The sequence below is a fragment of the Oncorhynchus masou genome, chromosome 4 (genome assembly GCF_036934945.1).
Source record: "Oncorhynchus masou masou isolate Uvic2021 chromosome 4, UVic_Omas_1.1, whole genome shotgun sequence".
NCBI lineage: Eukaryota > Metazoa > Chordata > Actinopteri > Salmoniformes > Salmonidae > Oncorhynchus > Oncorhynchus masou.
The window spans coordinates 11,293,703-11,354,650 of record NC_088215.1 but is presented as its reverse complement, the minus strand read 5'-3'; the positions used below and the strand labels follow the sequence as shown (position 1 = coordinate 11,354,650).

At 44.6% G+C, this 60,948-nt stretch overlaps 1 protein-coding gene across 1 annotated transcript; it reads right to left on the bottom strand.

Moving 5' to 3' along the window:
• Window positions 1-7,207: 7,207 nt before the first annotated feature.
• LOC135520659 (uncharacterized) lies at window positions 7,208-9,839 on the bottom strand. Its single transcript, XM_064946379.1, has 4 exons — window positions 9,743-9,839; window positions 9,166-9,495; window positions 8,519-8,682; window positions 7,208-8,198 (listed from the first exon to the last, which is right to left on the bottom strand). The coding sequence occupies exons 1-4, from the start codon at window positions 9,810-9,812 to the stop codon at window positions 8,064-8,066; spliced, it is 699 nt and encodes a 232-aa protein (XP_064802451.1). The 5' UTR covers window positions 9,813-9,839; the 3' UTR covers window positions 7,208-8,063.
• Window positions 9,840-60,948: the final 51,109 nt, after the last annotated feature.

Genomic DNA, 60,948 nt, shown 5'->3' with positions numbered 1-60,948 from the left:
ATCAAAAAGTTTGTTGATGACTTTTGAAGCGATCTCTGTTCCTGATTTACCCCCCAAGGGTTCAGCAATTACCTATTTGCTGAAGAGGTCAGTATTGGTTAGGACGTACTGTTTACCAGACGCTGTTCTCTTCTCAAGAGGGCCAATGAGATCAATGCCCAGGACAGAAAATAACTGTCTAACTTTGATAGGAAGCGTCATAGGGGCCCTAGCCTAGCATTTGGTTTGGTACAGCGGCGGTTAATATAAGCCTCGCTGTGTGCCTAACCGACCGATGCAACATGTTGCAGTTTTGTTGTTTGTCACCTCCACCTGCCATGCATATTATTACAATGGATATATCCAAATAATTGGCAATAGAAACTAAGGTAAAACAAATGAAAATGCACATAGTTTGCTGACATTTCAGCTGCTTGATGTGATTGTTGTAACGCTGAATTTCCACGATACGGATTGAATTGGCTAGCTAGCAAAGCAGACGTAATGTCAGTCACAAAGTTAGCACTTACCTAGTAGATAGTTTCTTCCTGCAGATGTTTCCAGGTACTGTTTAGAGATAACTGTCTTGAACAAATATATGCACTATCAATCGAAAAAGTAGAGCCAAGACCTTGCAATGGCATACAAAACTCCTCACATAAACCCTCAGCACTTTGAAGTGTGAATCCGGATTGGCAGACGTAGCAAATGCATGCACCCACAGAAAATATTTTAGCTGTCAAGGGAAGGTGTAAGAGAGAGAGAGACATCTGCAGAAGCTCAGCCATCCACACAAAGAGACGTGTGTGCTGTGAGAAATTTTACATGACGTCACGATCAGAACGACACTTAAAAAAAGCTTAAAGAGAGGGTGAAGAGCTTCAACCGCCTTGGGTTTGACAGCTCTTTGTTTGAGTCCAAGGCCACTGTCCTTGACACCCTGAGGTGAAGCTCTGGATTTTTTTTATTTATATTTTTTACCTTTATCTTACTAGGCAAGTCAGTTAAGAACAAATTCTTATTTTCAATGACGGCCTAGGAACAGTGGGTTAACTGCCTGTTCAGGGGCAGAACGACAGATTTGTAACTTGTCAGCTTGGGGATTTGAACTTGCAACCTTTTGGTTACCAGTCCAACACTTTAACCACTAGGCTACCCTGCTGCCCCGGCTGTCTTGAACATGGCCAACCTACCAGTGATCCCAGACTCTCAGCACGCTTATAGGTAAGGGCACTCAACATGTACTGCGCTGATACAAATGACTGATGATTGGTTGAAATAAATTGATATTAAGATGTTTGTGGGAACTGTGCTGTTAGATTTCCACGTAGCCTTTGATAGTATTGACCATAACATGCTGTATAGGGAAAACTTGCGTTATGGCTTTTCAACCATATTGTGGATTCTGAGCTATCGATCTAATAGGTTTTCTTTCATGAACGCTTCTCTAATGTCAAAGTGTGGTGTACCGCAGGGTAGTTATTTAGGCCCTCTCTTTTCTATTTTTTACAAATGACCTGCCACTGACATTAAACAAAGCATGTGTGTCCATGTCAGTTGATGATTCAACCATATACGCATCAGCAACCACAGCTAATGATGTCACTGAAACCCTTAACAAATAGTTGCAGACAGTTTTTGAATAGGTGGTCAGAAATAAATGCAACATGCAACAATTTCAATGATTCTACTGAGTTATAGTTCATATAAGGAATTCAGTCAATTGAAATAAATTAATTGGGCACTAATCTATGGATTTTGCAGGAATGTGAATACAGATATGCATCTGTTGGTCACAGATAACATAAAATAAAAATGTAGAGGTTTGTGGCTACTGGAATGTTATTCCCGCTCCTCTTTAATGGCTGTGCGAAGTTGCTGGATATTGTTGTGAATTGGATCATGCTGTCATATCTGTCGATCCAGAGCATCCCAAACGTGCTCAGTGGGTGACATGTCTGAGTATGCAGGCCAGGGAAGAACTGTGACATTTTCAGCATCCAGGAATTGTGTACAGATCCTTAAAACATGGGACTGTGCACTATCATGCTGAAACATGGGGAGATGGTGACGGATTAATGGAATGACAATGGGCCTCAAGATCTCCTAACGGTATCTCTGTGTATTCAAATTGCGATTGATAAAATGCACTTGAGTGCGTTGTACTTCGCTTATGCCTGCCCATATCATGACCCCACCGCCACCATGGGAGATTCTGTTCACAACGTTGACATCAGCAAACCGCTCGGACACACAACGCCATACAGGTGGTCTGTGGTTGTGAAGCCGGTTGAACGTACTGCCAAATTCTCTAAAACGATGTTGGAGGTGGCTTATGCTAGAGAAATGTATATAAAATTATCTCTGGTGTAAAAACAGCTCTGGTGGACATTCCTGCAGTCAGCATTCCAATTGCACAATCCCTCAAAACTTGAGACAACTTGGCATTGTGTGGTGTGACAAAACTGCACATTTTAGAGTGGCCTTTTATTGTTCCCAGCACAAGGTGCACCCGTGTAATGATCATGCTGTTTAATTAGCTTCTTTATATGCCACTACTGTCATGTGGATGGATTATCTTGGTAAAGGAGAAATGCTCACAGCAATATAAACAAATTTGTGCAAAACATTTTTGGGGCATATGGAACATTTCTGTGATCTTTTATTTCAGCTCACACACAACACACTTACCGCAACAGACATGCCACCAGGGGTCTTTTCACAGTCCCCAGGTCCAGAACAAGGAAGCGTACAGTATTATACAGAACCATAAGTGCATGGAACTTCCTTCCATCTTATATAGCGCAAGTGAACAGCAAACCTGGTTTAAGAAAACAAATAAAGCAACACCTCACAGCACAATGCCTCTCCTTCATGTGACCTACTTGTTGTGTTTATGTACTGACATGTATGTGGAAGTGATGGATGAACACACACACACACTACATGTTAATGTTTTTAAACGTAAATCGTAAAGTCTTTTGTCTGTAATGTCGGACCCCAGTAAAAGTAGCTGGCGCCATTGACATCGGCTAATGGGAATCCTAATAAATCAAATAAAATAGGATGGTGGGGATCCAATTTCAGTATTGAAACAATTTAGCAAATTTCGAGAGACCGACCGTAATGTTTGTACAAACCCCGGTTGTTACAAACCAAACGTTGGGCTATAAGCAAGGGGAAATAATGTCTAGATGCTTTTTACAGTGGCGATCCAGCTAATGAATTGGCTGGCTGGGCTGAATAGACAGCGATTTCCCAGATGGATCAGAAAACAAGATGCCAATTTTTGTGTCATAGGTCTACCCGGGCTAAACTGGTTCTTTGTATGGCTTAGAGTGCGTCTCAACCAATCACAATGCTTGTTTTGACCAACCCATTGTAGAATACACAAAACCACCTCAGCCTTAAGTATTCTGATTTAAGAATAAGATTTATACATTCAGAAAAACTTTGACTTCTAAGACACAGACAATCTCCAAAATAAATAACTAGTAGAGTGTGTGAGTGGGGATACAGCCTGCGCTCCGTATTCGTGTGCCATGCAGGGTTTGCTCTGTGTGGTTTGTCGTTGAGTTATTCACTCACTGTGGTGGGTTTCTGAAAATGAGTGGCATGTAAAAGAGAAGCATCCAGGTTCCCCTGAGGTGTTGGGTATAGTTTCTCATCTCTCTGCTGCCACCACATCAGAAGCCACCTGTCACCAGCAGCACACGGAGGTCTGGCTTACAGGATATGTGTCAGTGTGACATTCAATGAATACTTGACTTATGGTTATGATTTTGGATATGACTGTAGAATACAGTATGTTGAAAAAACAACTTAATGATGCTGCTCATGTATATTGACATATAAATTGGACATTTATTAGAAAATATTCAAATACATTCAATACGTTACTCTTGGCGTTAGGCTCTGCTCCTTCGGGGTAGCTCACTGCCAGAGCATGCATAATGATAACATAATAATAACAATAATAAAGAGTGAAAAGGGTATGCTATACCAATACCCCTGACTGGAACAAAAGCAGTGCCCAAACAGGGGAGTCTGGGGTGGGTGGTCAGAAAGCAGACATGCAGGGCGAGTACCGCATGTTACAGAATAGCATGTCACCAAGAACACCAGTGCATAGCTTGCACACAGCAGCCATCATGGAATGAGTGTGCATTACCTGGTTGATGAAATAGACCGCCATATTACGGTAGAGTGAATCTAATTGGTTCAAGATCAGCTGATACAAATACTCTGGTTTCCTGTTTGAACTTGTCTTCACGTGGTTTAGACAGAAACCTTTCCAAACATACAATATACTGTAAGAAATATAGCTGAACATCCCCAATGCGTACCACACACACATACAGTTGATGTCGGAAGTTTACATACATGTTAGCCAAATTCATTTAAACGCAGTTTTTCACAATTCCTGACATTTAATCCTCGTAAAAATGTCCCTGTCTTAGGTCGGTTAGGACCACCACTTTATTTTAAGAATGTGAAATGTCAGAATAATAGTAGAGAGAATGAGTTATTTCAACTTTTATTTCTTTCATCACATTCCCAGTGGGTCAGAAGTTTACATACACTCAATTAGTATTTGGTAGCATTGCCTTTAAATTGTTTAACTTGGGTAAAACTTTTCAGGTCGCCTTCAACAAGCTTCCCACAATAAGTTGGGTGAACATTGGCCCATTCCTCCTGACAGAGCTGGTGTAACTGAGTCAGGTTTGTAGGCCTCCTTGCTCGCACACGCTTTTTCAGTTCTGCCCACAAAGTTTCTATTGGATTGAGGTCAGGGTTTTGTGATGGCCACTCCAATACCTCGACTTTGTTGTCCTTAAGCCATTTTGCCACAACTTTGGAAGTATGCTTGGGGTCATTGTCCATTTGGAAGACCCATTTGCGACCAAGCTTTAACTTCCTGACTGATGTCTTGAGATGCTGCTTCAATATATCTACATCATTTTCCTACCTCATGATGCCATCTATTTTGTGAAGTGCATCAGTCCCTCCTGCAGCAAATCACCCCCACAAACATGATGCTGCCATCCCCATGCTTCCCAGTTGGGATGGTGTTCTTTGGCTTGCAAGCTTCCCCTTTTTTCCTCCAAACATAACAATGATCATTATGGCCAAACAGATCTATTTTTGTTTCATCAGACCAGATAACATTTCTCAAAAAAGTATGATCTTTGTCCCCATGTGCAGTTGCAAACCGTAGTCTGGCTTTTTTATGACGTTTTTGGAGCAGTGGCTTCTTCCTTGCTGAGCGGCCTTTCAGGTTATGTCGATATAGGACTCGTTTTACTGTGGATATAGATACTTGTGTACCTGTTGCCTCCAGCATCTTCACAAGGTCCTTTGCTGTTGTTCTGGGATTGATTTGCACTTTTCGCACCAAATTACATTAATCTCTAGGAGACAGAACACGTCTCCTTCCTGAGCGGTATGACGGCTGCGTGGTCCTATGGTGTATATACAGAGGGGCAAAAAAGTATTTAGTCAGCCACCTATTGTGCAAGTTCTCCCACTTAAAAAGATGAGAGAGGTCTGTAATTTTCGTCATAGGTCCACTTCAACTATGACAGACAAAATGAGAAAAGAAATCCAGAAAATTACATTGTTGGATTTTTAATGAATTTATTTGCAAATTATTGAGATAAACTTTTGTTATTGACCAAATTCTTATTTTCCACCAAGGTTTTCACACACTGTTGCTGGTATTTTGGCCCATTCCTCCATGCAGATCTCCTCTAGAGCAATGATGTTTTGGGGCTGTTGCTGGGCAACACGGACTTTCCGTGTTGCCAAAATACCAGCAACAGTGTGTGAAAACCTTGTGAAGACTTTACAGAAAACGTTTGACCTCTGTCATTGCCAACAAAGGGTATATAACAGTATTGAGATAAACTTTTGTTATTGACCAAATACTTATTTTCCACCATAATTTGCAAATAAATTCATTAAAAATCCTACAATGTGATTTTCTGGATTTTTTTTCTTCTCATTTTGTCTGTCATAGTTGAAGTGTACCTATGATGAAAATTACAGGCCTCTCTCATCTTTAAGTGGGAGAACTTGCACAATTGGTGGTTGACTAAATACTTTTTTGCCCCACTGTACTTGCGTACTATTGTTTGTACAGATGAACCTGGTACCTTCAGGTGTTTGGAAATTGCTCCCAAGGATCAACCAGACTTGTGGATGTCTACAATTTGTTTTCTGAGGTCTTGGCTGATTTCTTTTGATTTTCCCATGATGTCAAGCAAAGAGGCACTGAGTTTGAAGGTAGGCCTTGAAATACATCGACAGGTACACCTCCAATTGACTCAAATGATTTCAATTAGCCTATCAGAAGCTTCTATAGCCATGACATTTTCTGGAATTTTCCAAGCTGTTTAAAGGCACAGTTAACTAAGTGTATGTAATCTTCTGACCCACTGGAATTGTGATACAGTGAATTATAAGTGAAATAATCTGTCTGTAAACAATTGTTGGAAAAATTAATTGTGTCATGCACAAAGTAGATGTCCTAACCGACTTGCCAAAACTATTGTTTGTTAACAAGAAATTTGTGGAGTGGTTGGAAAATGAGTTTTAATCATTCCAACATAAGTGTATGTGTTACGGATACCAGTATCCTGTGTGTGTGTATCCTGTGTTCTTTTCTCTCCTTCTCCCCTCACAGGTGAAAATCATCACTCCAACGATCCCGGATGAGACCCCACCTCCATAGCACTTTGTCCTCACCTGTGAGTATTGTTTTTGGTTATGGTGTTTGTGTTTGTTTGCTGGTGGGAAAAGGGGAAACCAAGACAAGTCGCCCATGGGCATACACTACCCGTAGGTAGACTTTGTTAAATACACTAGTTAGAACTGGGCGGACCACCCACTGTATTTTTGGTTAGTTAGTTAGCTGTTGTTAAAGTAGGCTAGTCTAGCTTAGGGGTGTTTTTGAATACCTATTATTTCTTTCCTTGGGTCCAGCTCAGCCCCTTTTCCTGCTACCCCCCCCCCCCCCCCCCCATTACCGTGTGTTTTCAAATAAATTTCAGTTGTCCTGGTTATTTCGTTCACACTTTTACTTTGTCACTATTATAATTATTATGTTACGGGTCTCATTACCATCCCCCCTAGACTGTCGGGCCAAAAGGGATTCGTAACAGTATGTAAACTTCCGACTTCAACTGTATACAAATACAACATAAACATGAATGCACAAGTTGAATATCACATGACTATTAATCATGTATCAATATTTTGATTAAAAGGCAATAAACGGTGTGAATATGTTTCTCACCCCAAATCATACTTTACATGTGAACTGGTATTCAAAGTGGAAATAATTTTTAGGAAGTTGAAACTGACTCGTAGGCTTCTATCCGGATGTACCTGATCAAATTTAGGCAGCTAAAATAGTTGTACCTATGATCAAATATAATAAAGGTCTTAACAAACTGTTCTCATTTTAACGTTGAAGCTCTTTTGACTGTGTGGCAGACCCCATGCACTGGAACAGCTTTCTGAGTGGTCCAGTGACAGTGACCTAAAAACATTACTCACCACAGCACTGTTTCAAACTAAAAACCAATGTAAAACTTATGACGTATGATGTATTGAAAAAAAAGGTATAGGTAGGCCTCCATCGCTATCAACTTTACACCTTATGGACTAAAACAGGGATATTCAACTGGCGGCCCAAAATTTTACATTTAGTGCCAAAGTGAAAAGCACTGTAGTTGTCTTATTTATTGAGAAATGTGTGCGTCGCATGTGGAAAATGTCCGCCCCCCTGAAATGATTTTTTTGTTGTTGTTTTTTTTACATCTGGCCCTCGTAGGAATATAGTTGAATAGCCCTGGAATGTAACATTGGCTGTTCCCTGCTTCCCGCTGGTCTTCTGTTGAAATACAAATACTTTCCATATAGAGAATTTATTCACACACATAAGCATGTTATGGTGCGACACACACAAACAATTTACCGCTAAGACTTGCATTGAGGCTAGAACTGTGAAATACAGCAGAACAGGCTTTTCAATTCTGAGAAAGTAAAGAAGCAATATTCAGAAAAAGCATTTAAAGAAGCTACTCAGTGGTCCTACTTCCTCCTTTGAAAGCCTGTGTGTCAGGTGGACAAGTGTGATTCCTGGCCATGTCTTCATAGAGACTCTCAGGAATGACCTGGGGTATGGATCCTCCCTGTTTACAGCACCTCTTCACCTGTGAAACAGGAATGTTGCTTCATTCATATATTATGCGCTACAAGCAATCATATTGTCTTATTCAACCACTTTTTAAATATTCTTGGACATTGATTAAAAAAATGATGCACCTGAATTGCCCTTTGTCCATTTCAGTCACTACAATGACATTGAAAGGACATTGTATTTTGACAGAGTTTAGAACAAAATATAAATCTGCACACTAGTGTTATGCTCTGAACATGTTTAGCAGGACGAGGACAACTTTTTGATAAAGGACAACGTTTTGACAGATACACGTGATTGACCCATCACCAAGGCAACCTTCAGCCCACTCACCAGTGGAGCAACCCAGATGAGGAAGATGACACACAGCAGGATGGCCAAGATGCTAATGATGATGATGTTTACCACGCCAGATGGGCACGGCTTCTCATTGGCTGGGTGAAAGGGGGTCAGCGTTACTGCAGTAGCTGTAGGACATGGCAGCTGTAGGACATCGTCTGTGGAAGACATCACCAAATGGGAAAATCTAATCAGTATGCTGCAGCACTCACACAAAATAACTATCAGAGACAGAGTTGTATAAAAGAAAAGCCACTGAAGAACAGTGTTTCTCAAATAGTTTGTATCGGGGCCAGCAAGCTATGGTTGTTGATAATGAAACTAACCCTCAAGAGCTGACTAAATGAGTCTGGAACACAGCCTGTCTATGAACCACAGATTGAGAAACACTAGTCTGGGTTCTAGATTACACACATTTCTACATGTGAAATTGATTGTTCATTCATGAGAATATCACATCCCCTAGAGCCCTCAAACTCAACTCCTTATTTTCATTGTTCCCCTCTAATCAGGGACTGATGTAGACATGCGACACCAGGTGTGTGCAATTCATTATCAGCTAGAACAGAAAACCAGACGGCTCTGGACATCGTAGGGTAAGAGTTGAATACCCCTGCCCTAGAGTGTAAACACACACCTACCATTCACCACCACCAGAGTGGACCCTTTGCCTTGGGTGATAACATTTTTGAACGTGGATTTGTTGACATTTGTGTAAACACACCAGTAGACTCCTGTGTCCTCTATGATCAGGTTACTGACGGTGATGGTCAGTTGGTCCACAGGTCCCTCAGTCTTCACTCTGTCCCAGTAGCCTTTCCTGGTGGACAGCGTGGAGTCACGCCTGTGGTAATACAGCACCTCCCTGTCCCTGTTCAGCCCAACATACAGGTACATTCCTTCCTGGTCTTTTAGAGTGGTGGAGCACTTCATGGTAAACTTCTCCCCTGTCTTCACCCAGAGAATGGCTTCTATAGAAAAGAGGCGAATGTTAAGATAAACCATGATTTGGAGAATTTGTGTAATACATAGATAAACATGTTTCTACAAAAAAAACGTCAGAGTGGAAATTCAAAGGCTGAACCCGTTTTCTCCCCCCCATCTTAAAAACAGGTGCAAACTGCCTCTAGTGTAAACTTTGCTCCTGGTGCAAAAAGGCTTAACAGAGCCCAAACTGGTGACTCTAAATTCAATGTTGGGAGAAAAAAATATTATTACCTGTTGCTGTGGTCGATGTGCTGAGAGAGAAACCGATCGACAGCAGACACCAGTGCAGTAACATCTCCATCACTTAAGCCCTGGTTACTGCTGTCTCTCTGTCGGTCTGACTTTTAAAGACAGAGGAAATGGCGTCAATGTCATCAAAGCCCCTTCTCAACCACCACTCCCTCCTCAACCATCAGTATTGAACATTATACACCATCTAAACAACAACCCTTTTTTTTTAGATATGTGTCGTCATCTTATCATAGCGTCAATGGGTGTATTGTAGTAGCCTACTAAAGTACTGCACTTTGTCTGGGGAAATGATTCAAATTGAACTCATTCTGTCTTTCATCAGGGTACCATTTCCTGTACTATCACCATATGACCCCTGGATCATTTTCACTTTTCAATGCTAACTTTATTTATCTTTTTGCTGTTACATTACCCAACTTGACACACAACAACACACACATCACAGGCTGGGGGCAGCCTCAGGAGATCTAGGGTAAACGGGACTTGCTGAAGAGCACAACAGTGGAAAGTAGCTGAATGGATATTGAAGCCAGCAACCCTCTGGCTGCCAGTTCACTCAGTTATTGAAGAGAGACTGCCGTCTAGTGTCAAGCTAGAACAAAACAAGCAGAAAGGAAAAGGTTTTATACCATTCCCCAGAAGAGTCTATTCATATGTTTATTAACAAGTAATCAATTAGATTTTAACTAACAAGACTGTTGTTCTACTGTGATAAATACAATTATAAAAGGCTAACTGAAAAAGTACAACAGAAGGAAGAGATGGCTATAAATCCTATAAGTTCAATGGCATACATATTGTAATTATGTAAATAATCAAAACGTAATAGAAACATGAAATCTGAATACTACATTTAGCTTAGTAACATAACCCTACATAAATCTTTGGGGGGTTTTCTCCCTCGAAATATGTAACCTGTTTGCCTGACGACTCAAATTGAATTATTCCGCTGCTGTATCATTCGCAACGTACTTCAGTCTGAGACTGCCACCATTGAAGTCATTTGTGATGACATCAAAATGAGAGGTTGTACCAAACAAATTCATCAGGGATAGGATCATCTCTAACCAATCAGAGTATCAAAGCCAATGATGAATTTTCAAAACGGTGCTTTACTCAACTGTTCTGGCTCTAGCCCAACCCATCAGTTTGTAGGACCTGTCAGATGGTCTAGAATGGATTTCCATTGGATTTCCATTCCATTGGATTTCCATTCCATTGGATTTCCATTCTAGAATTCATCGGGGGGGTTACTCAGATCCAGATTCATTGCGGAGAAGAAACTAGCGTCAGTGGGCGTGGTGTAGCGTTTGGCTGGAGCAAGGAGTTTGGGTAGCCAAGCAAGCAACCTGTAGGGTGTATGTGGATTGTTTAGACCTGCAGACAGGACAGGTCTCAGGTCTCATGGCATCCACTTTGTTCATCTTTTTTTTTTACGCTAAACAACAAGAGCTGATAATGCTACTGAACAGACATGAACCATATGCCTGTAGTGTTAAGAGTCCTGATACATATTGAGCCAAAGCGTCCCAGTTTCTGTTCCGAGAGCACCGTCTCTTTAGCAGTAGCACAATCAGGATTCCCCAGATTAGAAGATGACAGCACACAGCAGGGTGGTGGAGACGCTGGTGATGATGCTGACCCTCATAGAGGGTAGTGGGAGATGGGCAGGGCTTCTTGACGGCTGGATGAAAGGGGGTCTGAGTTACCGCAGTAGCTGGAGGACATGGAAGCTGTAGAGATATCAACGATGGGGAAAATCCGATCAGTGCGCATTGGCACTCATACAAGATAACTATCGGACACACAATTGTACCAAAAATAACCGCTAAAGAACAGTATTTCTTAACTGTTTTTTTATCCAGGACCAGCAGGCTATGGTTGCTTATTTGAAACTCTTGGAAAACAGAAAGGAAAACGCCGGACACTGCTGCTCATGCTCCCAGGTGATGTTTATTTATAACAACGTTTCGACCCTTAGGTTTTCATCAGACATTCATATCCCAGGTGGGGGTGGAAGGTCCTATATATAGGGGCAGTACTCAGTGACATCACTTCCTGAAACATGAGGTAAAAATGTGGGCTTCCGGCGCCGACAGAGATGGCCGACCTCGCTTCGCGATCCTAGGAAACTATGCAGTATTTTGTTTTTTTACGTGTTATTTCTTACATTGGTACCCCAGGTAATCTTAGGTTTCATTACATACAGTCGGGAAGAACTACTGAATATAAGAGCAACGTCAACTCACCATCATTACGACCAGGAATATGATTTTTGCGAAGCGGATCCTGTGTTCTGCCTTCCACCCAGGACAACGGAATGGATCCCAGCCAGCGACCCAAAACAACGACGTCGTAAAAGAGGCAAACGAAGCGGTCTTCTGGTCAGGCTCCGGAGACGGGCACATCGCGCACCACTCACCAATGTCCAGTCTCTTGAAAACAGGGTTGATGAAATCCGAGCAAGGGTAGCATTCCAGAGAGACATCAGAGACTGTAACGTTCTTCGCTTCACGGAAACATGGCTTACTCGAGAGACGCTAACGGAGTCATTGCAGCCAGCTGGTTTTCTTCACACATCGCGCCGACAAACAACCATCTTTCTGGTAAGAAGAGGGGCGGGGGTAAGCCTTATGATTAACGAGACGTGGTGTGATCATAACAACATACAGGAACTCAAGTCCTTCTGTTCACCTGACTTAGAATTCCTCACAATCAAATGCATTATCTACCAAGGGAATTCTCTTTGATTATAATCACAGCCGTATATATTCACCCCCAAGCAGACACATCGATGGCCCTGAACAAACTTTATTTGACTCTTTGCAAAATGGAAACCACATATCCTGAGGCTGCATTCATTGTAGCTACGGATTTTAACAAGGCTAATCTGAAAACAAGACTCCCTAAATTGTATCAGCACATGTATTTGCGCAACCAGGGCTAGAAAAACCTTGGATCATTGCTATTCTAACTTCCCAGACGCATATAAGGCCATCCCCCGCCCTCCTTTCGGAAAAGCTGACCACGACTCCATTTTGTTGCTCCCTGCCTACAGACAGAAAATAAAACAAGAATCTCCCGGGCTCAGGTCTGTTCAATGCTGGTCCGACTAATCTGATTCCACGGTTCAAGACTGCTTCGATCACGTGGACTGGGATATATTCCGCATTGCGTCCATACTCCCCTCCTGCGTCCATCCATAGTTTCCTAGGAACGCGAAGCGAGGCGGCCATCTCTGTCGGCGGCGGAAGTTATTTAACCACAATGTCTCTCACGCTTGGGGGTCTTTTGAGAGAGAGAGAGAGTAAATAAATAAATTCACATAAGAAAGGAGAAATACTCCAGATATAACAGACTGACCCTAGCCCCTCGACACATAAACTACTGCAGCATGACTCCTGAAGGCTGAGACAGGAGGGGTCGGAAGACACTGTGGCCCCATCCGACGATACCCCTGGACAGGGCAAAACAGGTAGGATATAAACCCACCCCATTTGCCAAAGCACAGCCCCCACATCACTAGAGGGATATCTTCAACCGCCAACATATGACTGTTACTGTTAGTTTTATTAGTACATTGTAAATCAAATATACAGACGATTTAAAATTTTCACCATCGGGAATAGTAAAGGTCGAAACCGATCTGTTAAAATCAATAAATGACAAACAGGGCATACTTCAACTCTTTTATATCCTTACTGACTAGTTCAAGGCAGGCCTCGAGATGAGTGACGAAAAAGCTGCGACATTGTAGAAAGACACAAGCTAAAAGTGACCGTCAAAAAGATTGAAACCTAAGTTAATGAACTTAAAAAGGAGAAAACCGTTCTGAGAAAAGCCTTACTTGACATACAGACTAGATCCATGAGAGATGGTCTGTTACTTACAGGTATCCAAGAGAAAGGACACGTTCCTGGATGTGTAGTTAGAGAGTTCCTCTTCACAGCGCTTCAGATTCCATGCGAAGCTATGGATAAAATTCCAACTCGAACGTGTACACCGCTTTGGACAGAGAATGCGCAGGTATGAACGCCCAATCTTCGCCAAATTTGCGTTCATTAAACAAAAAATAAAGGTTAAAAGCCTGGGTAAAATACTTGCTGGCATGAATGACCAGTTTCCAAAGGAAATTGCAGAACGGCGCAAAGTTCTGTATCCAACCTTCAAGGAAAGTTGATTGAAAGGGAAACGCGTAGCTCTCATCGTCGATAAACTGTAAATTGATAACCAATTGTTCAGAGACACAAAGACTACTCCATGGCTATCCTAAAAATTACAAAGTTCTCATAGAGGAGGCAAATAATGAAACACACAATTCTAGCCATGTTATGGATTGTAATAATACAACAAAAAATATAACTTTTCTATCTACAATATAACGAATTGGAACACAAAAGCACTAATTCAACATGGTGGAGATAGACACAGAAGGCACAGTATTTGGTTGTGTATGGATGTATTGAGATGGATGGTGTGGTGTGTGTTTTTTGGTGTTTGGGAAAGTGTGCCGTTAAGTGAGTGAGAAAGGAAATGGTTGCATATCCCAGAACCAATGTATGTCTGTGAGCAGGGGGATTGTGAGAGAGCTTTCAACTTTGTGCAGATGAGGAATAAACATTTTATAATGAATTATACATCATATTTATTTGTCCTATCATGGTGGAACAGCATTTAAAAAATAAATGATACATCTAAATTACTTATTTATGGTCCCATATTGATGGAACAGTCCACAACCCTATATTCTAGACACCCACCTGAACGACCCAGATACTAAGGAGAAGTCCCTATCTATTTTATGGGCCTGTTGTAAGTGGCCTGTATGCAGCCAAAATGCGGTCAGAGACCTTCTAGAGCAGCACCGCCCCCTCAAGATTCTGAGTCTGCCTCGCAGGGTTGGTACTGCAAAGCCAGAGCCCCCTGATGGAAGAGAATATACAAGGAAATCCTCAAAGCTGCTAATGAGAACCTTGACGACCTTGTACCTAGCCGGTGGGGTGCCCCCAACCAGGCAGTGGCAGTGCTAGCAACACTAGCTGCGGTAACCCATGGGGAGGGGGGTCCCACCGACATTCAGAGAGGGGGCATATTATTGTGGCCGTGGTGGCACACAATTAAACGTCTGACTGCACGGAGATGCTTGGGAACATTGTCACAACGGGGGACTATGTGTGGATGTTTCAGGGGAAGGGGGTATACCTCCATCACCTAGGACGTGACAATTATTAATCAAATCTGCCCATTTTTTGCTTAGTTTTGCAGGCCTTCTCATACAGCTGCAACTGTATATGCATTTGTAAATCAAGACCTTTCTTGAGTTGGGCTCCGGGATGGTGCAACTGTTGAGAATCTGAGTCTATGGTTGTTGTGGGGGAAAGGGATTGAGTGTGCATGAGTGTGTGTGTGTGTATCCCACAACTGTTGCAAGGGAGTAAAAGATGTTGAGGACAATATAGGATGAAATCACAATAATTGTTTGCTAAAATAATATTTGCTTGCCATAATGTAATTTTGGTAATGGCGAGACTGGTGAGAGGTAAAAATCCTGCTCTTTGATTTGTCTACTGACAAGTCATGCAAGTAATGAAAATACAGGGAAATCCCAGCATATGGTTGGTACACATGCAGACATGTAGGGAAAAACACTAGCCTATAGATCATTAAACTAAAATATATTCAGAAATGTATATAAAAGAGGTTCAAATTAAAATACAAAGGAATCAAACTAAGTGCTGAAAATTCACACAGACAGACATGCACTCAAAAATATCACATCAGCTACAACAAGCCTCCAAGATGTTTTTGAAATAAAGCTACATGGAATTGATTGGTGGGTGCAGAAGAGTGAACTCCACACCAGTGAAATAACAAATTCCCCAACAACTTGAATTCGCATCGCTTTACTTCATGTTCTGGTGGTTTGGGCCCAAAGAATAAATGGAGTATTCCTCCAAGTATTCTTGTACTAGATCCCGCTTGTCCTTTCACTGTTCTCACTGTTGGAGTCTGCCCCGTAACAGTTTGCCGTATCACAATTCAAACCACCAAGTAGCTTACTCTAATTTATTAGAGCCTAGCCTGTATTATTTCTTGTCGACAGATATGTTTCTCGAAGCCTGATATGCACTTCATGGGACGCTCCAATTTACAAGGACCACACGAGCGTGCATACGGAATCACGCAAGAATGGATGTTGATGCATGACATCATCCGTGTGTAAGCATCCAATCAATCCATGTGAAGAGAGGTCGACATCAAAGTTTATTTGTCAAGTGCGCTGAATACAACAGGAGTAGACCTTACAGTGAAATGCTGAATACAACAGGAGTAGACCTTACAGTGAAATGCTGAATACAACAGGAGTAGACCTTACAGTGAAATGCTGAATACAACAGGAGTAGACCTTACAGTGAAATGCTGAATACAACAGGAGTAGACCTTACAGTGAAATGCTGAATACAACAGGAGTAGACCTTACAGTGAAATGCTGAATACAACAGGAGAAGACCTTACAGTGAAATGCTGAATACAACAGGAGTAGACCTTACAGTGAAATGCTTACTTTCAGGCTCTAACCAATAGTGCAACAAATGTATTAGGTGAACAATAGGTAGGTAAAGAAATAATACAACAGTAAAAAGACAGTAAAAAGACAGTAAAAAGACAGTAAAAAGACAGGCTATATACAGTAGTAAGGCAATAAAGGTAGTGAGGCTACATACAGACACCGGTTAGCAGTGGTTGGTTGGCCCAATTGAGGTAGTATGTACATGAATGTATAGTTAAAGTAATTATGCATATATGATAAACAGAGAGTAGCAGCAGCATAAAAAGATGGGTTGGGGAGGCACACATCTGGGTAATCCAGGTAGCCATTTGATTACCTATTCAGGAGATTTATGGCTTGGGGGTAAAAACTGTTGAGAAGCCTTTTTGTCATAGACTTGGCACTCCGGTACCGCTTGCCATGTGGTAGTAAAGAGAACAGTCTTCTATGACTGGACTTGCTGGGGTCTTTGACAATTCTTAGGGCATAGGGTGATCAGGCCTACCAATGTTTTGTTGTCTGCAAACTTAATGATGGTGTTGGAGTCATGCCTGGCCATGCAGTCGTGGGTGAACAGGAAGTACAGGAGGAGACTGAGCACGCACCCCTGGGAAGCTCCAGTGTTGAGGATCAGCGTAGCAGATGTGCTGCTACCTACCCTCACCACCTGGGGGGCGGCCCGTCAGGAAGTCCAGGATCCAGTTGCAGAGGGACGTGTTTAGTCCCAGGATCCTTAGCTTAGTGATGAGCTTTGAGGGCACTATGGTGTTGAACGCTGAGCTGTAGTCAATGAATAGCATTCTCACGTTAGTGTTCCTTTTGTCCAGGTGGGATAGGGCAGTGTGGAGTGCAATAGAGATTGCATCATCTGTGGATCTGTTTGGGCGGTATGTAAATTGGAGTGGGTCTTGGGTTTCTGGGATAATGATGTTGATGTGAGCCATTACCAACTTTTCAAAGCACTTCATGGATATAGACGTGTCTGTAGTCATTTAGGCAGGTTGCCTTTATGTTCTTAGGCACATGGACTCTGGTGGTCTGCTTGAAACATGTTGGTATTACAGACTTAATCAGGGGCATGTTAAAATGTCAGTGAAGACACCTGCCAGTTAGTCAGCACATGCTCGGAGCACACGTCCTGGTAATCCGTCTGGCCCCACAGCCTTGTGTATGTTGACCTGTTTAAAGGTCTTACTCACGTCAGCTACTGAGAGCGTGATCACACAGTCGTCCGGAACAGCTGATGCTCTTATGCATGTCTCAGTGTTGCTTGCCTCGAAGAGAGCATAGAAGTGATTTAGCTCATCTGGTAGGCTCTTTTCACTGGGCAGCTCACGGCTGTGTTTCCCTTTGTAGTCTGTAATAGTTTGCAAGCTCTGCCAAATAAGACAAGTGTCGGAGCCGGTGTAGTATGATTCAATCTTAGCCCTGTATTGACGCTTGCCTGTTTGATGGTTCGTCGCAGGGCATAGCAGGATTTCTTGTAAGCTTCTGGGATAGAGTCCCTCATCTTGAAAGCGGCAGCTCTACCCTTTAGCTCAGTGCGAATGTTGCCTGTAATCCATGGCTTCTGGTTGGGGTATGTACGTACAGTCACTGTGGGGACGACGTCCTCGTTGGACTTATTAATAAAGCCAGTGACAGATGTGGTGTACTCCTCAATGCCATCGGAAGAATCCCGGAACATGTTCCAGTCTGTGATAGCAAAACAGTCCTGTAGTTTAGCATCTGCTTCATCTGACCACTTCTTTATAGACCGAGTCACTGGTGCTTCCTGCTTTAATTTTTGCTTGTAAGCAAGAATCAGAAGGATAGAGTTGTGGTCGGATTTACCAAATTGGGGGCGAGGGAGAGCTTTGTACTCGTCTCTGTGTGTGGAGTACAGGTGATCTAGAATTTTTTTCCCCTCTGGTTGCACATTTAACATGTTGATGGAAATTAAAGTCCCCGGCCACTCGGAGCGCCGCCTCTGGGTAAGTGGTTTCCTGTTTGCGTATTTCCTTATACAGCTGACTGGGTGCAGTCTTAGTGCCAGCATCTGTCTGTGGTGGTAAATAAACAGCCACAAAAAGTATAGCTGAAACTCTCTAGGCAAGTAGTGTGGCCTGCAATTTATCCCAATATACTCTACTTCAGGCGAGCAAAATCTAGAGACTTCCTTAGATTTCGTGCACCAGCTGTTGTTTACAAATATGCACAGACCGCCTTACCGGAGTGTGCTGTTCTATCTTGCCGGTGCAGCGTTTATATCTAGTAGAATATCCATGTCGTCATTTGTCATTCAGCCACGATTCCGTGAAACATAGGATATTACAGTTTTGGAGGAAAAAGGGGTAGGCTTGTAAGCCGAAGAACACCATCCCAACTGTGAAGCACGGGAGTGGCAGCATCATGTTGTGGGGGTGCTTTGCTTCAGGAGGGACTGGTGCACTTCACAAAATAGATGGCATCATGAGGTAGGAAAATGATGTGGATATATTGAAGCAACATCTCAAGACATCAGTCAGGAAGTTAAAGCTTGGTTGCAAATGGGTCTTCCAAATGGACAATGACTCCAAGGATACTTCCAAAGTTGTGGGAAAATGGCTTAAGGACAACAAAGTCAACGTATTGACCTCGCCTTCTAACCTAACAATTCCCCGACTACCTTATACACACAAGTGTAAAGGGATAAAGAATATGTACATCAAGATATATGAATGAGTGATGGTACAGAACGGCATAGGCAAGATGCAGTAGATGGTATCGAGTACAGTATATACATATGAGATTAGTAATGTATGTATGGTATGTAAACATAAAGTGGCATAGTTTAAAGTGGCTAGTGATACATGTATTACATAAAGATGGCAAGATGCAGTAGATGATATAGAGTACAGTATATACATATACTCATATGAGGTGAGTAATGTAGGGTATGTGAACATTATATTAAGTGGCATTGTGGCTAGTGATACATTTTTTACATCAATTTCCATTATTAAAGTGGCTGGAGTTGAGTCAGTATGTTGGCAGCAGCCACTCAATGTTAGTGGTGGCTGTTTAACAGTCTGATGGCCTTGAAATAGAAGCTGTTTTTCAGTCTCTCGGTCCCAGCTTTGACGCACCTGTACTGACCTCGCCTTCTGGATGATAGCGGGGTGAACAGGCAGTGGCTCGGATGGTTGTTGTCCTTGATGATCTTTATGGATTTCCTGTGACATCGGGTGGTGTAGGTGTCCTGGAGGGCAGGTTGTTTGCCCCCGGTGATGCGTTGTGCAGACCTCACTACCCTCTGGAGAGCCTTACGGTTGTGGGCGGAGCAGTTGCTGTACCAGGCGGTGATACAGCCCGACAGGATGCTCTCAATTGTGCATCTGTAGAAGGTTGTGAGTGCTTTTGGTGACAAGCCAAATTTCTTCAGCCTCCTGAGGTTGAAGAGGTGTTTGTTGGACGTTGGTGAAGAAGCTTCTGCTATCTCCGGCCTGCTAACTTTATGAACGCTGTGTCTCCCGCTTGCTAGCGTAGTAACGACTACCTAACAGCTTCCCGGTTTCATCTATTGCTGTTCACTGGACCCTATGATCACTTAGCTACATAGCTGATGCCTGCTGGACTGATCATTAATCACGGTACTCCATTTTGTTTATTTTGTTTATCTGTTGGCCCCAGCCTCGAACTCAGGCCCTGTGTGTAGTTAACTGACCCTCTCTGCCCATTCATCACCATTTTACCTGTTGTTGTCTTAGCTGAGTAGTTGTTGTTGTCTTACCCATTGTTGTCTTAGCTAGCTCTCCAAATCAACACCTGTGATTGCTTTATGCCTCGATTTATGTCTCTCTATAATGTAAATATGCCTTGTATACAGTTGTTTTGGGTAGTTATCAGTTCTATTTTACTGTGGAGCCTCTAGCCCAACTCAAAACGCCTCAGATACCTCTTTTGTCCCACCTCCCACACATGCGGTGACCTCACCTCGCATAACTAGTGCCTCCAGAGATGCAACCTCTCTTATCGTCACTCAATGCCTAGGTTTTACCTCCACTGTACACGCACCCTACCATACCCCTGTCTGTACATTATGCCTTGAATCTATTCTACCACACCAAGAAATCTGCTCCTTTTATCCTCTGTCCGGAACACACTAGATGACCAGTTTGGATAGCCTTTAGCCGTACCCTCATCCTACTCCCCCTCTGTTTCTCGGGTGATGTAGAGGTTAACCCAGGCCCTGTGTGTTTCCAGGCGCTCTCATTTGTTGACTTCTGTAGCCTGTAAAAGCCTGGTTTAGGAAGGCCACCAAAGATTCTGAGATTTCTATCCCCAACAACAACATTTTCTGTCAAGATAGAGCTGCCAAAGGGGGAGGAGTTGCAGAGATAGCCTGCAAAGTTCTGTCATACTTTTCAGGTCTATGTCCAAACAGTTCAAGCTTCTAATTTAAAAAATGTATCTCTCTAGAAAAAGTCTCTCACTGTTGCCGCCTGTTATAGACCCCCCTCAGCTCCCAGCTGTGCCCTGGACACCATATGTGAATTGATTGCCCCCCATCTATCTTCAGAGTTCGTTCTGTTAGTTGACCTAAACTGGGATATGCTTAACACCCCGGCAGTCATACAATCTAAGCTAGATGCCCTCAATCTCACACAAATCATCAAGGAACCCACCAGCTACAACCCTAAATCCGTAAACATGGGCACCCTCATAGACATTATCCTGACCAACTTGCCCTCCAAATACACCTACGCTGTTTTCAATCAGGATCTCAGCCATCACTGCCTCATTGCCTGTATCCGCTATGGGTCCGCGGTCAAACGACCACCCCTCAGCACTGTCAAACGCTCCCTAAAACACTTCTGCGAGCAGGCCTTACCAATCGACCTGGCCCGGGTATCCTGGAAGGATATTGACCTCATCCCGTCAGTCGAGGATGCCTGGTCATTCTTTAAAAGTAATTTCCTCACCATCTTAGATAAGCATGCCACATTCAAAAAATGCAGAACTAAGAACAGATATAGCCCTTGGTTCATTCCAGACCTGACTGCCCTTGACCAGCACAAAAACATCCAGTGGCGGACTGCAATAGCATCGAATAGCCCCCCCGATATGCAACTGTTCAGGGAAGTCAGGAACCAATACATGCAGTCAGTCAGGAAAGCAAAGGCTAGCTTTTTCAAGCAGAAATTTTCATCCTGTAGCTCTAACTCCGAAAGTTCTGGGACACTGTAAAGTCCATGGAAAATAAGAGCACCTCCTCCCAGCTGCCCACTGCACTGTCACCACCAATAATACCACGATAATCGAGAATTTCAATAAGCATTTCTCTACGTCTGGCCATGCTTTCCTCCTGGCTACCCCAACCCCGGCCAACAACTCCGCACCCCCAGCAGCTACTTACTCAAGCCTCCGCAGCTTCTCCTTCACCCAAATCCAGATAGCAGATGTTCTCAAGTAGCTGCAAAACCTGGACCCGTACAAATCAGCTGGGCTAGACAATCTGGACCCTCTCTTTCTAAAATATTCCGCCGCCATTGTTGCTACCCCTATTACTAGTCTGTTCAACCTCTCTTTCGTATTGTCCGAGATTCATAAAGATTGGAAAGATGCCGCGGTCATCCCCCTCTTCAAAGGGGTGACACTCTAGACCCAAACTGCTACAGACCTATATCCATCCTGCCCTGCCTTTCTAAAGTCTTCGAAAGCCAAGTTAACAAACAGATCACTGATCATTTCGAATCCCACTGTACCTTCTCCGCTGTGCAATCCGGTTTCCGAGCTGGTCACGGGTGCACCTCAGCCACACTCAAGGTCCTAAACGATATCATAACCGCCATCGATAAAAGAAAGAACTGTGCAGCCGTCTTCATCGACCTGGCCAAGGCTTTTGACTCTGTCAATCACTGTATTCTTATCGGCAGAATCAACAGCCTTGGTTTCTCAAATGACTGCCTCGCCTGGTTCACCAACTACTTCTCAGAGTTCAGTGTGTCAAATCAGAGGGCCTGTTGTCCGGACCTCTGGCAGTCTCTATGGAGGTACCAGACGGTTCAATTCTCGGGCCGACTCTTTTCTCTGTATATATCAATGATGTCGCTCTTGCTGCTGGTGATTCCTTGATCCACCTCTACGCAGACGACACCATTCTGTATACATCTGGCCCTTCTTTGGACACTGTATTAACGAACCTCCAAATGAGTTTCAATGCCATACAACACTCACTTCCTCCGTGACCTCCAACTGTTCTTAAATGCTAGTAAAACTAAATGCATGCTCTTCAACCGATCGCTGCCCGCACCCACCCGCCCGACTAGCATCACTACTCTGGACGGTTCTGACTTAGAATATGTGGACAACTACAAATACCTAGGTGTCTGGCTAGACTGTAAACTCTCCTTCCAGACTCATATTAAGCATCTCCAATCCAAAATGAAATCTAGAATCTGCTTCCTATTTCGCAACAAAGCCTCCTTCACTCATGTTGCCAAACATACCCTCATAAAACTGAGTATCCTACCGATCCTCGACTTTGGCGATGTCATTTACAAAATAGCCTCCATCACTCAAACTGGATGCAGTCTATCACAGTGCCATCTCTTTTGTCACTAAAGCCCCATATACCACCCACCACTCTGACCTGTATGCTGTCGTCGGCTGGCCCTCGCTACACATTCGTCGCCAGACCCACTGACTCCAGGTCATCTATAAGTCTCTGCTTGGTAAAGCTCCACCTTATCTCAGCTCACTGGACACCATAACAACACCCACCAGTATCACGCGCTCCAGCAGGTATATCTCACTGGTCATCCCCAAAGCCAACACCTCCTTTCTTCCAGTTCTCTGCTGCCAATGACTGGAACGAATTGCAAAAATCGCTGAAGTTTAAGACTTATATCTCCCTCACTAACTTTAAGCATCAGCTATCTGAGCAGCTTGCTGATTGCTGCAGCTGTGCACAGCCCATCTGTAAATATCCCACCCAATCTACCTACCTCATCCCCATATTGTTTTCTATTTACTTGTTTTGCTCTTTTGCACACCAGTATTTCTACTTGCACATTATAATCTGCACATCTATCACTCCAGTGTTAATTTGCTAAATTGTAATTACTTCGCTACTGGCCTATTTATTGCCTTACCTCCTTACTCCATTTTCACACACTGTATATAGATTTTTCTATTGTGTTATTGACTGTACTTTTGTTTATCCCAAGTGTAAATCGGTGTTGTTGTTTTTTTGTCGCACTGCTTTGCTTTATCTTGGCCAGGTCGCAGTTGTAAATAAGAACTTGTTTTCAACTGGCCTACCTGGTTAAATAAAGGTGAAATTAAAAAAAATTGGTTGAGACGCGCTCTAAGCCATACAAAGAACCAGTTAAGCATGGGTAGACCTATGACCCAAAAATGGGCATCTTGTTTTCTGTTCCATCTGAGAAATCCCTGCGCATCCATTGTCTCAAGCCAGCCAATTCACTAGCTGGACCGCCACTGTAAAAAGCATCTAGACATTATTTCCCCTTGCTTATAGCCCAACGTTTGGTTTGCCTAACGGGGATTTGTACAAACGTTGAGGTCTCTCTCGAAATTTGCTAAATTGTTTCAATACTGAAATTGGATCCCCACCATTTTTATTTGATTTATTAGGATCCCCATTAGCCGACACCAATGGCGCCAGCTACTTTTACTGGGGTCCGACATTACAGACAAAATACTTTTTGATTTACATACATTTAAAAACATTAACACGTAGTGTGTGTGTGTTCATCTATCACTTACACAACATGTCAGTACATAAACACAACAAGTAGGTCACATGAGGGAGAGGCATTGTGCTGTGAGGTGTTGCTTTATTTGTTTTTTTAAGCCAGGTTTGCTGTTTACATGCGCTATATAAAATGGAAGGGAGTTCAATGCACTCATGGCTCTGTATAATACTGTACGTTTCCTTGTTCTGGACCTGGAGACTGTGAAAAGACCCCTGGTGGCATGTCTGTTGGGGTAAGTGTGTGTGTTAGTTACGTAAGTTGACTATGCAAACCATTTGTAATTTCCAACACTTTGTTCCGTCTAAAAACAAAAAGTGACGCAGTCTGTGTTTCCTCAACATTATATTTCATTATTCTATGGTTTTACTTGAGATAGCTAGAAGGTTAAAACCATAATGGTCTGAGTACATTGTTCATGCTGTTACGGAGTAATGAGTGTGTCTTACATTTACATTACATTTACATTTAAGTCATTTAGCACACGCTCTTATCCAGAGCGACTTACAAATTGGTGAATTCACCTTCTGACGTCTTGTGGTTGAGAAAATAATAATTCATTTTTACCAAGTGACGTAGTAATTGTCTCACATTATGAGTCAGTTTTTTACTTATGTTTCAACTTCATAACAGCTATTTTCACTTTAAATAGATGTAATTGTGTTTGTATCTTTTTAAAGGAAGAAAATATTCTCACCATTTGCCTTTTAATCAAAATATTGGTACATAATTGATAGTGATGTGATATTCAACTTGTGTATTCATGTTTATGTTGTATGTGTATGTGGTACGCATTGGTGATGTTCAGCTATATTGCTTACAGTATATTGTATATTTGGAAAGCTTTCTATCTAAATAAATCAAAGACAAGTTCAGACAGGAAACCAGAGTATTTGTTTCAGCTGATCTTGAACCAATTAGATTCACTCTACCGTAATATGGCAGTTTATTTCATCAACCAGGTAATGCACATTCATTCCATGATGGCTGCTGTGTGCAAGCTATGCACTGGTGTTCTTGGTGACATGCTATTCTGTAACATGCGGTACTCGCCCTGCATGTCTGCTTTCTGACCACCCATCCCAGACTCCCCTGTTTGGGCACTGCTTTAGTTCCAGTCAGGGGGATTGGTATAGCATACCTTTTTCACTCTTTATTATTGTTATTATTATGTTATCATTATGCATGCTCTGGCAGTGAGCTACCCCAAAAGAGCAGAGCCTAATGCCAAGAGTAACATATTGAATGCATTTTAATATTTTCAACTAAATGTCCAATTTATATGTCAATATCCATGAGCAGCATCATTAAATCGTTTTTTCGACATTCTGTATTATACAATCATATCCAAATTCATAACCATAAGTCAAGTACTCTATTAAAGTCACACAGACACATATCCTGTAAGCCAGACCTCCGTGTGCTGCTGGTGACAGGTGGCTTCTGATGTGGTGACAGCAGACCCATATGAAACTATACCCAAAACCTCAGGGTGTCTTTTACACGCCCATCATTTTCAGAAACCAACCACAGTGAGTGAATAACTGTTAAGGGAATTTTTTTAATCAATAATGACTAATTATGTATACATTTCAATCAGGACTGACTAATCAGAATACTATTATGTTAGTGTATAGATGTATGAATTTTCTTTTAATCCTAGTACTGAATTTAATGTGTGTAATTATAATCAAGAATTAGAACATTGACTGTCTGTTCCTTGGTAGAAATGAATGAACTTATCGTCAGACTGGCTAGAATGCTTATCTAGACAGGAAGACCTTGGCTCGATCATAAATTGTCTATATTGGGGATAGACGATGTGGGAAGGCTTGAGAACTATACTGCCATTGTATCGGAGTGGAGAAGAGACGGGACAGTTCGAAAACTAATGACGTCATTTTCAGTTTATAACCTGTGGTAATTGTATCGTGTTCAGTACTCTCGAGAATAAACGCTAATGATTGATTTTGAGACTGGTCTCTGTCCATTTTATGCAAATAAGGGTCTTACAAATTCTTAGGAGTGGGCAGAGTGTTTAATTGAATTGGTTAAATAAAACATAAAGGAATTTAATTCCTGTAACAATTGGTCCTTCGAGCCGGATCTAAATACTCGTCTCTGCCATCTAAAGGTAGTATGCCGAAAATTGTGCACGAGCGGGTCTAGTCCCGTTATTTTAAGACCTGGTTTCTGAATTGAGGTTAAAGACCAGGCCGGTATACACCCCAGACCGACAGGGACGGTGACTAGATTCCAACAAACGGTTTCCCCCCCCGGCTTTTCCCAGTCGGCGACAAGGTCAGTAGCCTATATTCTCGATTCTGTGGGGAATGATTTAAGTTAACTTTGATTTGATGTTCTAAAAGATTTAGAATTTATCAAGAATAGGAGCTTTGCTATTCCAAACAGATCCATTGGGTTGTGTATGACTGATATACACTGGGTTTTGTATATACACTGGTAGGTTCGCGACAACCTGAGGTTCCGTGCACACCATAAATAAACTAGCTTGATAGATCCGGGTGCCTTGGAGGCCAGAGTGGTTATTAGGATGGGACATGCAGTGCAAATGAGGAGGAGAGGGAAGCCAAAATCTCGAGGAATGGGATAAAAGCCAAATCTATAGACAAGAGGTTCCAGGAGAGAAGGAAGCCTAACATAGCGAAGAGAGACAAGATATTGGTGTACTTTAAAAGTCCTATGAGGTAACATGAAATAGGAGGTTAACTAGGGATTTACGACCCCTGGGTAATAGCTTATAGCTGTAAGGGTGAGACGTGGTATCTGGTCGAGAGTCAACGCTATAGACAACGTTTCCACAAAGGAAAAAACGAAGGAGAGAACTAGGTAATGGTAAACAGTACATACATAGATCATATAAATACATTCACATAGATAGTAAGTACGAACATTGCTGCTAGGAGCGGCAAGGATTTATTAAACATTGGTCGTAAATCCTCAAAGGGGGTCCCGAAATTAACGGGAGATGAGAAATATATGCAGGAAGAAGATAAGAGGAACACCTATTTCAGCCAGACATGGAGGAGTATGTAAGAATTTGATGAACGTTTAAATAAAGAAAAACTGGAATTAATAATTAAACAAATAAATAGGGTTAGTGGAGACAAGGCAGATAAACAACGGGCAGAGGGGCTAAATACATTACATTTTTACATTACATTTAAGTCATTTAGCAGACGCTCTTATCCAGAGCGACTTACAAATTGGTGAATTCACCTTCTGACATCCAGTGGAACAGCCACTTTACAATAGTGCATCTAAATCATTTAAGGGGGGGGGGTGAGAAGGATTACTTTATCCTATCCTAGGTATTCCTTGAAGAGGTGGGGTTTCAGGTGTCTCCGGAAGGTGGTGATTGACTCCGCTGTCCTGGCGTCGTGAGGGAGTTTGTTCCACCATTGGGGGGCCAGAGCAGCGAACAGTTTTGACTGGGCTGAGCGGGAACTGTACTTCCTCAGTGGTAGGGAGGCGAGCAGGCCAGAGGTGGATGAATGGCTAGAATACTTAGGAGTGACAGAGGGTTTAATTGAAATGGTTAAATAAAACATAAAGGAATTTCATTCCTGTAACAATAACTCAACGACCAAACACACAAAGCACACCCTGCATTGAATATGAGTATGGAGCACAGGCTGTATCCCTATTCTCACTCACTACTACTTTGTCTTTGTGTAAAGACTCTCACTCTTAATCAGAATGCTCAAGGCCTAAGTGGTACTCTCTTGTGATTTAAAAATGTTTTATAACTCATAGTTATAATAGTATAGTATTCCTCTGGAGATCCAGAGGAACACGTTGTGATCCTCCAGAGGCGGCTGAGGAAGTCCTAACGGCGTTCTTTTTCTTCTTTGGCTATTTGCCTCCAGCTCCGTCCTCCAAAAATAATTAAATATAGTTGAGTATTGCAACAATTTGCAATGTTGATGTACTTACTGTACAGTTGTGGCCAAAAGTTTTGAGAATGACACAAAAGTCTGCTGCTTCAGTGTCTTTAGATATTTTTGTCAGATGTTACTATGGAATACTGAAGTATAATTGCAGGTATTTCATAAGTGTCAAAGGCTTTTATTGACAATTACATGAAGTTGATGCAAAGAGTCAATATTTGCATTGTTGACCCTTCTTTTTCAAGACCTCTGCAATCTGCCCTGGCATGCTGTCAATGAACTTCTGGGCCACATCCTGACTGATTGTCACGACTTCCGCCAAAGTTGGTGCCTCTCCTTGTTCGGGCAGCGTTCGTTCAGCGTTTTACTCAGTTCAGTGTCCTGCACCTGACTCTGTTCTCACCTATGCATAACTAACACTTGACACTGATGGCAGCCCATTCTTGCATAATCAATGCTTGGAGTTTGTCAGAATTTGTGTGTTTTTGTTTGTCCACCCGCCTCTTGAGGATGGACAATCAATGGGATTAAGGTCTGGGGAGTTTCCTGGCCATGAACCCAAAATATCGATGTTTTGTTCCCCGAGCCACTTAGTTATCACTTTTGCCTTATGGCAAGGTGCTCCATCATGCTGGAAAAGGCAGAAAACTGTTCCTGGATGGTTGGGAGAAGTTGCTCTTGGAGGATGTGTTGGTACCATTCTTTATTCATGGCTGAGTTCTTAGGCAAAATTGTGGGTGAGCCCACTCCCTTGGCTGAGAAGCAACCCCACACATTAATGGTCTCAGGATGCTTTACTGTTGGCATGACACAGGACTGATGGTAGCGATCACCTTGTCTTCTCCGGACAAGCTTTTTTCCAGATGCCCTAATCAATCGGAAAGGGGATTCATCCGAGAAAATGACTTTACCCCAATCCTCAGCAGTCCAATCCCTGTACCTTTTGCAGAATATCAGTCTGTCCCTGATGTTTTTCCTGGAGAGAAGTGAAGAAGTAGCCCTTTCCTTTCTGAGTGTCAAGCCAAGTGTACTTTTTTGTTTGGTGCGCGCGACCTGGAACTCACCCCACTTTCATTTTATCCGCTATTGAACACAGTATATTCGTCTTAAATTTGATTGATTATTTACGTTTTAAAATACCTAAAGCTGGATTAGGAAAGTTGTTTGAAATGTTTGGGCCAAGTTTACAGGTAACTTATTAGATACTTTGTAATCATGTTGGGCGAGTTGGAACCGATGTTTTTCTGAATCAAACACGCCAAATAAATTGACATTTTGGGGATATAACGATGGAATTTATCGAACAAAAGGACCATTTGTGATGTTTCTGGGACATATTGGAGTGCCAACAGAAGAAGATCTTCAAAGGTAAGGCATGAATTATATTGTTATTTTTGACTTTCGTGTAACACCTCCCTGGTTGAAAAATGTTTGTCATGCATTTGTATGATGGGGCGCTGTCCAGATATTCGCATGGTTTGCTTTCACCGTAAACCCATTTTGACATGGTGGCTGGATTAACAAGAAGTAAAGCGTTATTTTTATGTGTTACACTTGTGATTTCATGAAAGTTAAATATTTATAGTAATTTAATTTGAATTTGGCGCTCTGCCATTTCATCGGATGTTGTCAAATCGATCCCACTAAAGCGATTTGATCACTAAGAAGCGTGACTCATTCTGTATAAAAAATATAAACGATATGAAGTATGCTATAATGACGTACAACAAGCAAACCAGGAACCACAAAGACCATATCGAGAGGAACATGAGAGAGGGAGGTTCATGTTTGAGAAGCCTCAGGAGATCAGAAACGTTGTCACTGTTAACATCACCAACTAGCTTAGTTAGCTCGGACTCGCAAACCATAGTAGTTGTTCCGTATGTAGACCTATTGGATATTTATTAAGTAATGATTTATTGACGTTCTCTCATCTCTCATTATCATTTATTTTCTACCAGCTAGCTACATACCAATGATTTGTTTAGCATAGCAATGAATAGAATTTATACAGTGATTAGATTTAACGACTGGGTCAAAACATGAGAAAGAACTAACGACCAGCCCGCTTGGGTCTTACGAATGCAATATTGTTGATGAAACAATGTCATTAATATTTAAATTAACATGTTTGGTGACAGTTTTATAAAAGCAATAAAGCCTATCATGTGATAATCCCTTCTTGACAATCCCTTCACCATCATGCAAGGTTGTCCTAGGCATCACCATCTCACTGGAATTTGCTTTTTACCAGAGGAATAGTCGTAATGGACGCCAGCAAGAAGAACAAGAACAATAGACATTGTTTAGTGAAGTCAACCAAGTCCTCTCTGGTATGTCTGCAGTAGATGGCAGCAGGATCAGGATGACACACCACATGACCAAAAGTATGTGGACATCTGCTCATCTCATTCCAGAATCATGGGCATTAATATGGAGTTGGTCCCCCTTTTGCTGCTATAACAACCTCCACTCTTCTGGGGAGGCTTTCCACTAGATGTTGGGAAATTGCTGCAAAGACTTGATTCCATTTAGCCACAAGAGCATTAGTGTCACACCCTGACCATAGTTTGCTTTGTATGTTTCTATGTTTTGTTTGGTCAGGGTGTGATCTGAGTGGGCATTCTATGTTGTGTGTCTAGTTTGTCTGTTTCTGTGTTTGGCCTGATATGGTTCTCAATCAGAGGCAGGTGTTAGTCATTGTCTCTGATTGGGAACCATATTTAGGTAGCCTGTTTGGTGTTGCATTTTGTGGGTGATTGTTCCTGTCTCTGTGTTTGCACCAGATAGGGCTGTTTTAGGTTTTCACGGTTCTTGTTTTGTTAGTCTGTTCATGTGTAGAGTCTTTAGTAAAGAACCATGAATAGAAACCACGCTGCGTTTTGGTCCGCCTCTCCTTCAACTCTAGAAAACCTTTACAATTAGTGAGGTCGGGCTCCTGTATTTGGGGGAGCTTCTCCCATTCTTCTCTGCAGATCCTATCAAGCTCTGTCAAGTTGGATGGGGAGCTTTTACTGCACAGCTATTTTCTGGTCTCTCCAGAGGTGTTCGTTCAAGTCTGGGCTCTGGCTGGGCCACTCAAGGATATTCAGGGACTTGTCACGAAGCCACTCCTAAGTTGTCTTGGCTGTGTGCTTAGTGTCGTTGTCCTGTTGGTAGGTGCACCTTTGCCCCCAGTCTAAGTTCCTGAGCACTCTGGAACAAGTTTTCATCAAGGATCTCTGTGTACTTTGCTCTTTCATCATTGCCTCGATCCTGACTAGTCTCCCAGTCCCTGCTGCTGAACAACATCTCCACAGCATGATGCTGCCACCATCTTGCTTCACCGTAGGGATTGTGCCAGGTTTCCTCCAGACGTTACACTTGGCATTCAGACCAAAGAGTTTCATCTTGGTTTCATCACACCAGAGAATCTTGTTTCTCAGGATCTGAGAGTCTTTAGGTGCCTTTTGGCAAACTCCAAACAGGCTGTCATGTGCTTTTACTGAGTGGTTTCTGTCTGGCACTCTACCATAAAGGCCTGATGGGTGGTATGCTGCAGAGATGGTTGCCCTTCTGGAAGGTTCTTGGTGGTTTCAAACTTCTTCCATTTAAAAATGATGGAGGCCACTGTGTTCTTGGGGACCTTCAAAGCTGCTGACATTTTTTTGGTACCCTTCCCCAGATCTGTGCCTCGAGACAATCCTGCTTCGAAGCTCTACTGACAATTCCTTCAACCTCATGGCTTGGTTTTTGTTCTGACATACAAAGTCGGCGATGGGACCTTAGATAGACAAGTGGACTCCAATCAAGTTGTGGAAAAATCTCAAGAATGATCAATGGAAACAGGGTATGCCTGAGCTCAGTTTTGAGTCTCATAGCAAAGGGTCTGAATACTTATATAAATATTGTATTTCTGATTTTGATTTTTAATACATTTGCAAAAATCCTTGTTTTGCTATGTCGTTATGGTGCATTATGTGTAGATTGCTGAGGATTATTTTTAAATCCATTTTATAATAAGGATGTAATGTAAAAAAATATGGAAAAAGTAAAGGGGTCTGAATACTTTCTAAAGGCACTGTGTGTGTGTACACACACACACACACACACACACACACATACAGTTGGAAGTTTACATACACCTTAGCCAAATACATTTAAACTCAGTTTTTCACAATTCCTGACATTTAATCATAGTAAATATTCCCTGTTTTAGGTCAGTTACGATCACCACTTTATTTTAAGAATGTGAAATGTCAGAATAATAGTAGAGAGAATGATTTATTTCAGCTTTTATTTATTTCATCACAATCCCAGTGGGTCAGAAGATTACATACACTCAATTAGTATTTGGTAGCATTGCCTTTAAATTGTTTAACTTGGGCCAAATGTTTTGGGTAGCCTTCCACAATCTTCCCACAAGTTTGGTGAATTTTGGCCCATTCGTCCTGACAGAGCTGGTGTAGGCCTCCTTGCTCGCACATGCTTTTTCAGTTCTGCCCACAAATTTTCTATGGGATTGAAGGTCAGGGCTTTGTGACGGCCATTCCAATACGTTGACTTTGTTGTCCTTAAGCCATTTTGCCACAACTTTGGAAGTATGCTTGTGGTCATTGTCCATTTGGAAGACCCATTTGCAACCAAGCTTTAACTTCCTGACTGATGTCTTGAGATGTTGCTTCAATATATCCACATAATTTTCCTAACCATGATGCCATCTATTTTGTGAAGTGCACCAGTCCCTCCTGCAGCAAAGCACACCCACAACATGATGCTGCCACCCCCGTGCTTCATGGTTGGGATGGTGTTCTTCGGCTTACAAGTCTCCCACTTTTTCCTCCAAACATAACGATGGTCAAACAGATCTATTTTTGTTTCATCAGACCAGGCGACATTTCTACAAAAAGTACGATCTTTGTCCCCATGTGCAGTTGCAAACCGTAGTCTGGCTTTTTTATAGCGTTTTTGGAGCAGTGGCATCTTCCTTGCTCAGCGGCCTTTCAGGTTATGTTGATATAGGACTCGTTTTACTGTGGATATAGATACTTTTGTACCTATTTCCTCCAGCATCTTCACAAGGTCCTTTGCTGTTGTTCTGGGATTGATTTGCACTTTTCGCACCAAAGAACGTTCATCTCTAGGAGACAGAACGCGTCTCCTTCCTGGCCGCACTGCCATTCGCTCCGACAAAAATTGCCCTGCAGCTGAATCTATTTGCCTACCCCTGACGCATGTGTTAATGCAGTCATAAAGTATGTTTCTATCATGTGTGAAAAGTGTGGTGAAGCTTTTCTATCGTTTGTGAGACTTTACGTCTTCCTGTTCATTCTGTTGCCTTGTCACGTACCCTTTTGTTAATATAGGTTGAAGATACCCATTAACCTCAACCTATATGTAAATAAGGAGGTGAAAAACTTAAAAGGCAGGTTTGTTATTTAGAATGCACAGGGTAAGGTAGGAGGTGATACTGGGAGCAGGTGTTCCGTACAGTAAGAGAACAGGAAGGGTAGGGCAGAAACACTTGGAACTCAGTTAGTTTCAGCTCCCATTTCCTTTCCACTTTCAAGGTATGGAATAAAAATGATCTATACAAAAAAATATTTCCCATTCAGCTGAACATACAGTACTTATGAATACATTATTTATCTATACATAGTTAGAAAGGCCTCAAATCTAAATATTCACCTACTGCTAGTCTCTCTCTCAACCCCGAGAACAACGCAGCTGAGTGAAACTAACACCTAAAATGTTTTGGAGAGATTGTTGTTGGCCTGATTAACAAGAGACAGGAAATAGAGCAAAGCAGTGAGTGCTAGAAAATGACAGGTTGTAGAATAGCAGATCCATAGTAGCCAAGGGACGTGATAGGTAGGAATGAGGAGGACCCGTGGTTGCAGAAAAGCAATACTTGAATTTATTGCAGATGAAGATTTTCAGGATACATGGCTTGTCTTGAAAAACCGTTGTCCATAGCAGTAACAATCCGTATCCAAAAGGACAGCGAGTCTAAAGTTCAGCCCCTCAACAGGGTTCCTACTTCAGCTAAGACTATGCCTAAACCATTCCATGGAAGGCCTAGTGTCTGCAGGTTATTTTTAACTTTCAGTTTAGACCTAGACAAACAGGTGAGGGAAGTTCTTCACTAATTAGTGACCATAATTCATCAAGAAAAAGAGAGGAGCGAAAACCCACAGACACTCAGCCTTCCGTGAAATAAGTTTAACATGATCTAGGATTTCCAAAACTCGATCCCGGCTTTCCCTCCCACATTTTGTTTTTTTGCCCTAACACTACACGGCTGATTCAAATAACCAACTCCTCGTCAAGCGTTGATTATTTGAATCAGCTGTGTAGTGCTAGGGCAGGACCAAGTTTGGGAAACTCTGACGTAAACCAGCCCCCTCTGTTTTGCCCCGCCAGTTGCGCTGGAGTCAGTTGTTGCAAAACAACCAACCCGTCTACGCTAAACAGCATATTAGGGATTACCACTTCATCAGCTCTGAACAGAGCCTAACTCTCCCCTTTACTGGGACTAAAGAGAGTCTACCAGGACAGCCTAAATCAACTGCCTGTACATATCGGACACAACAAACTGCTTTGGAGCACGTTGTAAAATGGTGTTTAACCCTGAGCTGAGAGAAAAGGACAGCCTTTCCACCTTCACACCTAAATCATTCCCATATCAATTAACCAATGTGTACATTTAATTAGCTGAACTTTACTTTGTTAATTACACCAGGCAATACTATGAAAACAGTGATAGATGCTCTGCTGTGGCCTCTCCCTTGTAAGCCAGAAAAGACAGTCATTTTTCAGACAGTACCAGAAACTGTAGTAGTTAAATGTATGCTCACCAGAGGGCAGCAAAACCCTGATCATGTAGACCTATATAAGTGTATGAGGATATGCCATGTTCAAGAGCATCACATCCATGGTGCATTGTGGGTAAATGGTGACCGACTGACTGATCTACTAATATTCAAGAGTTGTTATTTATGATGCACGGTGATTTGTCGATCAGTCATTCGGCAGTCGGCTGCAATGTCGAACAAGCCCAATGGTCACGTTCTGCTCAGACGTTGCTTGCATTAACCAATGGTTGCATGCCACGTCATCGACTGTCATCAACTGACATATTGCTACAACATGTGGTAAGCAGATACTTAAAATACCTATCCAGGCGTTGTAAGATCTGTCAGGTGTCAAACGTCTAAGCTCAGGAACACAGAAATGTCTATGCATTCAATGGGCTCATTTGGTATTCACTTTTGCTGTGAGAAAAACAGCTAAAATAATTTGAATACATTTTTAAAGAAGACTTCTAAAAATGTAGTCACAGCTTGTAAACTAAAATGGCCAACAGAAGTCTACCCACTGGACACACACTGGTTGAATCAACGTTGTTTCCACGTCCTTTCAATGAAATGAAGTTGAATAGGCGTCTGTGCCCAGTGGGTATTTTGTCACAGCATTTTGTTTTAAACAATTGGCAATTGTTGTTGTTTTTTGCACAGTGAGGCAGCAGTTATGTCAACATCATTCATAGCAAAAACTGACCACCAGAGAAGGCTGGTGGGATGAGTTATAGGAGGCTGGGCTCCGTTCCATTAATTCCATTCCAGCATTTAAAATGAGCCCGTCCTCCTATAGCTCCTCTCACCAGCCTCCTCTGCAGACCAAGTATAGGCAGCCTGGATCAAAATGTTGTTGTTTTAAAAAGGTCAGAGTTGGAACTATCATCAAGGTAAGTGTTTCCAATGGGCTTCACAAGAGGAGCCCGAATAATGTCTTAAGCCTGTGTGGATTTTGCCCTTATCATGACTCCAAATCAATTGCACCACATTGGGTCATTGGATGTCCACTTTAGCCTTGTCAGGGAAATGCCTCGACTTTTAGGCGCTGCCCAAATGCTCTGTCTAATCGTACATATGCCTCGCACGCAAAACAGGTTTGGAAACATTTGTAACTTAACTTTAAATGCGAATGACAACATTTTTCAAACACAAAACATACACTTACTGTAGACATTACACCGTATAGCAAAGTTGCAGCCAGCTATGTTTTGCGTAACACCTGCTTCTGACCTGACCGGAAATGTGGAATGGAATGGTCCAATGGAAATGTGAGTGCAGAGTGAGAGAATGTGTAATTCCATGGCTGAAGTCTGTTACAGCTGGGTGCAACTTTCTAAACTGCCTACAGTAAGAGTATCTTTTGTATTTGAGAGATTCTTACTCACTGGTATAAAAGTTAAGTTACAAAGGTTTCCAAAACCGTATTGCAAACTAGGATTATGAACGTTTCTAAACGTTAAAACAGAGCGTCGGGATTGTAGTTCACATAGAGCCAGTTGTGATCCGTACCTTCAGTTTACAACCCAAAAGGCTATAAGCCCCCTTGGGTTCTCGAGAGCTAGTGTGGATTTAGACAAGGCCCAGACAATAGGAGCTAACCTGCCTATTTCAAGTTAAATATGAAACTTAAGCTATGAGTATAAAATATTAAGGGAGTGACTAATCTCATCCATCTTGAATTCTCCTCTTTTCCCATGTTATTTATTTAACTAGGCAAGTCAGTTAAGAACAAATTCTTATTTTCAATGACAGCCTAGGAACAGTGGGTTAATTGCCTGCAGAGTGACTGATTTTGACCTTTTCAGCTCAGGGATTTGATTTTGCAACCTTTCTGTTACAAGTCCAACACACCTGACAGGTGTGGCAAATTAAACAGCATGATTGTTACACAGGTGCGCCTTGTGCTGGGGACAATAAAGGCCGCTGACATATGCAGTTTTGTCACACAACGTCACACAAAGTTTTGAGGGAGCATGCAATTGGCTTGCTAACTGCAAGAATGTCCACCAGAGCAGTGGCCAGAGAATTGAATGCTCATGTCTCTACCATAACCCACCTCCAATGTCATTTTAGAGAATTTGGCAGTAAGTCCAACCAGCCTCACAACCACAGACCACGTGTAACCAAGTCAACCCAGGACCTCCAGATCCGGCTTCTTCACCTATGGAATCATCTGTGACCAGCCACCAGGACAGTTGATGAACCAGAGGAATATTTCTGTCTGTAATAACGCCCTTTTGTGGGGTAAACCCCATTCTGATTGGCTGGGCCTGGTTCTCAATTTGGTGGGCCTATGCCCTCTCAGGCCCGCTCTTGGCTGCGCCCCTGCCCAGTCATGTGAAATCTATAGATTAGGGCATAATATAATTATTTCAATTGACTGATTTCCTTAAATTAACTGTAACAGTAAACCGTTAAATTGTTGCATGTTGCGTTTATATTTTCGTTCAGTAATAGAAACCTCTGAGCCATTAATATTTATAGGTCTAAATAGGGTGTTTGTGACATTTCACACCACAATAAAATGCAATGGATGTGTTCTAATTTACGAATAGAACCTCCTCAATCTTCCATGTAATGGTCAGTATAGCGACATTTTGGGGTCGCCAATGAGCTCAAACAAATGTATTCCATAGGGCAACAACCCATGACGTCGTCTCTGCGACCTCTCTCTTCCTATGGATTGACTGGATGCTTACGTACGGATGACGTCATGCATGGAAAGCGCAACACTAAAATAACAGCATGGTCATAGGTGGGACGTGCGTAAAAGGCACATCAACATCCATTCCTGCCACTGATGCACGCTTGATTCCGTATGCACGCTCGTGTGGTCTGAAACTTGGAGCATCCCACGAAGTGCACATCAGGCTTGGTGTGAAACATCCAGCGACAATAAATAATATAGTCTAGGCTACGATACATTAGAGTTGTCTACTCGGTTTGAATTGGGATACGGTGAACGGTTACGCATGAGCCGCGGCAACAGTGCGAACAGTGAAAGGACCAGCGGGATCTACTACAAGAATACTTGGACGAATACTCAATACATTTTTTGGGAGAAAACGTTGACTAAATTGTCTCCCAAACGACCAGAACATGAAGAAAAGTCCTGTGAATTCAGGTATGTTGGGAAATGTGTTATTATTGTGGAATACACTATTGTGCGCCCAACCCGCAATTCCAAGTTGCTTTATTTCCAAATGATCTTGAAGGCTTGTTGTAGCTGATGTGATATTTTTGAGTACATGTCTGTCTACTGTGTATTTTCAGCACTTAGTTTGATTCCTTTGTATTTTAATTATTTTAATATGAACCTCCTTTTATATACATTTCTGAATATATTTTAGTTTTATGATCTATCGGCTAGTGTTTTTCCCTACATGTCTGCATGTGTACCAACTATATCCCTGGATTACCCTGTATTTTCATTACTTGCATGACTTGTCATTAGACAAATCAAAGAGCCGACACTTAAACACAGGGAGCAGTACAGGTCAGTCGCCTCTACTCCTTTTCTCTCCTTTTTATTATCAGACTCTTTACTTTGATTTCTTTTATCTTTCTCTCTCTATTTTAAAATGTTTCTTCTCTCCCCTCTGATCAATGTGTGTATGCAGACTGAGTGTACTCTACCTAGAGGAGAGCCCCTGGACTTCTCTAGCCATTAAGGCCTCTATCTCATTATGCATCATCCCTTTGTCCTTCTCCTTCCTGCTCTCTATGGCTGTGATGTGCTGGCCCTCTCTGTGGCTGTGATGTGCTGGCCCTCTCTGTGGCTGTGATGTGCTGGCCCTCTCTGTGGCTGTGATGTGCTGGCCCTCTCTGTGGCTGTGATGTGCTGGCCCTCTCTGTGGCTGTGATGTGCTGGCCCTCTCTGTGGCTGTGATGTGCTGGCCCTCTCTGTGGCTGTGATATGCTGGCCCTCTCTGTGGCTGTGATGTGCTGGCCCTCTCTGTGGCTGTGATGTGCTGGCCCTCTATGTGGCTGTGATGTGCTGGCCCTCTCTGTGTCTGTGATGTGCTGGCCCTCTCTGTGGCTGTGATGTGCTGGCCCTCTCGCTAGGCTGCACTCTATTAATACACATAGTGGTGTGTGTGTGTGTCACAGCATACCTCTGCTCACTAGCTCCTCTCAGACCCCATCTGTGCTTCCCACTCGTTCTCAACGTTCAGGACCACAGGACGGGCTCCTGGGATCAAGTGGATTAGAGAATCGGAAAAGAACACATGCTGATGCCACAGTGTTTTTTTTAGTGTCTTGTGATTCATGCTCAGGTCACAGTTGGCAATACACCACAAATAGATCAGGGACCAGGCTAAGCATCATTAAGTCAGTGTATGACCTTTCAGAGGGAAGGAGAATGGCCTTTAAAGCAGGACCTTTTCCTACATAGCATTAGCCTCAGCAGTTTATGGGGTGCTATCTGTGATTATCACTGTATGTCGGCTCCTATCTCTGTTTATCATCCCAGAGACCTGGGAGAGCTCTGATACTGATACCAGCCCTCTCTTAGTGGTGGTGTTGAGACAAACCAGACAGCCTGTCCCAAAACACTCCCAAACCCTTCTCCTTGGGCCTATCCTTTCAATATTAAATCTGTAAGTTGTTAGCAATATGGTGGAAGGTCCCCCACTACACTGCTTTAACCTATCCAAGCCCTTCAGATCTGCTTATACTGATACCAGTGCTCTGTTAGTGAGGATGAGGCGAAACAGAGGCCCACTCTGAAGGGAAACGTACCCAGGGGCTTCTCTGCTTAGTTCAAGCTTTGCATGGATGCGTCCTGATTAAGGGACCGCCAACGGCTCGGTTGCCTGTATTTCTGAGTTGATTCTTCGTGAGTTATGATGATGCTCTGTTCTAGAAGCAATTCTGGGCTTGTGTAGTTGTCACAAGTGGAGATGTTGAGAGAAATGGGGAGAAATGTGAAAAAGCACCTGCACCAAAAAGGCCAAAAAAAGCACCTACTTCAGGTTTGCAGTGGTCTATTTTGCGTTGCTGTGATTAGCGCTGGTCTATTTCGTGTTGCTGTGATTAGCGCTGGTCTATTTTGCGTTGCTGTGATTAGCGCTGGTCTATTTCGCGTTGCTGTGATTAGCGCTGGTCTATTTCGCGTTGCTGTGGTTAGCGCTGGTCTATTTTGCGTTGCTGTGGTTAGCGCTGGTCTATTTCGCGTTGCTGTGATTAGCGCTGGTCTATTTCGCGTTGCTGTGATTAGCGCTGGTCTATTTCGCGTTGCTGTGATTAGCGCTGGTCTATTTCGCGTTGCTGTGATTAGCGCTGGTCTATTTCGCGTTGCTGTGATTAGCGCTGATCTATTTCGCGTTGCTGTGGTTAGCGCTGGTCTATTTCGGGTTGCTGTGGTTAGCGCTGGTCTATTTCGCGTTGCTGTGGTTAGCGCTGGTCTATTTCGCGTTGCTGTGGTTAGCGCTGGTCTATTTCCCTTCCCTGTAGTTATCGCTGGTCTATTTCCCATCCCTGTGGTTGGCGCTGGTCTATTCCCCATCCCTGTGGTTGGCGTGGGTCTATTTCGCGTTGCTGTGATTAGCGCGGGTCTATTTCCCGTCCCTGTAGTTAGCGCTGGTCTATTCCCCATCCCTGTGGTTAGCGCTGGTCTATGTCGTGTTGCTGTGGTTAGCGCTGGTCTATTTCCCGTCCCTGTAGTTAGCGCTGGTCTATTCCCCATCCCTGTGGTTAGCGCTGGTCTATGTCGTGTTGCTGTGGTTAGCGCTGGTCTATTTCCCGTCCCTGTGGTTAGCGCTGGTCTATTCCCCATCCCTGTGGTTAGGGCTGGTCTATTCCCCATCCCTGTGGTTAGCGCTGGTCTATTTCTTGTTGCTGTGGTTAGCGCTGGTCTATTTCCCGTCCCTAAAGTTAGCGCTGGTCTATTCCCCATCCCTGTGGTTAGCGCTGGTCTATTTCGTGTTGCTGTGGTTAGCGCTGGTCTATTTCCCGTCCCTGTAGTTAGCGCTGGTCTATTCCCCATCCCTGTGGTTAGCGCTGGTCTATTTCGCGTTGCTGTGGTTAGCACTGGTCTATTTCGCGTTACTGTGGTTAGCGCTGGTCTATTTCACGTTGCTGTAGTTAGCGCTGGTCTATTTCCCGTCCCTGTAGTTAGCGCTGGTCTATTCCCCATCCCTGTGATTAGCGCTGGTCTATTTCGCGTTGCTGTGATTAGCGCTGGTCTATTTCGCGTTGCTGTGGTTAGCTCTGGTCTATTTCGCGTTAATGTGATTAGCGCTGGTCTATTTCGCATTGCTGTGGTTAGCACTGGTCTATTTCGCGTTGCTATTGTTAGCCCGGGTCTATTTTGCGTTGCTGTGGATAGCCCGGGTCTATTTTGCATTGCTGTGGTTAGCGCTGGTCTATTTCGCGTTGCTGTGGTTAGCGCTGGTCTATTTCCCTTCCCTGTAGTTATCGCTGGTCTATTTCCCATCCCTGTGGTTGGCGCTGGTCTATTCCCCATCCCTGTGGTTGGCGTGGGTCTATTTCGCGTTGCTGTGATTAGCGCGGGTCTATTTCCCGTCCCTGTAGTTAGCGCTGGTCTATTCCCCATCCCTGTGGTTAGCGCTGGTCTATGTCGTGTTGCTGTGGTTAGCGCTGGTCTATTTCCCGTCCCTGTAGTTAGCGCTGGTCTATTCCCCATCCCTGTGGTTAGCGCTGGTCTATGTCGTGTTGCTGTGGTTAGCGCTGGTCTATTTCCCGTCCCTGTAGTTAGCGCTGGTCTATTCCCCATCCCTGTGGTTAGGGCTGGTCTATGTCGTGTTGCTGTGGTTAGCGCTGGTCTATTTCCCATCCCTGTGGTTGGCGCTGGTCTATTCCCCATCCCTGTGGTTAGCTCTGGTCTATTCCCCATCCCTGTGGTTAGCGCTGGTCTATTTCTTGTTGCTGTGGTTAGCGCTGGTCTATTTCCCGTCCCTGAAGTTAGCGCTGGTCTATTCCCCATCCCTGTGGTTAGCGCTGGTCTATTTCGTGTTGCTGTGGTTAGCGCTGGTCTATTTCCCGTCCCTGTAGTTAGCGCTGGTCTATTCCCCATCCCTGTGGTTAGCGCTGGTCTATTTCGCGTTGCTGTGGTTAGCGCTGGTCTATTTCGCGTTGCTGTGGTTAGCGCTGGTCTATTTCCCTTCCCTGTAGTTATCGCTGGTCTATTTCCCATCCCTGTGGTTGGCGCTGGTCTATTCCCCATCCCTGTGGTTGGCGTGGGTCTATTTCGCGTTGCTGTGATTAGCGCGGGTCTATTTCCCATCCCTGTGGTTGGCGCTGGTCTATTCCCCATCCCTGTGGTTAGCTCTGGTCTATTCCCCATCCCTGTGGTTAGCGCTGGTCTATTTCTTGTTGCTGTGGTTAGCGCTGGTCTATTTCCCGTCCCTGTAGTTAGCGCTGGTCTATTCCCCATCCCTGTGGTTAGCGCTGGTCTATGTCGTGTTGCTGTGGTTAGCGCTGGTCTATTTCCCGTCCCTGTAGTTAGCGCTGGTCTATTCCCCATCCCTGTGGTTAGCGCTGGTCTATTCCCCATCCTTGTGGTTAGCGCTGGTCTATGTCGTGTTGCTGTGGTTAGCGCTGGTCTATTCCCCATCCCTGTGGTTGGCGCTGGTCTATTCCCCATCCCTGTGGTTAGCTCTGGTCTATTCCCCATCCCTGTGGTTAGCGCTGGTCTATTTCTTGTTGCTGTGGTTAGCGCTGGTCTATTTCCTGTCCCTGAAGTTAGCGCTGGTCTATTCCCCATCCCTGTGGTTAGCGCTGGTCTATTTCGTGTTGCTGTGGTTAGCGCTGGTCTATTTCCCGTCCCTGTAGTTAGCGCTGGTCTATTCCCCATCCCTGTGGTTAGCGCTGGTCTATTTCGTGTTGCTGTGGTTAGCGCTGGTCTATTTCGCGTTGCTGTGATTAGCGCTGGTCTATTTCGCGTTGCTGTGGTTAGCGCTGGTCTATTTCGCGTTGCTGTGGTTAGCGCTGGTCTATTTCGCGTTACTGTGGTTAGCGCTGGTCTATTTCACGTTGCTGTGGTTAGCGCTGGTCTATTTTGCGTCCCTGTAGTTAGCGCTGGAGCGCTGGTCTATTTCCCATCCCTTCTGGTTAGCGCTGGTCTATTTCGCATGGCTGTGATTAGCGCTGGTCTATTTCGCGTTGCTGTGGTTAGCGCTGGTCTATTTTGCGTTGCTGTGATTAGCGCTGGTCTATTTCGTGTTGCTGTGATTAGCGCTGGTCTATTTCGTGTTGCTGTGATTAGCGCTGGTCTATTTTGCGTTGCTGTGATTAGCGCTGGTCTATTTCGCGTTGCTGTGATTAGCGCTGGTCTATTTCGCGTTGCTGTGGTTAGCGCTGGTCTATTTTGCGTTGCTGTGGTTAGCGCTGGTCGATTTCGCGTTGCTGTGATTAGCGCTGGTCTATTTCGCGTTGCTGTGATTAGCGCTGGTCTATTTCGCGTTGCTGTGGTTAGCGCTGGTCTATTTCGGGTTGCTGTGGTTAGCGCTGGTCTATTTCGCGTTGCTGTGGTTAGCGCTGGTCTATTTCGCGTTGCTGTGGTTAGCGCTGGTCTATTTCCCTTCCCTGTAGTTATCGCTGGTCTATTTCCCATCCCTGTGGTTGGCGCTGGTCTATTCCCCATCCCTGTGGTTGGCGTGGGTCTATTTCGCGTTGCTGTGATTAGCGCGGGTCTATTTCCCGTCCCTGTAGTTAGCGCTGGTCTATTCCCCATCCCTGTGGTTAGCGCTGGTCTATGTCGTGTTGCTGTGGTTAGCGCTGGTCTATTTCCCGTCCCTGTAGTTAGCGCTGGTCTATTCCCCATCCCTGTGGTTAGCGCTGGTCTATGTCGTGTTGCTGTGGTTAGCGCTGGTCTATTTCCCATCCCTGTGGTTGGCGCTGGTCTATTCCCCATCCCTGTGGTTAGCTCTGGTCTATTCCCCATCCCTGTGGTTAGCGCTGGTCTATTTCTTGTTGCTGTGGTTAGCGCTGGTCTATTTCCCGTCCCTGAAGTTAGCGCTGGTCTATTCCCCATCCCTGTGGTTAGCGCTGGTCTATTTCGTGTTGCTGTGGTTAGCGCTGGTCTATTTCCCGTCCCTGTAGTTAGCGCTGGTCTATTCCCCATCCCTGTGGTTAGCGCTGGTCTATTTCGCGTTGCTGTGGTTAGCACTGGTCTATTTCGCGTTACTGTGGTTAGCGCTGGTCTATTTCACGTTGCTGTAGTTAGCGCTGGTCTATTTCCCGTCCCTGTAGTTAGCGCTGGTCTATTCCCCATCCCTGTGATTAGCGCTGGTCTATTTCGCGTTGCTGTGATTAGCGCTGGTCTATTTCGCGTTGCTGTGGTTAGCTCTGGTCTATTTCGCGTTAATGTGATTAGCGCTGGTCTATTTCGCATTGCTGTGGTTAGCACTGGTCTATTTCGCGTTGCTATTGTTAGCCCGGGTCTATTTTGCGTTGCTGTGGATAGCCCGGGTCTATTTTGCATTGCTGTGGTTAGCGCTGGTCTATTTCGCGTTGCTGTGGTTAGCGCTGGTCTATTTCCCTTCCCTGTAGTTATCGCTGGTCTATTTCCCATCCCTGTGGTTGGCGCTGGTCTATTCCCCATCCCTGTGGTTGGCGTGGGTCTATTTCGCGTTGCTGTGATTAGCGCGGGTCTATTTCCCGTCCCTGTAGTTAGCGCTGGTCTATGTCGTGTTGCTGTGGTTAGCGCTGGTCTATTTCCCGTCCCTGTAGTTAGCGCTGGTCTATTCCCCATCCCTGTGGTTAGGGCTGGTCTATGTCGTGTTGCTGTGGTTAGCGCTGGTCTATTTCCCATCCCTGTGGTTGGCGCTGGTCTATTCCCCATCCCTGTGGTTAGCTCTGGTCTATTCCCCATCCCTGTGGTTAGCGCTGGTCTATTTCTTGTTGCTGTGGTTAGCGCTGGTCTATTTCCCGTCCCTGTGGTTGGCGCTGGTCTATTCCCCATCCCTGTGGTTGGCGTGGGTCTATTTCGCGTTGCTGTGATTAGCGCGGGTCTATTTCCCGTCCCTGTAGTTAGCGCTGGTCTATGTCGTGTTGCTGTGGTTAGCGCTGGTCTATTTCCCGTCCCTGTAGTTAGCGCTGGTCTATTCCCCATCCCTGTGGTTAGGGCTGGTCTATGTCGTGTTGCTGTGGTTAGCGCTGGTCTATTTCCCATCCCTGTGGTTGGCGCTGGTCTATTCCCCATCCCTGTGGTTAGCTCTGGTCTATTCCCCATCCCTGTGGTTAGCGCTGGTCTATTTCTTGTTGCTGTGGTTAGCGCTGGTCTATTTCCCGTCCCTGAAGTTAGCGCTGGTCTATTCCCCATCCCTGTGGTTAGCGCTGGTCTATTTCGTGTTGCTGTGGTTAGCGCTGGTCTATTTCCCTTCCCTGTAGTTATCGCTGGTCTATTTCCCATCCCTGTGGTTGGCGCTGGTCTATTCCCCATCCCTGTGGTTGGCGTGGGTCTATTTCGCGTTGCTGTGATTAGCGCGGTTCTATTTCCCGTCCCTGTAGTTAGCGCTGGTCTATGTCGTGTTACTGTGGTTAGCGCTGGTCTATTTCCCGTCCCTGTAGTTAGCGCTGGTCTATTCCCCATCCCTGTGGTTAGGGCTGGTCTATGTCGTGTTGCTGTGGTTAGCGCTGGTCTATTTCCCATCCCTGTGGTTGGCGCTGGTCTATTCCCCATCCCTGTGGTTAGCTCTGGTCTATTCCCCATCCCTGTGGTTAGCGCTGGTCTATTTCTTGTTGCTGTGGTTAGCGCTGGTCTATTTCCCGTCCCTGAAGTTAGCGCTGGTCTATTCCCCATCCCTGTGGTTAGCGCTGGTCTATTTCGTGTTGCTGTGGTTAGCGCTGGTCTATTTCCCGTCCCTGTAGTTAGCGCTGGTCTATTCCCCATCCCTGTGGTTAGCGCTGGTCTATTTCGCGTTGCTGTGGTTAGCGCTGGTCTATTTCGCGTTGCTGTGGTTAGCGCTGGTCTATTTCCCTTCCCTGTAGTTATCGCTGGTCTATTTCCCATCCCTGTGGTTGGCGCTGGTCTATTCCCCATCCCTGTGGTTGGCGTGGGTCTATTTTGCGTTGCTGTGATTAGCGCGGGTCTATTTCCCATCCCTGTGGTTGGCGCTGGTCTATTCCCCATCCCTGTGGTTAGCTCTGGTCTATTCCCCATCCCTGTGGTTAGCGCTGGTCTATGTCGTGTTGCTGTGGTTAGCGCTGGTCTATTTCCCGTCCCTGTAGTTAGCGCTGGTCTATTCCCCATCCTTGTGGTTAGCGCTGGTCTATGTCGTGTTGCTGTGGTTAGCGCTGGTCTATTCCCCATCCCTGTGGTTGGCGCTGGTCTATTCCCCATCCCTGTGGTTAGCTCTGGTCTATTCCCCATCCCTGTGGTTAGCGCTGGTCTATTTCTTGTTGCTGTGGTTAGCGCTGGTCTATTTCCTGTCCCTGAAGTTAGCGCTGGTCTATTCCCCATCCCTGTGGTTAGCGCTGGTCTATTTCGTGTTGCTGTGGTTAGCGCTGGTCTATTTCGCGTTGCTGTGATTAGCGCTGGTCTATTTCGCGTTGCTGTGGTTAGCGCTGGTCTATTTCGCGTTGCTGTGGTTAGCGCTGGTCTATTTCGCGTTACTGTGGTTAGCGCTGGTCTATTTCACGTTGCTGTGGTTAGCGCTGGTCTATTTTGCGTCCCTGTAGTTAGCGCTGGAGCGCTGGTCTATTTCCCATCCCTTCTGGTTAGCGCTGGTCTATTTCGCATGGCTGTGATTAGCGCTGGTCTATTTCGCGTTGCTGTGGTTAGCGCTGGTCTATTTTGCGTCCCTGTAGTTAGCGCTGGAGCGCTGGTCTATTTCCCATCCCTTCTGGTTAGCGCTGGTCTATTTCGCATGGCTGTGATTAGCGCTGGTCTATTTCGCGTTGCTGTGGTTAGCGCTGGTCTATTTTGCGTCCCTGTAGTTAGCGCTGGAGCGCTGGTCTATTTCCCATCCCTTCTGGTTAGCGCTGGTCTATTTCGCATGGCTGTGATTAGCGCTGGTCTATTTCGCGTTGCTGTGGTTAGCACTGGTCTATTTCGCGTTGCTATTGTTAGTCCGGGTCTATTCTGCGTTGCTGTGGATAGCCCGGGTCTATTTCGTGTTGCTGTGGTTAGCGCTGGTCTATTCCCCTTCCCTGTAGTTATCGCTGGTCTATTCCCCATCCCTGTGGTTAGCGCTGGTCTATTTTGCGTCACTGTGGTTAGCGCTGGTCTATTTTGCATCACTGTGGTTAGCGCTGGTCTATTTTGCGTCACTGTGATTAGCGCTGGTCTATTCCGCGTTGCTGTGGTTAGCACGGGTCTAATTCGCATTGCTGTGATTAGCGCTGGTCTATTTCGCGTTGCCGTGATTAGCGCTGGTCTATTTTGCGTTGCTATTGTTAGCCCGGGTCTATTTTGCGTTGCTGTGGTTAGCGGTGGTCTATTTCGCGTTGCTGTGGTTAGCGCTGGCCTATTTCGTGTTGCTGTGGTTAGCGCTGGTCTATTCCCCATCCCTGTGGTTGGCGCTGGTCTATTTTGCGTTGCTGTGGTTAGCGCTGGTCTATTTTGGATTGCTGTGGTTAGCGCTGGTCTATTTCACGTTGCTCTGGTTAGCGCGGGTATATTTCGCGTTACCGTGGTAAGTGCTGGTCTATTTCGCGTTGCTGTGGTTAGCGCTGGTCTATTTTGCATCCCTGTAGTTAGCGCTGGTCTCTTTCGCGTTGCTGTGGTTAGCGCTGGTCTATTTCGCGTTGCTGTGGTTAGCGCTGGTCTATTTTGCGTCCCTGTAGTTAGCGCTGGTGCGCTGGTCTATTTCGCGTCCCTGTGGTTGGCGCTGGTCTATTTCGCGTTGCTGTGGTTAGTGCTGGTCTATTTCGCGTTGCTGTGGTTAGCGCTGGTCTATTTCCCGTCCCTGTGGTTGGCGCTTGTCTATTCCCCATCCCTATTGTTGGCGCTGGTCTATTTTGCGTTGCTGTGATTAGCGCTGGTCTATTTCGCATTGCTGTGGTTAGCGCTGCTCTATTTCCCGCCCCTGTGGCTGGCGCTTGTCTATTCCCCATCCCTGTTGTTGGCGCTGGTCTGTTTTGTGTTGCTGTAGTTATTGCTGGTCTATTTCTCATCCCTGTGGTTAGCGCTGGTCTATTTCGCGTTGCTGTGGTTAGCGCTGGTCTATTTCGCGTTGCTGTGGTTAGCGCTGGTCTATTTTGCGTCCCTGTAGTTAGCGCTGGAGCGCTGGTCTATTTCCCATCCCTGTGGTTAGCGCTGTTCTATTTCGCATGGCTGTGATTAGCGCTGGTCTATTTCGCGTTGCTATTGTTAGTCCGGGCCTATTTTGCGTTGCTGTGGATAGCCCGGGTCTATTTTGCATTGCTGTGGTTAGCGCTGGTCTATTTTGCGTTGCTATTGTTAGTCCGGGTCTATTTTGCGTTGCTGTGGATAGCCCGGGTCTATTTTGCATTGCTGTGGTTAGCTCTGGTCTATTTCGCGTTGCTGTGGTTATCGCTGGTCTATTTCCCATCCCTGTGGTTGGCGCTGGTCTATTCCCCATCCCTGTGGTTGGCGTGGGTCTATTTCGCGTTGCTGTGATTAGCGCAGGTCTATTTCCCGTCCCTGTGGTTGGCGCTGGTCTATTCCCCATCCCTTTGGTTAGCTCTGGTCTATTCCCCATCCCTGTGGTTAGTGCTGGTCTATTTCCTGTTGCTGTGGGGAATAGACCAGCGCTGGTCTATTTCCCGTCCATGTAGTTAGCGCTGGTCTATTCCCCATCCATGTAGTTAGCGCTGGTCTATTCCCCATCCCTGTGGTTAGCGCTGGTCTATTTTGCGTCACTGTGGTTAGCGCTGGTCTATTTCGCGTTGCTGTGATTAGCGCTGGTCTATTTCGCGTTGCTGTGGTTAGCGCTGGTCTATTTCGCGGTATTGTGGTTATTGCTGGTCTATTTCCCATCCCTGTGATTAGCGCTGGTCTATTTCGCATTGCTGTGATTAGCGCTGGTCTATTTCGCGTTGCTGCGGTTAGCGCTGGTCTATTTCGCGTTGCTGCGGTTAGCGCTGGTCTATTCCGCGTTGCTGTGGTTAGCACGGGTCTATTCCGCGTTGCTGTGGTTAGCACGGGTCTATTCCGCGTTGCTGTGGTTAGCACGGGTCTATTCCGCGTTGCTGTGGTTAGCACGGGTCTATTCCGCGTTGCTGTGGTTAGCACGGGTCTATTCCGCGTTGCTGTGGTTAGCACGGGTCTATTCCGCGTTGCTGTGGTTAGCACGGGTCTATTTCGCGTTGCTGTGGTTAGCACGGGTCTATTCCGCGTTGCTGTGGTTAGCACGGGTCTATTTCGTGTTGCTGTGGTTAGCACGGGTCTATTCCGCGTTGCTGTGGTTAGCACGGGTCTATTCCGCGTTGCTGTGGTTAGCACGGGTCTATTTCGCGTTGCTGTGGTTAGCACGGGTCTATTCCGCGTTGCTGTGGTTAGCACGGGTCTATTTCGCGTTGCTGTGGTTAGCACGGGTCTATTCCGCGTTGCTGTGGTTAGCGCTGGTCTATTTCCCATCCCTGTGGTTAGCGCTGGTCTATTTCCCATCCCTGTGGTTAGCTCTGGTCTATTCCCCATCCCTGTGGTTAGCGCTGGTCTATTCCCCGTCTCTGTGGTTAGCGCTGGTCTACTTTGCATCCCTGTAGTTATTGCTGGTCTATTCCCCATCCCTGTGGTTAGCGCTGGTCTATTCCCCATCCCTGTGGTTAGCGCTGGTCTATTCCCCATCCCTGTGGTTAGCGCTGGTCTATTTCCCGTCCCTGTGGTTAGCTCTGGTCTATTCCCCATCCCTGTGGTTAGCTCTGGTCTATTCCCCATCCCTGTGGTTAGCTCTGGTCTATTCCCCATCCCTGTGGTTAGCTCTGGTCTATTCCCCATCCCTGTGGTTAGCTCTGGTCTATTCCCCATCCCTGTGGTTAGCTCTGGTCTATTCCCCATCCCTGTGGTTAGCTCTGGTCTATTCCCCATCCCTGTGGGTAGCTCTGGTCTATTTCCCATCCCTGTGATTAGCGCTGGTCTATTTCGCGTTGCTGCGGTTAGCGCTGGTCTATTTCGCGTTGCTGCGGTTAGCGCTGGTCTATTCCGCGTTGCTGTGGTTAGCACGGGTCTATTCCGCGTTGCTGTGGTTAGCACGGGTCTATTCCGCGTTGCTGTGGTTAGCACGGGTCTATTCCGCGTTGCTGTGGTTAGCACGGGTCTATTCCGTGTTGCTGTGGTTAGCACGGGTCTATTCCGCGTTGCTGTGGTTAGCACGGGTCTATTCCGCGTTGCTATGGTTAGCACGGGTCTATTTCGCGTTGCTGTGGTTAGCACGGGTCTATTCCGCGTTGCTGTGGTTAGCACGGGTCTATTTCGCGTTGCTGTGGTTAGCACGGGTCTATTCCGCGTTGCCGTGGTTAGCACGGGTCTATTCCGCGTTGCTGTGGTTAGCACGGGTCTATTTCGCGTTGCTGTGGTTAGCACGGGTCTATTCCGCGTTGCCGTGGTTAGCACGGGTCTATTCCGCGTTGCTGTGGTTAGCACGGGTCTATTTCGCGTTGCTGTGGTTAGCACGGGTCTATTCCGCGTTGCTGTGGTTAGCGCTGGTCTATTTTGCGTCCCTGTAGTTAGCGCTGGAGCGCTGGTCTGTTTCCCATCCCTGTGGTTAGCGCTGGTCTATTTCGCGTTGCTGTGGTTAGCTCTGGTCTATTCCCCATCCCTGTGGTTAGCTCTGGTCTATTCCCCATCCCTGTGGTTAGCTCTGGTCTATTCCCCGTCCCTGTGGTTAGCGCTGTTCTATTCCCCATCCCTGTGGTTAGCGCTGGTCTACTTTGCATCCCTGTAGTTATTGCTGGTCTATTCCCCATCCCTGTGGTTAGCGCTGGTCTATTCCCCATCCCTGTGGTTAGCGCTGGTCTATTCCCCATCCCTGTGGTTAGCGCTGGTCTATTTCCCGTCCCTGTGGTTAGCTCTGGTCTATTCCCCATCCCTGTGGTTAGCTCTGGTCTATTCCCCATCCCTGTGGTTAGCTCTGGTCTATTCCCCATCCCTGTGGTTAGCTCTGGTCTATTCCCCATCCCTGTGGTTAGCTCTGGTCTATTCCCCATCCCTGTGATTAGCTCTGGTCTATTTCCCATCCCTGTGGTTAGCGCTGGAGCTCTGGTCTATTTCCCATTCCTGTGGTTAGCGCTGGAGCGCTGGTCTATTCCCCATCCCTGTGGTTGGCGCTGGTCTATTTCCCCATCCCTGTGGTTTGCGCTGGTCTATTTCCCATCCCTGTGGTTGGCGCTGGTCTATTTCCCATCCCTGTGGTTAGCTCTAATCTATTTCGCGTCGCTGTGTCCCTCATCTACTCTCCTCCTCAGTCTTCAATTACTAACAACCAGTGGACATACAGTTGAAATCGGAAATTTACATACACAGCCAAATACATTTAAACAAAGTTTTTCACAATTCCTGTACGATCACTTTATTTTAAGAATGTGACTTGTCAGAATAATAGTAGAGAGAGTGATTTCTTTCAGCTTTTATTTATTTTATCACATTCCCAGTGGGTCAGAAGTTTACATAAACTCAATTAATATTTGGTAGCATTGCCTTTAAATAGTTTAACTTGGGTCACACGTTTTGGGTAGCCTTCCACAAGCTTCCCACAATAGGTTGGTTGAATTTTGGTCCATTCATCATGACAGAGCTGGTGTAACTGAGTCAGGTCTGTAGGCCTCCTTGCTCGCACATGCTTTTTCAGTTCTGCCCACAAATCTTCTATAGGATTGAGGTCAGGGCTTTGTGATGGCCACTCCAATACATTGACTTTGTTGTCCTTAAGCCATTTTGCCACAACTTTGGAAGTATGCTTGGGGTCATTGTCCATTACTAAGACCTATTTGCGACCAAGCTTTAACTTCTTGACTGATGTCTTGTGATGTTCCACATAATTTTCCTACCTCATGATGCCATCTATTTTGTGAAGTGCACCAGTTCCTCCTGCAGCAAAGCACACCCACAACATGATGCTGCCACCCCCGTGCTTCACGGTTGGGATGGTGTTCTTCGGCTTGCAAGCCTCCACCTTTTTCCTCCAAACATAACAATGGTCATTATGGCCGAACAGTTCTATTTTTGTTTCATCAGACTAGAGGACATTTCCACAAAATGTACGATCTTTGTCCCCATATGTCGATATAGGACTTGTTTTACTGTGGATATAGATACTGTTGTACCTGTTTCCTCCAGTATCTTCACAACGTCCTTTGATGTTGTTCTAGGATTGATTTGCACTTTTTGCACTAAAGTACGTTCATCTCTAGGAGACAGAACGCGTCTCCTTCCTGAGCGGTATGATGGCTGCATGGGCCTATAGTGTTTATACTTGCATACTATTGTTTTTACAGATGAATGTGGTACCTTCAGGTGTTTGGAAATTGCTCCCAAGGATTAACCAGGAGGTCTACAATTATTTTTCTGAGGTCTTGGCTGATTTCTTTTGATTTTCCCATGATACCAAGCAACGAAGCACTGAGTTTGAATGTAGTCCTTGAAATACATCTACAGGTACACCTCCAATTTACTCAAATGATGTCAATTAGCCTATCAGAAGCTTCTAAAGCCATGACATCATTTTCTGGAATTTTCCAAGCTGTGTGAAGGCACAGTCAACTTAGTGTATGTAAACTTCCGACCCACTGGAATTGTGATACAGTGAATTTTAAGTTAAATAATCTGTCTGTAAATAATTGTTGGAAAAATTACTTGTCATGCACAAAGTAGATGTCCTAACCGACTTGCCAAAACTGTAGTTTGTTAACAAGAAATTTGTGGAGTGGTTTAAAAACAATGACTCCAACCTAAATGTATGTAAACGTTCTACGTCAACTGTAGATATTATTAGATATTTTATTCCACACAGAGCAAGACATGTTTTGTGTCTGATGTCTCCTATGAAGGCAAGGCCAGAGAATCTTCATCTGGACAGAGGCGTCTGTCTGTCTGTCTGTCTGTCTGTCTGTCTGTCTACTTACTAATGGGCTGGATGTACCCATGCTGTTGCCTATTTTCCAGTAACAATCTCCAAATGAAAGTGTGGTGGGGGCTCAGCAGAGTAAATGCACTCCCCATCTCTCTCTCTCTGTACACATGAGTGAACCCAGTCAGCTGCACTGTACACTGACTCCTCTCAGGATTCGTCCACACACTGAATGGACCTTTTGTACTCAGGAGTTGCTTAAGGGAGTGTTATGAACGTGTTGCACTTGCTATTTTTTAAAACTGGCCTCCATAATGAAGTGGGTGTCAGGTCTCTAATGTGCATTAGCAGCAAGCCTTTCAACGACTTAATAGCAAATAAAATGGTTTGGTGAAGCGTAACGTCCCAATCGGCATGATTTGTCATCAGGAAAATCGTTATCCTGACCTACAGCGTTTTATATTCTAGTCTTCAGCTAAGTTAGTACTAACAGGAAAGAGAGACCAGAAATAAATGTGTTGTTAGTGTGTTTGAGTTACTTACTAATGTAACAGTGTTTTGTTTGTCAGACTGTTTGTGTGTGACGTAGTCGTCCCTAAGGGGGGCTGCACTCCCAGTGATGTCATTGATGTGAGGAAGTGACAACATTATCTCAGTCCTGTGTACAGTATTTGGCTTCAGGAGGCTGTTGGCCCAGTTGCATCTGGTGTGTAAGTGCTGAATCAGATTAGTGCTGGCCTGGAACAAATGCCTGCATACTGTGTGAGTGTCCCTGGACAAGAATTGAGCAACACCATAGTAAAGGGATGCTGTTTATCGAGTTGAGCAACCCTGCATGTAATAAGGAACTTTGTATCTAGTTTTTCTCATTGGGCTCCAGTGTCTCAGCCATCCTCCTACTCAGTAGCACAACAGCAGATCCAGGTCCCATAGTGACCAAGCAGCAGATGAGGAGTCAATACTGCTCTTTACATCTCCTTAACAATGCTGCCTTACAGTGAAGCCAGCTCGTTCCCTGAGTCTGAGACACTCTGTACTGGACCAAACCCAACTCACTGTGGGATCGTGCTTCCAATGGTTCACAGAGTTCGAGCATGGTGCTGGCAACACAAGGGTTGTGGATTAGACTTCCCACATGGGCCATTGGTTGTTAATGTGCGTCCTGTGTCATTGTTAATAATGTTGACTATTCTGTCTCTTTATAGAACAAAGTGTCTGCTAAGTGACGTGTTAACCTCTCTCGTTGATGAGTATCACACCAGAACTCCCACTCAGACCTCCCAAGGGACTTGGTGTTCTGTGAATTTGAGTATTCGCTCAAACGGTTCCATCTCCATTTCCTGCTGGAGAAGCTTTAAGCTTTCTATTAGCCTAATCTTAAGCCCCGCCCCCATAGGAAGTAACCCATTGCTTATTATGGCTCATTTGTCTCCAGTCTCCCCAGGTCCAGATGCCTCTATGATTAGCCTCGCTGTGCAGGAATGCCCACTGACGTTTTGTTTCGGAATGCCGTCAAAACCGCCGGAAATACTGTGGTGCGCTCTGTGACATCATTAGCCAGTGTGTCAGAGTTCAACTGTATATACGGATGTTGATTTGTGTAACACACATGATATTTCAGCTTAAAGCCTAGACCCCCAAAATCCCCCACACACACACACACACACACACACACACACACACACACACACACACACACACACACACACACACACACACACACACTGAAAACAGGACCATGTCACTATGGCTTAGGGTGATGAGCAGTCCTCTAGTGTTAATCATTATTTAGTTATATAACTTATATAAAACACACACACCTTCTGTTGAGAGCAGCTGTCATTAACAAAGCATAACTAATGAGCTCGTCATTATTGCCAAGCAGATTAGCTTGTAAACATATTGCGGACAGTCATATTAGAGGGTAATATAGACTGGGTCAGTCATCTAATCAAAAGAACAGATTTTTCTCCAAAACTGTTTATTGCATTTCCACAGATGCATTAAAAACAGTAATTGTCTGAGTAATGGTGTGTGTTTTAAAAATAGTCGATTTTAAAAGTACTATGGTAGGTAATATGGATGGCCATGTCAATTAATAGTTGCATAATGTCCCAGTAGAAGCCACGTAGGGCATATTTAACGCTCTGAGGTCTTGTATTTATTTGGGAGAGCTCTGTGACCAAACTCCACATGCACAGACGCTACCACTGTGTGTGTGTGTGTGTGTGTGTGCGGAGACTGTCTGGGTCAGTGCAGCAGATTTAGACATCAGGAGCCTGCCATGCTGATTACAGGGGCACAAGCCACAAGGAACCACAGGAACTCTTTCTCTCTCTCTGCCTCTCCCTTTCTCTCTCTCTGCCTCTCCATTTCTCCCTCTCTGCCTCTCCATTTCTCCCTCTCTGCCTCTCCATTTCTCCCTCTCTGCCTCTCCATTTCTCCCTCTCTGCCTCTCCATTTCTCCCTCTCTGCCTCTCCATTTCTCCCTCTCTGCCTCTCCATTTCTCCCTCTCTGCCTCTCCATTTCTCCCTCTCTGCCTCTCCATTTCTCTCTCTCTGCCTCTCCATTTCTGCCTCTCCATTTCTCCCTCTCTGCCTCTCCCTCTCTGCCTCTCCATTTCTCCCTCTCTGCCTCTCCATTTCTTCCTCTCTGCCTCTCCATTTCTCCCTCTCTGCCTCTCCATTTCTCTCTCTCTGCCTCTCCATTTCTCCCTCTCTGCCTCTCCATTTCTCTCTCTCTGCCTCTCCATTTCTCTCTCTCTGCCTCTCCATTTCTCCCTCTCTGCCTCTCCATTTCTCCCTCTCTGCCTCTCCATTTCTCTCTCTCTGCCTCTCCATTTCTCCCTCTCTGCCTCTCCATTTCTCCCTCTCTGCCTCTCCATTTCTCCCTCTCTGCCTCTCCATTTCTCTCTCTCTGCCTCTCCATTTCTCTCTCTCTGCCTCTCCATTTCTCCCTCTCTGCCTCTCCATTTCTCCCTCTCTGCCTCTCCATTTCTCCCTCTCTGCCTCTCCATTTCTCCCTCTCTGCCTCTCCATTTCTCTCTCTCTGCCTCTCCATTTCTCTCTCTCTGCCTCTCCATTTCTCCCTCTCTGCCTCTCCATTTCTCCCTCTCTGCCTCTCCATTTCTCTCTCTCTGCCTCTCCATTTCTCTCTCTCTGCCTCTCCATTTCTCTCTCTCTGCCTCTCCATTTCTCTCTCTCTGCCTCTCCATTTCTCCCTCTCTGCCTCTCCATTTCTCTCTCTCTGCCTCTCCATTTCTCTCTCTCTGCCTCTCCATTTCTCTCTCTCTGCCTCTCCATTTCTCCCTCTCGTTCTCTCACTCACTCACTCGCTCACTCACTCCCTCACCATGACTCCGTTTAGTCTAATTCGCAGAGACAGGACAGAGGTGTGTGCGTGGGTGGAATTATTGTGGACTACCTAGCCCTCAGTCTGGTTTGTCCCATACACTCTGTACCCTGCTGTGTGTTAGGCAGTACTTAGTGAATTGATAAGGAATCCAACCACTGTTGATTTTGTTTTCTCAGTGTCAACAGTTGTCAGTATTTAACTCCATCTGTTAGTTCTATCAACTCTATCAGCCATTCAAAATGCTAAGTGTGGTTCTGATAGCTGAGTCCAAGATCTGTTTGTGCTGTCTTGCCAACTCCCTTGCTATGAGTGTCACACCAAACAAGTTGGAACACAAACAGATCAGAGACTCAGGCTCGGTCTGGGCTAGGTAGAGCCGGAGACTACCGGGCCTGGACCCCATTCTGATCCCATTCTAGATCCCATTCTTCCTCCAGGCTCTAATTACTAACTTATGGTGAGAAAATATCCAGCAGATAAACCCAGTACCACCACAGCCACACTGGGGAGGGACAGACAGGCGGACTGCAGTCCAAGCACTTTTACAACACTTTGATTTAACTTCTTACTGACCTGGAATTGGGGTGGGGGGGGACTTTTGGAAAGCAAAAAAGTCTGTCTTTGAGTTAGAGCTGAGAAATGATTGTCCTGTGGGTTAGATTGTAGATACTAGTTTGTGTCTGTTTTGTCCTGTGGGTTAGATTGTAGATACTAGTTTGTGTCTGTTTTGTCCTGTGGGTTAGATTGTAGATACTAGTTTGTGTCTGTTTTGTCCTGTGGGTTAGATTGTAGATACTAGTTTGTGTCTGTTTTGTCCTGTGGGTTAGATTGTAGATACTAGTTTGTGTCTGTTTTGTCCTGTGGGTTAGATTGTAGATGTTTTAGTTTGTGTCTGTTTTGTCCTGTGGGTTAGATTGTAGATACTAGTTTGTGTCTGTTTTGTCCTGTGGGTTAGATTGTAGATACTAGTTTGTGTCTGTTTGTCCTGTGTCTAGTTTGTGTCTGTTTTGGGTTAGATTGTAGATACTATTGTGTAGATACTAGTTTGTGTCTGTTTTGTCCTGTGGGTTAGATTGTAGATACTAGTTTGTGTCTGTTTTGTACTGTGGGTTAGATTGTAGATACTAGTTTGTGTCTGTTTTGTCCTGTGGGTTAGATTGTAGATACTAGTTTGTGTCTGTTTTGTCCTGTGGGTTAGATTGTAGATACTAGTTTGTGTCTGTTTTGTCCTGTGGGTTAGATTGTAGATACTAGTTTGTGTCTGTTTTGTCCTGTGGGTTAGATTGTAGATACTAGTTTGTGTCTGTTTTGTCCTGTGGGTTAGATTGTAGATAGTAGTTTGTGTCTGTTTTGTCCTGTGGGTTAGATTGTAGATACTAGTTTGTGTCTGTTTTGTCCTGTGGGTTAGATTGTAGATACTAGTTTGTGTCTGTTTTGTCCTGTGGGTTAGATTGTAGATACTAGTTTGTGTCTGTTTTGTCCTGTGATCAGCCATTCTAAGAGTGGTCACTCAGCCTTCGGGCCTTGCTTATTCCGCTATATATTGGCCATGAAATTCATTCTCTATTTGGTTATGAACTGAGAAGTGTAACTTCTCTCACTGACTGGTTTACACCAGATCATCTTTAACCAATGAAAACCATTGAGAGATTGCTGGCAAACAGAACCGTCAAATACCAAGTCTAATCACTGTCTTATTGAAAGCAGGCCTTGCTCATTAACTCAACCACACTGACTCCACATAATCTCAATCCGCGTCTTTACATCGGGTCAATTGCCTTCTATCTGCCCCGTGGCAGGAAATGCCAATCTACCGAGTGGGAATTAGTGCATGTGTGAGAGAGTCCTTAGATTCCCCCAGAGCCCCAGGAGCCCCACTCACGCATCCCCTCTCCCCCAGCATTTGGACACCATCAGTGGGGAATATGGGGATTGGGGATGAGCATGTGGCTGCCATCGGGAGCAGAGAGAATCGGGTGATTGGATCAAATCAAGGTCCCTCAATCAGGCTGTGTGTGTGTGTGTGTGTGTGTCATAGGCTCTAGATTAGCAGCTGCTGTATGTGTCGTAGCAGGGTTTTTATTTAAGATGGTGACACTTTTTAGAACATTGCAGATAGAAATGAATATGTAGAGCTTATCGATTCCTGAATGTTGTAAGTGCATAATCCCCAGGCCAGCAGGTCTGGTTGTAGGAGCAGGGCAGGAGACACATGAGAAGGACAGGCCTGTCTGTGTCTGACAGAGAATAAGGGAGCTGCGCTGCGTAGCGCTGAGATGAGGTCATAGATTGTGGCTGCAGCGACGAATCGGGTACAGTCTATTTTGTTTTCTCTCTCTCCCTCGCTCCCCTTTTATTCTGCATCATAGGCTCTGTCTGTATGTTTAGGAAGGCGGTCTAAAATTGTGTGTGTGTGTGTGTGTGTGTGTGTGTGTGTGTCATCAGCCCCCCGAGGCCCTTACCCAGATGTGCAGAAGACATGCTCCTGCAGAGGGAACCTCCTGATCACTCCTCTCTTCTTCCTGTCCATTTACATTCAGCCCTTTCACTACCTCCCCCTCTCTTATATCTCTCGTTTCTCTCCCCCCTCATCTTTTAACTCCTTCTGACTGTCCTTCATAGTGCATCACCGCCCCATAGGCATGTCTTTACTAGTGGCCCGCTGTGTCCAGTCCTTGACTCTTATGGCCATAGGTCATGTACTAAAGTGACGGCTTCCATTTAATGTGAGCCCTTAGGCTCACCATGCAACGTCAGTAGCCTCCAGCTTTTTTGGGGCTTGTGTGTTTGGTCTTGCATGGGTGCTTCTGTGTGCATGGCTGTCCGCGTTCTATGCCCATCTGCCCTACTGCACAACGTGTGCTTGTGTGTTTACAGGATGTACGGTCATGCGAGAGAAATAACAGCCCTCTTCTGAATAACAGCCTTCCTCCGCAGGCTGTGTGTGCGTGTGCGTGCGTGTGTGTGTGTGCCCATTTGTGTGTGTGTGTGTGCATGCCCATTTGTGTGTGTGTGTATGCAGGAACGTGTACGTGTGTGTATGCTAGAGGTCAACGGATTAATCGGCATGGCCGAATTAGGGCCGATTTCAAGTTTTCATAACAATCGGTAATCAGCATTTTTGGATGCCGATTGCATTCCACGAGGAAACTGTGTGGCAGGCTGACCACCTGTTACACAAATGCAGCAAGGAGCCAAGGTAAGTTGCTAGCTAGCATTAAACTTATCTTATAAAAAACAATCAATCTTCACATGGGGAGGCAGGGTAGACTGCAACAGGAAGGTTGCAAGTTATAACCCACGAGCTGACAAGGTACAAATCTGTCGTTCTGCCCCTGAACAGGCAGTTAACCCACTGTTCCTAGGCCGTCATTAAAAATAAGAATTTGTTCTTAACTGACTTGCCTAGTTAAATAAAGGTTAAATAAATAAGTAAACATAATCACTAGTTAATAAACATGGTTGATGATATTACTAGGTTAACTAGCTTGTCCTGCGTTGCATATAAATCAACATTGATTATCATCGAATCACAGTCTCCTTCGCCAAATGGGGGATGATTTAAATTAACGAATGTACCTAACCATAAACATCAATGCATTTCTTAAAATCAATAGACAGAGGTAGATTTTTTAGAAACCTGCATATTTAGTTCAAAGAAATTCATGCTAGCAAGCAATATTAATCTAGGGAAATTGTGTCACTTCTCTTGCATTCATTGCATGCAGAGTCAGGGTATATGCAACAGTTTGGGCCACCTGGCTCATTGCAAACTAATTAGCCCGAATTTTACATAATTATGACATAACATTGAAGGTTGTGCAATGTAACAGCAATATTTAGACTTAGGGATGCCACCCGTTCGATAAAATACAAAACGGTTCCGTATTTCACTGAAAGAATAAACGTTTTGTTTTCGAAATTATAGTTTCCGGAAATAGTCGATGCGTCATAATTCCTATAATAATTACAACCTAAAACTTCTTAACGGGGAATATTGAACCTCCAGCTTTCATATGTTCTCATGTACTGATCAAGGAACTTAAACATGAGCTTTTTTACATGGTACATATTGCACCTTTACTTTCTTCTCCAACACTGTAATTGTAATTATCATTGTTACACACCATATATATATTAAAACAATCGGCCGTTTTTAATCGGTATCGGCTTTTTTTGGTCCTCCAATAATCAGTGTCGGCGTTAAAATCATAATCGTTTGACCTCTAGCATGTGCGTGGTGTATGATTGACCTCAATTATTAGACTGGTCGATATTTTTTTGTCAAGCAGTAGTAAATATCTAAAAATGATTTCTGGCACACGCCCATTTCGGTGAACTAATCATCTCAGTGAACTAATCATATCGGTGAACTAATCATCTCAGTGAACTAATCATATCGGTGAACTAATCATCTCAGTGAACTAATCATATCGGTGAACTAATCATCTCAGTGAACTAATCATTTCGGTGAACTAATCATCTCAGCGAACTAATCATATCGGTGAACTAATCATCTCAGTGAACTAATCCATTGTGGAGGACGTGGGGATGGCACAGTCCAAGAAGGGCAGTGTGGCTGCACAATGCACTTCTCTCTCCAGAATGAGCTCTCTCCTGGCAATTTGTGCACATTCATTGTTTCATAACTTCATTTGTTTGTTTGAGTTTCATTGCTAGTGCCTATCAATTCCCCATTACATACAGTAGCTCACCAGAAGTACATTTTACTGTTAATTCTTATAATTTCTAATCTACAACATTTATTTGGTTACGGTAATGTCTGTTAATGCATTCAATATATTATTCCAGTCGTTTACTCATTGTCGGAGTGGACACGTTGTTTGCAGAGCGCATA

Coding starts and splice junctions, on each gene's coding strand:
- LOC135520659 (XM_064946379.1), bottom strand. CDS start 9,812: ATGGAGATGTTACTGCACTGGTGTCTGCTGTCGATCGGTTTCTCTCTC. Junction 9,496..9,742: donor CACATCGACCACAGCAACAG/GTAATAATATTT, acceptor TCTTTTCTATAG/AAGCCATTCTCTGGGTGAAG. Junction 8,199..8,518: donor TCATCTGGGTTGCTCCACTG/GTGAGTGGGCTG, acceptor CCTGTTTCACAG/GTGAAGAGGTGCTGTAAACA.